The 72,089-nt window shown below is 32.8% G+C and overlaps 5 protein-coding genes and 1 long non-coding RNA gene across 7 annotated transcripts in view; 5 read left to right on the forward strand and 1 right to left on the reverse strand.

Moving 5' to 3' along the window:
- Positions 1-4,405: 4,405 nt before the first annotated feature.
- Positions 4,406-34,939, forward strand: LOC131947428 (putative leucine-rich repeat-containing protein DDB_G0290503). The gene is made up of 9 exons (XM_059308642.1): positions 4,406-4,505; positions 5,786-5,884; positions 6,040-6,166; positions 6,738-6,851; positions 7,052-7,536; positions 7,727-7,831; positions 8,053-8,107; positions 32,968-33,336; positions 34,923-34,939. Exons 2-9 carry the CDS (start codon positions 5,786-5,788, stop codon positions 34,937-34,939), a joined length of 1,371 nt encoding a protein of 456 aa, XP_059164625.1. The 5' UTR covers positions 4,406-4,505.
- Positions 15,574-21,544, forward strand: LOC131947358 (uncharacterized). Of its 2 annotated transcripts, none has more exons than XM_059308558.1 (7): positions 15,574-15,706; positions 16,032-16,130; positions 16,269-16,398; positions 16,701-16,829; positions 16,987-17,120; positions 18,294-18,348; positions 20,692-21,544. In XM_059308558.1, exons 2-7 carry the CDS (start codon positions 16,032-16,034, stop codon positions 21,081-21,083), a joined length of 939 nt encoding a protein of 312 aa, XP_059164541.1. In that variant the 5' UTR covers positions 15,574-15,706; the 3' UTR covers positions 21,084-21,544. The 2 variants fall into 2 exon arrangements, with proteins under 2 accessions (XP_059164541.1, XP_059164542.1); XM_059308559.1 differs by having other exon boundaries at positions 16,272-16,398.
- LOC131947377 (uncharacterized) lies at positions 25,752-27,083 on the reverse strand. The gene is made up of 3 exons (XR_009387876.1): positions 26,960-27,083; positions 26,251-26,355; positions 25,752-26,061 (listed from the first exon to the last, which is right to left on the reverse strand). It is a non-coding gene; the product is annotated as an uncharacterized LOC131947377 (long non-coding RNA).
- Positions 34,940-45,590: 10,651 nt separating the features above from the next.
- On the forward strand, positions 45,591-52,489 carry LOC131947429 (repetitive organellar protein-like). Its single transcript, XM_059308643.1, has 8 exons — positions 45,591-45,746; positions 46,756-46,854; positions 47,162-47,288; positions 49,429-49,554; positions 49,714-50,195; positions 50,407-50,511; positions 50,769-50,823; positions 51,913-52,489. The coding sequence occupies exons 2-8, from the start codon at positions 46,756-46,758 to the stop codon at positions 52,302-52,304; spliced, it is 1,386 nt and encodes a 461-aa protein (XP_059164626.1). The 5' UTR covers positions 45,591-45,746; the 3' UTR covers positions 52,305-52,489.
- Positions 52,490-60,494: 8,005 nt separating this feature from the next.
- LOC131947431 (uncharacterized) lies at positions 60,495-64,766 on the forward strand. Its single transcript, XM_059308644.1, has 8 exons — positions 60,495-60,605; positions 60,717-60,843; positions 61,113-61,250; positions 61,686-62,113; positions 62,308-62,412; positions 62,653-62,707; positions 64,207-64,298; positions 64,743-64,766. Exons 1-8 carry the CDS (start codon positions 60,507-60,509, stop codon positions 64,764-64,766), a joined length of 1,068 nt encoding a protein of 355 aa, XP_059164627.1. The 5' UTR covers positions 60,495-60,506.
- Positions 64,767-69,586: 4,820 nt separating this feature from the next.
- LOC131947351 (uncharacterized) overlaps positions 69,587-72,089 on the forward strand; it is a 5,422-nt gene continuing 2,919 nt past the window's right edge. Inside the window, exons 1-5 of the mRNA XM_059308549.1 lie at positions 69,587-69,655; positions 70,701-70,799; positions 70,989-71,115; positions 71,694-71,819; positions 72,014-72,089. The exon at positions 72,014-72,089 is cut by the window's right edge and continues 406 nt beyond it. Coding sequence (XP_059164532.1) covers positions 70,701-70,799; positions 70,989-71,115; positions 71,694-71,819; positions 72,014-72,089 — 428 coding nt within the window. The 5' untranslated portion in view covers positions 69,587-69,655. The remainder of the gene's footprint in view (positions 69,656-70,700; positions 70,800-70,988; positions 71,116-71,693; positions 71,820-72,013) is intronic.

Below are 72,089 nucleotides of genomic sequence, written 5' to 3' on the forward strand. Positions count from 1 at the left end.
AAAGTAACATGTGTGCAAAACAAACTGTATGAGTGACATAATGACAAATTTTGGGACGGCGTGGCCAAAGAGGTAGAGCGCTAGGCTGCTAACCCGAAAGTCTCGAGTTCGAATTCTGGTTCAAGTAGAGAGAAGATACCTGATCTCATCCAGCTACGTAATTCATGATAGGGAAAGTTCATGCGGCTAGGCAAAGTGCTGACTGCACACATCATTATGTCGAAGTCAAAAACTCTCCTTTATTTACTTTACTTCTTTTCACATATTTAAAACATATTGTGATGGTTTACGAACACAATGGAGAAACTATTTGAATTACATAAAGCTAAACATCCTGTTTACAGACATCTCTTACATAAGTTAATATTACGCTTTCGCTATGATCATCTACATTCGTTAATTTATCGTTTTCATGCAATTTTTCATACGGGTAAGCCATTTGGAACAAATAAACTCACACTTTTAATTACATGTGAATAAGTTCCAGTTCCGTGTACTGAAAACAGCGGAAAAGTTGATACCGAACTACACTTTTGATATATACTACATATATATGAAATTTCATTAACCTAGCTGTAACGACACTGAAGTTATCGTGTTTAAAGAGATACACATATACACACAGAGAGACATGCGAACAAAATTGCAAAAGTATTTTTTTTCTAACTCAAGGAGGTGTAAATGTCGAGATTTGTAAAAATTTCAAATCTCGATTTTTTTTTGCACGATTACTACACTTCCTCATACTTTTTATACGAGAAAGTAAAGTGTAAAGAAAATCTCAGAAGAAACTTTTAAAAATATTTAGACATTGAAATGTATTTTAATGGTTATGTCCCTTGTCCCAGTCATCACACTTTAAAGGTTTAATGTTGTTTTAGTGTTTACAAAATAATAACAAAAGAACGTCTTAACAACATTCCTGTAAAGATTTAAAACTTCAGTCCTATTGGTACAGTCCCTGACACTTAATATTTTATATTGTTTAAGTAAATAGAACTTAGGGCTGGTTAGGTGTTTATTGTATTGATATAAAAACAAATAATAACACGTGGAATTATATAAAGAAATAGAAAATATTTTTGCAAGATTAATTTTTTAGCATGGTATTTAACATGGTGGATACAAGTTTCATTGTTTGAAAAGTTAACCATGCACCATGTTTTGTGTTGTACTTCTATAAACTAACGATAGTAAAACTAATGCGGTGAGATAACTTTGCGGCTTGTTCTGCTTGAGACACTTCAAAGTAAAGTTGTAAATGTATAATTTATGTACGTTTAATGTGATAAAAATAAAAATACAACCACTGTCAACAACCACTGACCCAGCAGCGCTAGTGTCTGCACATTTCACTTCTTTAGACAAACACCACATCCCTCCAGCCCACACACCAACTCTAATCTGTTTGTATTCCTATTCATGTAGAGTAACACAGACAAGATATAAACCATCATGTGGTGATACAAATGTTCCTGTTGTTTGATTAAAATGTTGACCGTTGTATTCTCTAATTTCACCAAATGTTTTCATCCTTGAATTCGATGTGATCATTGAGTTGTCTTTCAGATGGATATAACAACCATATCTGTTACATGCTGCACGTTTCTCTGTCAAGCAGAAAAAACATGTATGTTTTGTTAAGCGTTTCTTTACATTGTTACACATGCGTTAATTATTTGTTCATCGTTTTTTACTTTCTCGTATATACGAATTATAGAGAAAGTATTGTAATCGTGCAAAAAATAACATGAAATTTTGACAGCTTTCACCGTTTTACTCCTCAGTCCTTCATCACATCCGGAGTATAGATGACTTATTTTAATCAGGCAAAAATTATAAATACAAATATATAAACGTTTTCGCGTTTTATGCGTTATCGAGTCGTAAAAACTGGACTTTGCAATTCTGTCCGTATGTCTGTGTGTCTGTGTGTCTGTCTGTGTGTAAACACGATAACTTGAGTACCGTTACAGCTAGGTTGATGAAATTTCATATATAAGTATTTTATCAAAATCGTAGATCCTGATCAACTTTTGAGCGATTTCCGATAATTGGAAGTGGTACTTTTTCTACTTTGAATTTTTCAAAAGCCTATAAGTTGCGTACTATTTTAGATAGATGCATGAAAATTTCACACGTAAGTAAAAGATCTAATTCTCTACCTTCTGTCGAATTTTGAGTAATTTCCGTTGACCGGAAGTACTTATTTACGCTATTTCCGATTTCTCAAAAAACGCATCTAAATTTATAAAGTACTAATATCATCCCGCACTTTTATGCACATTTTATTAGGCGTTCACTTGGTGTGGGACGGAGTGGTCTAGCGGTAGAGAGCTGGACTGCTAACCCGTTAGTCTCGAGTTCGAATCCGGGTTCCAGTCAGTAGATCGTCCCTGAGTCCACCCAACTCTGATGGGTACCTAACTCCTGTTAGGGAAAGTAAATGCGGCTGGGCATAGTGCTGACCACACTATCTCTTCATATGCCGAGGTCACAGAAACAACTGAACTCTACTTCACTTGCCCCATAAACCGTCAGGTTTGAAAGGGAAACTTTTCACTTGGTGTGCAATTCATTTTTTTACGAGATTCTATTTTATTATAAAAAGTTTAAGTAATTAAAAATGGATAACAAATATTGTCAATGTCCTGAGTTGCCATCCCTCGTAATTTTATATTACAATATTCGAGAAAGTTTAGGGGAGATCACTCCCGGTTTATTTAGGTTAGTATAACTGCTTGTAAATGTATTCTATAATAGTTAGTATTGGGTAGTGTATACTGTTTACGTAGTATTTATTGGTTAGCGTTTCGTAGTGTGTAATGTTTTGATACTATCTATTATATTGCATATTTCATTTTATTTCCTTTATCATCATCATTCAACTAATCAGTGACTGTTTTTTAATACCCTCCACACCAAAACTGTGAACGCAAAAACGAAACAAAACTCTGTCACAGTTTATGTTTTAAACAGGTGCATGTAAAGTATAAAAAAAGCAGTGAAAAAGTAAAGGTCTCTGAAAAGAAAAGCAGTAACAAAATTGAAACGAGATAAATGGTTAATTATTGGTTTGCTGTGAGTGCAACTGTTAAGTTAATTTCAATAAACTTGTATTATTTATATATATAAGAAAGTAATATTAAGAGTGTAATGAATGAGCTAGTAAATGACTGAAATGTATGTGAAATAAATAAGATATTAATTGAACACTCTGTGCCCCCTCCCCCTACTCGACAACGTCTTAAGTAAAACTCGTCGGCTGATTTCCAAAAAAAAAAAATACACTTAATACAACAAATTCATTTCTTCGCTTTTTCCTACATTTGTTTTTATACATTTGTTGGTTTTTTTTTTGTTAAAATTTTGTTCTCTACAAAATACGTAACACAAACAACCACTGCGGAACCATTTTGGGTACTGGAACGGAAGAATGGCATTTAATGAAAGTTGATGTAGGAAATGGCATTGAAACACGGTGAATTTGAGACACGAACAATGTTACAAATTAAATTATTATCTCGAGTTACAACTGTATTAATGTAGTACCGCGATTAGTTTTTGTTGCTCACATATAACCCAATATTAAGTAGACACATGTCATGTTAACTTTACAAAGACAGTAAATATGAATTATGAATTGACAAGGTTTGTAAGTTGTGACCTAAACAGTAAAAGTATTTTTCTTAGCCATATATACAGTAAAGTGAGGTTTTAAAGTTACATCAGTAGGCGTTTTATAAAGTGGCACCACTAAATTGTTGGCTGATAATTGGGTAGAAATCACTGATAGCTAAGGTATTGAAAAGTACACCCTCTAAGTGTGGCACCAAAAAAAGTATTGACTGCTTAAAAGTGCCACCCACCTTTTCAACTAGAGCTCGGGGGGGGGGGGTGATTTTTTTTTTCCACTAAAGTCAATAAATATAAATTAAATGGGAGGGGGCAAAAAGTTGAAGGTTCGCCCCGGGGCCGACTTGGTTCGCTACGCCTCTGATAGCATACGACTGCAGATGCAATAGTCACAGTGAAGTATTTCAACTGCGAAACACAAATGTTACGTAAACGACTGTTTTAACTTTCAGCTTAAGCTTGCATTTTACAGCATCCACATTTGATAAATTGTGCTTAGATTTCGCATTTTACCGCATCGAGATATCACCTATCGTGCTTCAATTTCGCATTTTACCACCTCGATATACAACCTATCATGTTTCCATATCGCATCTGAACTTCACCCACGTTAGTCGATGTGTAAATAATTAAAACAACGTGTATGAGATCTGCAATTTTTTACTTACCTTTAGATCGAAAGTTGTTTTGATGAAAAAGATTTCTTGTTGTGGCTGATCTACACGTAGTTAAAGCATCAATACAAGAGAGATAACTCTAATAATGACAACGCGATCGGGAAAACCCGCTATTATTCAACAGAGGAAGTTCGACTACTGTACACAATTCCAGTTCTTAGATTCCCCACAACAAGTCTAGGCCTACTTAAGGTACTGTTAATCTTTAATCTATATAATATATATTTTGAAAATAGCATTTCCTTTTAATACAACCAGACAACATAAAAATAATGAATTTAAAACAAAATAAAAAGCCCTACTGCATCCTTAATTATTAATCAGTTATTAAATTGTCTTTAGTGTAAAGTTTGATATTATAACAATTCCATAAAATAAGTATATCATATACTCATTGATTAGAAAAGTATGTAGGTCGTTTTATTTTTTTAAAAAGTTAATTTTATTAGTGATGTTTAGGCAATTCAAAGAAAAATTGTAAAATAATTCATCACAACGCTGGATAGATAATAAAAGTGAAAAACGGAAATGCCCAAATGTATAATTTTAGCAAGCAGGAAATAACATAAGTGAAGCCACGAAAAACTATCGCATTTTTCTAACATGTATTACATATTTAACTGTAACAATAGTTAACAGATCTAAAAAAATATAACAATACGTAAATTAATTTTCATTTATTTGTGGATTGCCAGTTATAGTTTAACAATTTAGGACAAAAACTTAGTCTTGGTAGTTTTATAACTCATTTATTAGATTTTATTTCATTGTTATAATTAACTCTTTATTTACTGAATTAATTTCTGGATGAAATATTTTTTTCAAACAATGAATTATTATATTGCTTTTGGTACACTAAAATTATACCCGACTCAAGGAAGATTATAAATATGTAAATGATTATAAAGATTCACCTTAAATTAAAATAATTTAAGAGCTAGGCTTATATATGGTACCGTCAGTAGATAAAGGATTTAACTCTGACGGATTGGCGTAGTGGATTAAGATTTAGTTAGAAAATACGTTATGCTAACAATAACTCAACTATCAGCTCTATTCAAGGATACTTTACGATATAGTAATCTACATATTGACGGACATTGATGGCATGTGTACTGGAATAGTAATTATATCATTAAGATTTTTGTTGATGAAAACAAATAGGCTACATATTATCATAAAATGATCTAAATTATCAGTGTTTCTTCCGGCTTTCTCCTCCGGGGGAGAGGGGGTGGCACTTGAAATTTCGGGGGCGGGGGGAGGTGGGCGAACTACAATTTCCGGGGGGGGGGGGGGGGGGGCGGGGACGCTGTTAAAAGTATATATTTTCGATATTTCGTTTGGGGGCAGTAGACTATCTTCGGGGGGGGGGGGGGGGGGGTAGCCTAGAAAAATTCCGCTTTAGATTTGCTTAATTGTGATGACAGAGTTAACATTTTTTTTTTAAATTTAGTGTTATTAACATTTAGATGCCTTCGAGAATTCACGTCAAGTTTGTTACAGAGCGCATGAATTATTTGGAAGAACAGATACAAGTTCTGGAACCTGTTTTGGGAAATATGAAAAATGTAAGTCATTACAAACTAAAAAGTCTTCGTAATACTTAAAATGTAAAAATCCTTTTATTCACGATAAAGTAGGTTTAGCGTTTTTCGTGTTTAGGAATATATAGCATTTCAACACGTGATCAATTGACAATATTGTTGTTGTTTGCTTTAACCAGGTTGTTGCAAAAAGTAAGGCGTGGCTAGAAGAAAAAACTGACCAATCATCTGTCAGCTACATCGAGCTATCACAAGAACTGGACACAGCAGCCACGGCCTTGTTGGATGTGACGTCACATATTTTAGGTCAGTACTTTAATAGTTTTTAGAATTTTAAATTTCAAAGCCTACTGTCAAGTGTCATGTGTGTTCAGTAATGAAGTGTTTCTCCTGAGAAGAATGCAACGAAATTGTTTTACAGTTTAGTTTACAGGCATTACAAATACTAAGTTAAAGAGATATAATTTTACTGTCTAACCAACCATTTTCCTCTTTTCTATGAAATCTACGTCACATTACTGAATATTGTAAATCATTATATGAACAAATTAAAGATTTTTACAATCACATCGTGTAACCTTATTCGCCCTAAAACAACGTCTATAGAACATTAAGGTTTTTTTAAATTACTATTTATTGTAAAATCGATAATTATTCTTGTAAAAGTTAAATTTAAAACAATATATAGATTTCGACTATTTTGGAATTATTTGTATTTGTATACGTTTGGATCATATTCAAAGTTATTTTTGATCAGGGTATTACATGGCTTGCGTTATGGGTTAACTAGATAAAAAAACATTTATTGTGTGTACTATAAAAATCCTTGTTTACTTTAACTGCAATTAAAATAAAATTCTAAATCCGAATCCACCAGACGAGGACAACATGGATGTCAACAAACCAACGCCATCTTTACCACAGCCTGACACAATATTTCTAACAGTAGAATCACCAAGACAACTCAAGACACAAGACAAACATACAGCGGGTATGCCTTAGTTTTGTTTGGTATAACTAGTTAAGTAGCTGCATTGTAAGCCGTATACAATGTTAAAGCTTGTACGGTTTGATACTGTTTAATTAAAAAAAAAGAAAATAAATTTTGTTGTGTTTTCTTTTTTAAAGATCCTGTTTTTCAACATTTAATTCCTTTAAAATCATAAATTGTATATGTGCGACTATTCTCAGTTGAAGAACATCCTGACCTAGAGCGTAGACTCGCCTATATTGAAACAACACTATCGTCACTACAGGACACACAATACAAGTCTACAGATGACATATCAGAAATAAAACAATGGAGAGACAACTTTGTAACAGAACAGAGTGACATGGGGGTAAAAATTGAACAACTGACTAAAAAACAAAAGCAGAATTTTAAAAACCTCAGAAAACAAATGAGTGAACAAGATAACAAAGTAAAGGAGCTGAACAAAGAAATTGAAAGTTTAAAAGAAAAAGAATCCAGGCCAAACAAAACACAAGAGAAACTGTCTCAAGATATGAATGAATATGAAAACAAAATGCGCAAAATAAACAAAGAGATGCAAGATATAAGAGACAGTATGAAAGACAATATTAAAAGCAATTCTGATTTGATTGTTTCTTTACAAGATGAAAATAATAAAATCTTCGACAAAACATCAACCCAATTTGAAAAGTTACAATCAAAGGTAAATTTTAAAATTGCTGTATTTTTTGTTCACATTTCTATTCTTACTTGAAATTCAATTTACTTCAAATTGTTAAAAGGGGCCGTTGACTAATTTAACCTATAATCATAACTTTTATATAAATGCTAATTGTATGTGAGTTTTAATATACAATAAAAATAGTTAAATATTTAAATCTTCTGATATTTAGCACAATGTAATGTATAAACTCCTACAACAAAGATTGATGCCCATTGACAAACTGATTCAAATCTTTAACCAGAACTTGGAAACTAGGGAAGAAAATTTAAATAAGGTATGTTTGTAATACTGTATAAAAAATCATTTGCAACATTGATAAATCCTAAATTACTCCAGTAATGTCCATAATTTTGGGAATTCACTAATAAATAGTTTATTAATTAAATACAATAAATCATTTCCTTTTCTTAAAAGTTACCATTATCTATTGAAGCTAGTGGGTCAGTAGATGTGTGATTGTTTCATTTATTCCCTTTACACTTTATTTTAATTTAGCTGGGTGAACTTGAAAATACTATTTCAAAGTTGTCTAACGATTTTCATCTCATAGGTAAGTTTGCTTTTAAAAAAAAAAGTTTTTAAAACTTATTTATGTAACAATAGTGATTTTATGACAAGTTTATCTATTGATTTCCTCGTTTAAATGTAGGAATAGTAAAATATATCACATAATTCTCAATGATAACCAATCGGTAAAATGTTTTATACGTTTGTTTACCGCCCACTCTCACGCTCTCTCTAAATCTCTTACTCTCTGCATTTCTATTACACGGACGTACAGCGGTCTACCCTAGTACAGTAAGACATATACAGAGCTGCAGTTTAAAATTAACTAATTTTATTAACGTCACGTCATCCCCTTATGTTTCTTATATTAAGAAGTTTTCACATACGAGCCAGCTCTGAAATATAAAAAAGAAAGTAATAACCTGAAAACATTGATAATTATACATTTTTAATATCTTAGTATCTAATTAATTTGCTGTAAACTGAAATGAACATTACAAAATGCTGACTGTGCAAATCTTGTTATCGGTCATTATTAAGTAGGCCTACAACAGAACAACTTTAGTTCTAGTAATTCTTGTTTCGATAGATAAGTCATATATAATTAAACTATAATGTGAACACATACGGACTGCATGATTATAATGGGAGTCGGACGATTTCCCGAAAGACACTTGCCCGAATGCGACAATGCCCAAAAGCCATTTGCCCGAAAGCCGTTCGCCCGAAAAATGGGAACATTATTGATTACCAAAAGTCATTTTTAATCAATTTAAATTTGAAATGTTGATAATTAAATAAATGTCTAACCAAATTGAAAAGGAACAAAATACTATTTAATATCTGCAAGCAGGCATTATGAATTAATTAGTATTTGCTATATTATAGAAAGTGTAGGGCCTACATCTTTTGCTATCTATAAAACAAGACGAAAATACAATTTTCGCTTATCTGAGGTTTTTAAAATGATACTCATTGTGTGTATTATAAACAAATTTGTTTTTTATGCCCAGAATTGTGTTATCAAAATGTCAAACTTGAATTCATTAAGAATGTCTATTTGATATTAACAAATGCCCATTCGGATATTTGTCGCATAGGGAAAAGTGTCCGTTCGGGAAATCGGCCTAGGGGCAAACGGCATTCAATGTATTTCAGGAGTTTGACCCGGTTTTAGCAAAACGTGTTGTAAGTTTTGTGAGGTTTTAATTGACCTACAAAACTGGTAGTGTCAATACGTAGGAAACGATAACCTAACACCACACAAACTAAGGACCGTACTAATTTAGTGGTGTGGTGTTTCAATTTATGGTCTTTCACAAAGTTATGTAAACATTATTGATTATTATACATAGTTTATTTTTAAAAAAATAATTGTTTGATTTGGGTTTGTCAATTTTACTTACATTATAAACTGCATACAAAACACATATAATGAGATGATAACATAAGCTAAAGAAACGACAATTTACAAATATTATGGATCAAATAGCCAGAGCATTCGTAAAATTGAACATGTACATCAAACGCATGTTTTCTAATCAACAGAGTCACGTGTATGTAACAGATATGCTTGTTATGTGACGCTTGCTGATCCCACACCTGTCAGTACTAGAATAATTATTACAACATTTAAAGAAGTACGTGAATATAACGGTCAACATTTTAATCAAACAACAGGAACATTTGTATCACCACATGATGGTTTATATCTTGTCTCTGTCAGTCTACATGAATGGGGAGATAAACATATTGGAGTTGGTGTGGTGGCTGGAGAAGCGTGGTGTAAGTTTATAGAAGTGAAATGTGCAAGAAATAGTGCTGCTGGGTCAGTGGTTGTTGACATGAAGAAAGGTCAAGAACTTTTCTTTCCAGTGGTGGAAGCAGATAAAGACGCAGCTTTATCCTGCTACAGTAGTTTTACTATCGTTAGTTTATAGAAGTACAACACAAAACATGTTGGAAGGGAAATTCTAAAAACAATAAAATATGTAACCACCATGTAATACACACGCTTACCACTTACTATGTGTGTAGACTACATGTCCGCACAAACTTAAGTTGTTTATATGTTATTTGTTTAGTCATCATTTGGGATTTCTAGCTTATTCAATGTTCTCACCAATAAAGTGTCATACTTGACGACACTAAGCTAATATCTCTAATAGACTATAAGACTGCTTTGTTTAAATATCTTTACCAGTATGTGAGCACTAGGTGTGTGGTCTTATCATAATTTGCATGTTATTTGTTAAAAAACAAACTTATACCAGGAACTACATGATTATAAACTATTTAAAAAAGATTGTTAGAATGAGTTCACTTAACAAACATTAACATTTGTATTTTGTATTAAAAACAATAATTTGTTATTAACATTAAAAAATATTTTTTAAATTATTATACTGCAAAGAACTGTTGTCATTTTGATCACTACTGCCTTTAATTTGAAAAAAAAAACTGTTTCCGTGTTAGAATCATTTTTGTTTTTGGTTTGTATTCAGTAACATTGTGTCTGTATATTAACATACATTAACACCTATAATAATTATAACATCTATTTAGCTATCAAGTATATATGTATAAATATAAATAAATAAATAAATAAATAAATAAATAAATAAATAAATAAATAAATAAATAAATAAATAAATAAATAAATAAATAAATAAATAAATAAATAAATAAATAAATAAATAAATAAATAAATAAATAAATAAATATATATATATATATATATATATATATATATATATATATATATATATATGTTTGTTTGTGTGTGTAATCATGTATTTGTATGTATATGTATGTTAACACAGAGCCTTACATCGAAAATCAAAAAGCTCAGCAGTAGTGACAATCAAATCTACAGCCAAATGTGTACAATCATTGATTCCGATCTGTCTATTTAACAAATATAAATCATGTTTGTCTGTTTTATTTGATATTTTCATTTTAATTTTAAAATTAATACTATAACAAACACAAACAAATTAAACGACGCTATGTCTAATGAGTCTATGACGTCACACCCCTACGTAAGTTTCCCGTTTTCAAGTAATGGATCTCATTATTGCTTTCACTGAAGTAGAGAATTCGGTCCCTTTCCAAAATTAGGCTCAATAACCAGGGACAAATACTCATCTAGGAGAAAAACTCCTAAATGAAACAAGTGCTGACTTGTTCTTTGTTCTTTATATGAACAAATGCTATGGAATCAAAGCCAGAAATAAAAGCAGGATGTACACAGTTTTAGCGTGCAATATAGCGCATAGCATTTGACCCACGGCGATGTATTAGTTCTATGAAAATATTCAGGTTAAATCTGCCCAGACTAACACTGCTCGTTAACTAAAAAATTAAAAGGAAATATGAAAGGATCTAGCTACACATTGACTAACACAACATTCTTTTTACAATAGTTGGCTGGTGTTCTATTTTTGGTTTTACAATAAAATATCACAATTATTTCTTTTTGTTTTATATCTTCAACAACGTCTAGAACCAGCGTTGTCTGCCCACACGTGTGTTTGAGCTAAACCAAATCTTGTTTGTGTGAGCTAAACCAAGTCTTGTGTGTTAGAGCTAAACCAAATCTTGTGTGTGTGAGCTAAACCAAGTCTTGTGTGTGTTAAACCAAGTCTTGTGTGTTAGAGCTAAAGCAAATCTTGTGTGTGTGAGCTAAACCAAATCTTGTGTGTGTGAGCTAAACCAAATCTTGTGTGTGTGAGCTAAACCTAATCTTGTGTGTGTGAGCTAATCTAAATCTTGTGTGTGTGAGCTAAACCAAGTATTGTGTGTGAGCTAAACCGAATCTTGTGTGTGTGTGAGCTAAACCAAATCTTTTGTGTGTGAACTAAACCGAATCTTGTGTGTGTGAGAGAGCTAAACCAAATCTTGTGTGTGTGAGCTAAACCAAATATTGTGTGTGTGAGCTAAACCAAGTATTGTGTGAGATAGCTAAACCAATTCTTGTGTGTGTGAGCTAAACCAAGTATTGTGTGAGATAGCTAAACCAATTCTTGTGTGTGTGAGCTAAACCAAATCTTGTGTGTGTGAGCTAAACCTAATCTTGTGTGTGTGAGCTAATCTAAATCTTGTGTGTGTGAGCTAAACCAAGTATTGTGTGTGAGCTAAACCGAATCTTGTGTGTGTGTGAGCTAAACCAAATCTTTTGTGTGTGAACTAAACCGAATCTTGTGTGTGTGAGAGAGCTAAACCAAATCTTGTGTGTGTGAGCTAAACCAAATATTGTGTGTGTGAGCTAAACCAAGTATTGTGTGAGATAGCTAAACCAATTCTTGTGTGTGTGAGCTAAACCAAGTATTGTGTGAGATAGCTAAACCAATTCTTGTGTGTGTGAGCTAAACCAAATCTTGTGTGTGTGAGCTAAACCTAATCTTGTGTGTGTGAGCTAATCTAAATCTTGTGTGTGTGAGCTAAACCAAGTATTGTGTGTGAGCTAAACCGAATCTTGTGTGTGTGTGAGCTAAACCAAATCTTTTGTGTGTGAACTAAACCGAATCTTGTGTGTGTGAGAGAGCTAAACCAAATCTTGTGTGTGTGAGCTAAACCAAATATTGTGTCTGATGCTTACTTACACATGCACACTAGAGTACACATAAATGCTTGCACATACGTGCACACATGTGTATATGTGCACTCGAAATTTTGTATACATGCTTGCGGTGACACACATGTGTTGTTAAACCGTAAGGGTATGTTTCAGTACGGTATTCTAGACGGAGATATAACAGATATTTTTTCCTTATAAGGGTTTGTGAAAACACATTTTATTTTCGTAACCAATAAAAAACTATTTAAAAGTATTTATTATTATTATAAATGTAATTAATACAATTTTGACAAAATATTCACTTTATTTTTTAATTTAGTAGATGACATTCTGTAAAATCAAACTGGCATCAGTGGCTGTTGGAGTAACTGGATTAATCATAGTTTGTACCTGTTAGTGTACATGTTTGCGACAACCTTGTATAACAGTCCAGTTCTTCTACCGGGCTAGTGTAGGTTACTTCTTTGTACTTTTATATAGTCGCTAAATCGTAGTTTGTGTACAAGTTTTAGATTTAGAATCGCCTGTCTTTGCATAGTTATTGCAGGTATAATAAAACTCTCTTAAGTGTTGACGAGCCTGTGTTTTATTTAGTCTTGTGTTCTGTTACTCGTGTGTGTTTGTTTGTCTTTAGGTTGTTAGACCCATTTGTTAAACGCCGCGGCTTATCAGTGAGTTCACAACAGTAATATATAACAAATATGTTACATTATGTATTACATATTTAAAAAATATTTTTTACGGTTCACAGAAACACTTGTAGCTATATGAATTACAAGGATAGACACACCTCGCCTTCCATGCTACGTGTCATCACTTTTTCTCTTTTTAAAAGCAGACAGATATTTATGGACATTCATTGTTTATTGTATTGATATAAATGCAAATAATAACCGGTCAAAGTGAATGTCTTATGTTTGACTTTGTGATTATATGTTTTGTTATTTTGTTAGTTCACCATACAACATGTTTTGTGTTGCACTTCTATAAACTAACGATAGTAAAACTACTGCAGCGGGATAAATTTGCGTCTTGGTCTGAGAAACATTTTTGACGTTACTTCATGTCAACAACCACTGACCCAGCAGCGCTAGTATAGACACACTTATCTTATATAGACGTATAATAATTATCTCAAGACCACAGACCAACTCCAATGAATTTATCTGTGCTTTTATCAAGTGTCACACAGACAAGATAAAAACCATCCTGTAATGATACAAATAACCCTAGTGTTCGATAAAATCTAGACCGTAGTATCCACGTACCTAATCAAAAGTTCAATTTGTAACCGAAAAGTGTGGGACCCTAAAGCTCTTCATAACGAGCACATCTGTTACAAACACGTAACTATGTGGAGTAGAAAACATTTGTATCATTGACATGTTCAAGTTCACACATACATGCTAAGCTCTGAATATTTGATCCTTATAAGGAAACTTTGTCTCGTCATTAGTTAATGTTGTAACATTCAGTATTTGTTTTAGGCCATTTTACTGCAGGTGGGGATTGGGTGGGGGTTAAGTTAGTGTGATGAGTAGGCATTCTTAAAATATATTTTTTCTATAAAAATTATTATTATATAAAAATATATTTTTTCTTTCTAATTTTTGCAAGTGGATGGGAAATGGACGTGCTTAGGTCAATGACCCCCCCCCCCCCCCACACTCCGAAGAGGTGCCTTAAAAGAAATACTGATAACACCTAAAGACAAATACATTGTATGAGTTATTGTATGTGTATACAAAATTGACCTAAAATGAACAACAAAAAATGGAAGTATGGATTCTATTTTATTTATATTTACGCAATCATCTATAACGGGATAGTTTGAAACTGTAAGTTTAGTACCATCTTCAGTTATTCTGTAATACTTCTTCCACTCTAATGAACACCATTGTAATATTAGCACCATCAAACTCGTGTATTGCTTATTTAACATTAACCTACACGAACTAGATACGTATGTATTACTTAAAAGTAGTTACATTTACTGAGATTTCATTACAATTTAAAATGATTAAGTGAGGCCAGTGTTGGTAGATTTAACATAAATAATAGCAGAAGTAAAAAAATCACAGCAAAACGTGTGTGTATGTGTATCCATATTCAATTAGTGTTGTATGGGCAAATTATATCCCAACAAATCGTATTCTCATAACATTTATTGTTATCACACTTTTACATTAAAACTAGTGCTGACGTTTTTTACCACTGTAAACTTTGAAAAGTTTTCAGTTGTTGTCGTCGTCCCCCCCTCCCCATCGGAATGATATTTTAAATATACGCACAGAAAATAATAATAGTTGTATACTGTATATTCGGGCGTTTGTCACATTCGGGCGAGTGTCCATTCCGGCATCTGTCGCATTTGGGCAAGTGTCCATTCGGAAAATCGGCCTTCGGGCGAACGGCATTCGGGCAAGTGTCTTTCGGGAAAAAAAATTCGGCTCCCACTGTGTGCTATGTGAACACGAAAACAAAAGTACAAAACATTGCCTTGGATCGCATTGTGTATTGAAACAAAGCCAGTCGCCCACCCCATAAATACATGGCGCCACCCGGTACGGCCCATCTCCACCCACCTCTCGCTACACCTCTGATCTTTTATTGTGTGCCTGTCAAAACGAACTCAGCTATTTACTCTACGCTAAGTGATTTTATTATTTTATACAAATGATTGAATCGCTGATGTAATATCAAGAATGTTAGGGTACAGATCCCTACAAATACAGGATAAGCTGGCACATACTTGGCATGATTTGATTACAACATCACACAGTAGTTATAAATGATATAGTCACATGATATGTAAAATGGATGATAACACAATTTAAATGTGTTATATGTTAAAGGAGAAGATAAATGACAAGATATTAAGCCAAAGAACGGGACAGTACAAAGTACACATAAAACACAGACATCACTACATGGTACAGATAACTTATGTTATTGACTTGACATTTTGTTCATTGAAGTGAAGCGACAGTGTGTTGCTACTGGAAGTACAGCCTAAATCAAGGACAAAACAATTGAACACTTTGTTTTATTCTTCAGTCAAAAGTGAGTTCACATTTTTAAATAGTGAAGTTAATATTAAATCCTTGTTTTATTCAAAACATGTACGACAACAATAGAAATTTGAGTTCAATTTTCTGAAATTAATTGTTTATAAATAATGTTTAGATAATTTATATATATATATATATATATATATATATATATATATATATATATATATATATATATATATATATATATATAGTGTATGATAAATGTTTGATTCTCACGATGTAGGCTACCATGCAGTGAAAATTTGTTATAACGTCTTTCTAAATCGCAATGTGCGTTCCAGCGTGTGCATTCTAATTATTTCTGCTTTGCTCAGATGCGTCCTAGAGTGCAAGTCAAATATGTTACAGAACACATGAACTATTTAGAAGATAAGATACACGTCATTAAACCTGTGGTTGAAGCTTTGCAAGCTGTAAGTGGTTATTGTCTCTGCCTGCATTCATCATTGACTAGGTGCTTTTTATATTAAGCTTGTTGTAGATAAAGACTACAAACATTAAAAATCACACTGACACACATTTTAACGCTAAGGCAAAATGATTTATGTCAGCAGGCTGTAGACAAAAGTAAGACTTGGTTAGAAGATAAACGTGACAACGAATCTTTGACATACTGTGATCTATGTCAAGAACTTGAATCAGCTACCTTGACCTTGTTGGATGTAGCGGCTCATATCTTAGGTAAATATTTTAAAATATAAGTCTCTTTTATCTTAATTGATATTCTGTTATATCTCGATAATGTAATACAAATAATAAAGTAAAAACTGGAGAATTAAATATGTTTTGTATTTATTTAAAATTAATATATATTCATATTATCAAATAATATTAATCATTTATATAAATTCTAAAGAAAGTATTTTACATACAAAAATTAACACACAAAACTTAAATTAATAAAAATTAAATATTATGTAAAACTACAAGTGAATTATTATTTTACATATTTAAAATAATTTATGTTCTCTGAAAATTACAAGACGAAAATAAAGACATTTTTGATGTTGGAAGGTCATTTTCATCTCAGTCTACCTCACAAACTAAAGCAGAAAAATGTGGCACTAGTCAGTCAACAGATCAAATCCTTAACGAACTCTATAAATCACCAGGTATCAAAACACACATATTTTTTTTTTAAAATTAAGTTAAAACAAATATTTTCATACCGAATGATTCAAATATATTTTCTTAAAGGAAAAGTAGCATATTATAATGATTTTCAAACTTTATTACTATTGCGATTGACTTAATTTTATATTGTCCTAGAAATATTGAGTCGACTTGTGCAGATAGAGACAACCATATCTTCTCTACAAGACGCTAATGACAAGTCTACAGATGACATATCAGAAATAAAACAATGGAGAGACAACTTTGTAACAGAACAGAGTGACATGGGGGTAAACATGAAACAACTAACGAAAAAAACAGACTTTTAAAAACCACATAAAACAAAAGATTGAAAAAGATAACAAAGTAAAGGAGCTGAACGAAGAAATTGAAAGTTTAAAAGAAATAGAAACCAAGTCAAACAAACACTAGAGAAACTGTCTCTAGATATGAAAGAATATAAAAAAAAAATTACACAAAGAAATACATCATCACACAAATTAAACAGGCATTAATAACCCAAGAAACTAAAAGACATTCTGATCAGATTATATCTTTTGAAAAATATAATAATAAAATACTGTGTTACGTCCGGGTTCGATTCAACTCAACAACGATTCGTTACACTTATAGTATACATTTTATTTGGACTCAATTCTTCACATAACAGAGTATCCTTCGCCCTAACCGCTACCAACTAACAGATGGCAACCATTCACGCCAACTTTTATATCGCATTCGACTTTGGGATAACAATACATCAACACACCGGGGTTAACAATACCTTAGGGTAAACTCAACTCACACACGCACTCTCCCCTAATTCTAGATTATTCTAAGCTATTTCTATCTAACCTACAACTGACCCGTAACGTGTTGGTCGATACATCCAAGGTAAACATTCACATATATAATTAATTTGGTACACATTTGTACACCTACTTTCAAGTTTACAAGTCTATATATTATAACCAAATTGTAACATGTAATTAAAAGTTGGTTGATTACATTTTTTGCCAGTCATACTTTGGATTTTGAAACTAAATTTAAGGCATAAGTTAATATCAGCAATTTTAATATGCAATAGAAATAGTCAAATTTAAAATAATCCATTTAGCACAAGTTGATGTACAAACTCCTACAACAAAGATTGATGCCCATTGACAAACTGATTCAAATCTTTAACCAGAACTTGGAAACTAGAGAAGAAAGAATAAAGAAGAACTATTTGTAATAAAAATATAAAAATAAATAAATTGCAATGCATTAATTACTAACGCCTTGATATTAGTCCAATAAATGACCCTCTGATTTCGTTAATTAATTTATATTTATAAAACAGCTTTCAATTCTTTTTTATTCTTATACGTTGCCATTTCCAATTATTGTCAGCAAAGCTATTTATGTTAAATGTTACAATGTGATTGTTTCATTTATATAATTTATACTTTGTTTTAATTTAGATTGACAATATTGAAAATACTATTTCAAAGTGTACCAAAGAAATTCATCTGATCGGTAAGTGTGCCTTGAAAAACAAAAACAATAAATGAAAATAAATAAAGAATTATCTTAAAACAATAATGATGTAACAATAAATATACTTTACCTCTGGTGGAAATGTTACATAGCTAATACTTTGACGTAGAAAAATCGATGTTAACCGATCTGTACTCAATTTATCACTTTAGCTTACATCTGTTCAATATCTCCCCACCCTCTCTATCTCCGCACCTTATTCCCGCCCCACAAATCTCTGTCATTCTCTTACACAGACAGACCATAACGTGATGCTCGTTAACCAGACAGACCATAACGTGATGTTCGTTAGCCAGACATACCATAACGTGATGTCCGTTAGCCAGACAGACCATAACGTGATGTTCGTTAACCAGACAGACCATAACGTGATGTTCGTTAGTCAGACAGACCATAACGTGATGTTCGTTAGTCAGACAGACCATAACGTGATGTTCGTTAACCAGACAGACCATAACGTGATGTTCGTTAGTCAGACAGACCATAACGTGATGTTCGTTAGTCAGACAGACCATAACGTGATGTTCGTTAACCAGACAGACCATAACGTGATGTTCGTTAGTCAGACAGACCATAACGTGATGTTCGTTAACCAGACAGACCATAACGTGATGTTCGTTAACCAGACAGACCATAACGTGATGTTCGTTAGTCAGACAGACCATAACGTGATGTTCGTTAACCAGACAGACCATAACGTGATGTTCGTTAGCCAGACAGACCATAACGTGATGTTCGTTAGCCAGACAGACCATAGCGTGATGTTTGTTAGCCAGACAGACCAAAACGTGATGTTCGTTAGCCAGACAGACCATAATATGATAAAGAATGGAACATTTCACTCACCCATAGTGCCAGTCTCTAGACCCGTGGGTTTCCGTCAGGTGTTTGTTTCCTCACCTGCTACATTACACCACCTGGTATGTCGGGGGTCGACCTACAGCGGTCTACCCTAGTACAGTAAGACATTACACAGCTGTAGTTTAAAATAAAATAATTTCAATTATCGTCACATCATCCCTTTATGTTTCTAATATAAAGACGGAGTCCCATACGAGCCAGGGGTTAAATCTAAAAAATAAAAAAAATAACTGAAAGACAAAAATAATTGTTACATTTTTAGCATCTTATATAAAATTAATTTATTGTAACATGAAATAAGCTATAGAATAGGTTGATGGTGCTAATTTTGTCAATCGTTTTATTAGAGTTTCAAAAGTACAACATACTAAATTAAGTACTAGAGATTCTTGTTACGATAAATTAACAATACAAAATTAAACTATACGGACTGAATGATTTTAACATTTGTCGTACCATTTGTGAGGTATTAATTGAAATACTACCCTCGCAGTTTCAATACGTAGGACACGATAAACTAACACAACTAAAACTGAGGACCGTACTAAACTAGTGGTCTAGTGTTTCAATTTGTGGTCTTAGACAAAATTATGTAAATTGTATGGATTATTATACAAAATTCATTTTTGAAAAAAAAAATATTTAATTTCCGAATAAAATATACATTTGTAAACGCATGTGGTCTTGATATGGGGGGGGGGGGAGGGGCTCGGGTCATTATCAACGTCCACATGTTGAAATTAACAAAATAATTTTTAAAAATGCACATAAAATATTGGTTATACATTAAATCGGCAGTTCTCGTGTTGAATTTCCCCAGCACAACGGGTGAATAAATGTAGCCAAAATGTAATTGTATACCGCCAGCCTAGGAAAACAAGCGGAGATTGATTTACAATCGTGGGGAGGGGTCAGTGATCGCAACAATTATCTGAAATATTTCACGATATTTCAATTTTATTTTTAAACATTTCAACTTGTTAAAGCTTTACTTTTGAAAACAATTGGAACAATTTTGTGTCAACACCTAAGACGATGTAGATCTAGTGATTTTTTCTTCAAGTAAAAAAAACAACAAATGATCACGTTACAGTAAGATATTTAAATAACAGCACGTGTATAATACGCTCGCTTGGTCAGGTGTGTAGGGCTTACGGTCAGCGCGACTACTACTAAAGGGGGGGGGGGGGGGGGTGTTTTGTTATGGAAACATGTGTAGCGTTGAGTACGAGTAATGTAATGACGTCACGTTTATTTGTGAATTTACCCAACCCATTTATTCGTAAATAGCTAGACAGACGCAAATGACATTAAAATGTTCGGTCTACTCTACAGCATCTTCAGTGAAAAAAAATTGCTAAAATTTCAAATTTTTGTGGACGTCATAAATGGATGACAACATTCGTGAAATTAAACATGTTCATCATACATAATATGCATAATATGTTTTCCAATCAACAGAGTCACGTGTATGTAACAGATATGCTTGTTATGTGACGCTTGCTGATCACACACCTGTCAGTGTTGGATCAATTATTTCAACATTTAAAGAAGTACGTGAATATAACGGTCAACATTTTAATCGAACAACAGGAACATTTGTATCACCACATGATGGTTTATATCTTGTCTGTGTAACTCTACATGAATGGCGCGATAATTTTATTGAAGTTACTGTGTGGGCTGGAGACAGGTGTTGTACGGGTATAGCAGTGAAATGTGCCGCCACTAGCGCTGCTGGGTCAGTGGTTGTTGACTTGAAGAAAGGTCAAGAACTTTACTTTCACGTGTCTCACGCATATCAAGACGCAATATTAACCAGCTACAGTAGTTTTACTATCATTAGTTTATAGAAGTACAACACAAAACATGCTGGATGGTAAATTCTCATATAAAACATATAACCACCATGTTAAACACATGCTAAAAACTTGCTATGTGTGTAGACTACATGTCTACGAAAATATGTTTATATAGAGTTTTTTAGACATCATTACACAGTTCCAACTAATCCAATGTAATCACCAATTATTATGTTCTACGTAACCACGAGAAACATATCAGATAAATCTATTTTTAAATACCTTTTGTTTTGATGAATAACAACTGTATGTGTACTATTTTATTTGTTAAAAATAAAACCTAGTTTTTTGTGTTGAAAAATAATAAATTGTAATCCACATTTTCGAGGCAAACTAAATGAACTATTTAAACAATCAGAAGCTGGAATAAGTTCACTTAAATATGTGTCAGATATATTTTTAAATAATTATCCACGTTATGCATGTAAATATTTTGAAAGACACTGCCAGTAACTGGTATTTTGTTTCGAGGTAAAAAAATAAATAAATTACTGTTATTCTCTATACAAAACAACTCTTGTGATTTTATTCAGTAACATTGTATGTAAATTAATACCTACCTAAACACACACACAATAATAGACCATACAAAGTCTATATATATATATATATATATATATATATATATATATATATATATATATATATATATATAGTCCGTAACACAACCGTTAATCAACTAATATCTTGCCTCTGTCCAATGATTTATCTAAATCATACATACAACACCGCCTGTGTTACACGAGCTTAATAAAAGATCGGGCGCCGAAGTAAAAGTTATATTACTATTGATTAGATAATACTATTGACTTTTATTAGTAGCTTGTAGAGAGTCAACAGTATTAGAAACTGTAAGAAAATCACGGCGCCCCACGTTTTTGATCGCTTATAGTAGAGTGATCGCTTGCATTATTGTGCTGTATAGCAATTATTTTCTACTTTGTATCTCAATCAGAAAACGTGGGTTTTTTAAAACTTTTTAAATGATTATTATTTTCTACTTTTTAGTCTTTGTCTGTTTGCATTAAAATCCTGCTATCGATTTTATCTTTTCACTTTTTTTTGGGTAAACGAAGACAACTCGTAAAAAGACAACTCGTAAAAAACACGTTGTGTGAATACGTTACTGACTAGAACACATAGATTTGAACCCGTGTCGAGTGGGATAGCAATCGTGTGCCCAACCACTCGACCATATCGTCTCCCCCATTCTGGCCACCATTTGTTACGGTTGTTTGTACACAAACACCGCGTGAACACTACTCAGTAAGCAAAGAGGGAGAGTACCGAACCTTGTTTTCATCATATTACAGTTACTGGGTTATGTCCCCTTTTCCCCACGTTTTACTACAATTATATAGCGGTATAAATGCTCAATAAAATGTTTCCATGGATCAATTTAGTAATAATAACAATTGAATATTCTATAGTCATCGGAAACAAAGCTTCCCTGAAAATTTCAGCGCGCTAGCTAACTGGGAAGTGCCCGAAATATCGATCGCAAGATTTGATTGGAGAACCAAACAAACTGACGCGAAAGCAAGTTAAAGAAAACATGGGAAAAAAAGCAAACTTTACACAAATTTGCTTTTGCAATTTGTTATCTCCCTTTGAAACACTAACTGTAATTTGTTTATCTCCACGCTCCTGTAAAGTTACAATAACAAGGTAGTTACCATCATCTGGTGCTGCAAGTTTTCCTGTTGTCTGATTAAATTGATAGCCGTTAGGTTCCCACAGAAGTTGAAAAGTAGAAAGAATTGATCCAGCAGTTACCGGTGTGTTGTGATCTAGGTAGATGTCACAGATGTAAGGCTACATACACGGGCCTCTGTTGGTAGTAGATATTAGTGATTTCATCTTTAACCATGTGCGAGTCAACATGAGTATCTTTGTGGGTCCACATGTGTATCTGTGTGGCTTGTTGTGTGGTCAAGTTGTGGGGGAGAATAGGCGGCTTGTGTGTGTGATAAATGGTCATTATTAAAACATTTTTAAAAAGTGCATATAATACCTCTGCATGTTGCCTAAAGTGCACATGACACTAAACAGACGACTTTAGTTGCAATACATAAATGTAAGCCTATACATTTACTGTCGGTTGGGTACTGGTGTATGTGATATTTTGTTTTATAACACGCCCAGTACAAGAAAACTACAGAGAAAAGGATGAGATCGGGCTCCCAGTGTTCCCCAGCGACTTTTAATCTCACTTTCAATGACCTCCAGCTTAAATTTAAAAAAATAAAAAATAAAAGTTATCACATTAAATAATATAGGTAACAAACTCAACTTTTGGATCTATTGATATTGATAATTATAACATATTATATACATAATATAATGTTATAACTAAGAGTTTTGTTGCTAATTACAATACATTGGATGGCATCTGAAACAAGTAATTATAAACTTGATTTAGAGAGAAAAGTTAATGTGCATTAGGGTTCTAAGCAAAGGTGATACGTTTTGGAATGTTTATTTATTTTTATCAAAATCACAAAACAATTTTACATTAAAGAACTTCACCTTCTTTAAATGCTGTTCTCTATTTTCGAATCTTTGGTTAAACATTTGAAACATTTTTGTCAAAAGGCATCAATCTTTGTTCTAGGGGTGTGTACATCACGCTGTGCTGTGATTTTAAAACAAAAAGAATAAGTGTGTCATTTTAAATGCAGATATCATTATATATAAAAGACCTTGTGCGCATTTGTCTTTCCCTCTCTCTCTCTCTCTCTCTCTCTCTCTCTCTCTCTCTCTCTTTCTCTCTGTCCGTAACATATTTTCCAAAGCTATAAATTCAGTATCTTCAGCGATACATGGAGAACTTAAAGATACAGACTTTTATTAAAAATAATTATGTGGGTGTATGAAATGTATCAACTAAATTTTATTTGAAGAAGGAAAAAAATCATTTTTTAATGTAAAAACACAACTTTAATTATTCAACCAGCGAACTGTTTATGTTTGTGACAAGAACGCTCTAGAGAACATATAAGTAACACAAAAACTATCACTGGCAAATAAAACGACATCACTAGATACAAATAGAAACAATCCTTATTGAACAATGTTACTAAAACGCTTGAACTACGGAAAGTACACAACACGAATGGCTTCAGTGATTGTAATATTAAAATATAATTACAAATTTAATGTCAAACATGTACACGATACTAATGAAGTCATCTTAAATAAGATTCGAGTCCCACGCCTTTCAATTCTAGAATATGATTTGATTTCGATCTATAGATCTACTTATCAATACGCATGCTATGAAATGCATACAATTTTCTCGGCTAAAAATGTAAAAAAAAATGTTTGAAACAAAAATACTATTAAATAGCCGGGTTTTAAAAGAAGTCACTTAACCCGTGTGTGCATTTAATATGCTTTTGTGTGGACTAATATTTTTCAAATTTGTTTTAATTTTTCTAATTGGTATTGGTAGCCTATGCTATTTTAAATGTGTAAGAGTCTTAACTATTTAGTAATTTCTTTGGTCAGTCACTAATATCGTCACTAATATCGTTCAATGTGCAGTAAAGCACATTGTGTTTTGAACAATAACTATTTCATAAAATATATTTCTCAAACATGTATAACATTTTTAAAGTATAGGCCATAAAACAAATGTTGAAAGAAATTACAGATGAGCTTAAGAATAGTTTACACAAATATTTCGAAAATGTAATTTTAATTTGACGTACCTTTAAATGTAATTTATCAATCCTGTTTGAGGCGTCGGCCATTATTTTGCTATTATCTGTGTAAACTTGCATCTCTGAAGTTATTTTCTGTAAATTGTTTTCATATTTTTTCATACTAGAGACATTTTCTCTAGTGTTTTCTTTGACTTGGATTCTTTTTCTTTTGAATTTTCAATTTCTTTGTTCAGCTCCTTTACTTTGTTATCTTGTTCACTCATTTGTTTTCTGAGGTTTTTAAAATTCTGCTTTTGTTTTTTTGCTGAGTTGTTCAATTCTTGTTGTCCAGTCGCTCTGTTCTGTTACCAAGGTTTCTCTCCATTGTTTCAGTCCTGACACGTCATATTCAGTCTTTTGTTTCGTTTCTTGAAGAGAAACTATAGCCTTCTCAACAAGTTTCACTCGATGTAACAAATCTGATTTGAATAAGATTGATTATATTTTATATGTATATTGAATACAAGGTTTAAACCCATTTCAGAAAGAAAATGAGAGATGCATCCACAGACTAGTAACAACATTTAAAAAAAATTAAACTAGTATATTCTAACAACTTTTTAAACGTAAATAGTTAATAACTGTTTAGGCGACATTAGTTACAACACCTATTAAACTTATATTTGTTCTTTAGTTTAAAAAACTCTCCTTCCAGTTTGAGATCCCTTGGTGTCAGATACACAAGGTGTCTTGTGTTGTACAACTGTCGTAGTACACTGCATGTTGTATTCTGTAAAAAAATGGTTGGTCTAACGATGGGTTATTTGAAACTTTTTAAAAGGTCTTTCATTGGTAAGAATCTATAATTTAATTTAGAATAAAAAGCTCTAAAACAAATATGTTTATATCAAGACTGAAAGTAACACTCAGTTTAAACTTTGATTTGATTTGCTACATGCTTAATCAATCTAAAATAACTATATTAACCAATATGTGTTTAAAAAAACTCTTGCTTTGTGTATGCTCAACATAAAATAAACACTATTCTCTAAAGTAATAGCTAAATGCCATGCCTAAATTTTCTGTTATATGTTACACAATTTATGTTTCAAAACTGAGATTAAAGAACTAAAACCAAAAGCTGAACATAGCATTTAGGCTGCCAAATCTAAAAGCAAGATACAAATGTTAAGTTTACCAGATATAATATCTAGATATTCTATCAATGTAGCATTCGCGGATGTTACCATGGCAACTACATCTTTAAATGCCATTTCAGTGTCCGACATTTTATCCTTCCAGTTCCTGGCTTTTAGTTTGATCTAATTAATTAGAGCAAATGGATTAGTAGATAAATAGTTTTCTAATCTTTATACATGTTTAGTTTATAAATGCTCGTTTTTAGCAAAGGCATAAACCATACAAGAAAATATTAATATTTTAAATACAGGTTTCACATAAGTTCGATTTAAAGTATATAAGTGCATTAAAAACATATAAATTAGACTCACCTGTATGACAAAATGACTTAAATTACTTTGTAGATGAACATGCATCTTCTCTAACTGTTCCAACAAAATGTTTAAAGATTCATGGGTGGGGTTGTACTCAGACATCTACATGTAAGTGATAGATAGGCTAAATAATTGTTCATTTGAAAGTAACATCTACATGTGTTTTATAAAGTGGCACCTCTACATTGCTAACCGATAAAGTGATCATAAATGCATGTGACTCTTAATAACATACAGTGGCGTAGTTAGTGTAGGGCGGGTGGGAAGACCGCCGACCTTAATGGGGCGTCAAATCGCGTAGAAAACATTGATAGCTGAGCTATTGAATAGTCTAAGTGTGGTTCAAAACAAAAAGTAGTGACTGGTAAAAAGCGCCACCAACCTTTTCAACTGGTGCTGCGGTGGGGGGAGGGGGGAGATTTTTCAACTAACATCAATAAATATAATTTAAGTGGGAGGGGGCACAAAATCGATAGTTCGCCCCGGGGCCGGCTTGTGTTGCTACACCCCTGATAGCATACGACTGCAGATGCAATACCCCAGTGAAATATTTAAACTGCGAGATACAAATGTTACGCTTAAACTTGTATTTTACGCCCTCTACATATGACATATTGAATTCAATTTCGCATTTCAACTTCACCCACGTTAGTTGCTATGTAAATAAATAAAACGACGTGTTTGTGATCTACAGTTATTTACATACCTTTAGAATACGTTGTTTTGATTTCTTGTTGTGGCTGATCTACACGTAGTTAAATCACCACTACAAGAGAGATAACTCTCATATTGACAACGCGTTTCGGGAAATCCCGCTATTATTTAAAGCAGGAAGTTCTGCAACTCTACAAAATTCTAGTCGTTTGATTCCTCACAACAAATAATAATCATTAAAAAAGTTTTTAAAAACCCACGTTTTCTGATTGAACTAAAAAGTAGAAAATAAACGCTATACATCACAATAATGCAAGCGATCACTCTACTATAAGCGATGAAAAACGTGGGGCGCCGAAGTAAAAGTTATATTACTATTGATTAGATAATACTATTGACTTTTATTAGGGAGCTTGTAGAGAGTCAACAGTATTAGAAACTGTAAGAAAATGACGGCGCCCCACGTTTTTGATCGCTTATAGTAGAGTGATCGCTTGCATTATTGTGATGTATAGCGTTTATTTTCTACTTTTTAGTTCAATCAGAAAACGTGGGTTTTTAAAAACTTTTTTAATGATTATTATTTTCTACTTTTTAGTCTTTGTCTGTTTGTTTGCATTAAAATCTTGCTATCGATTTTATCTTTTCACTTTTTTTGGGTAAACGAAGACAACTCGTAAAAAGACAACTCGTAAAAAGACAACTCGTAAAAAGACAACTCGTAAAAAACACGTTGTTTGAATACGTTACTGACTAGAACACATAGATTTGAACCCGTGTCGAGTGGGATAGCAATCGTGTGCCCAACCACTCGACCATATCGTCTCCCCCAAACTGTCCTACCTCCTGTAAGTTTAAACTCGGTTCAAGCTAAATTCTCTGCCCCTAAGCCTGTGGCGACATGTGATCGTTCGCTTCACTGCGCGCGAGGTACGCGTCGCTGGTTTTTTTTCTAATGGCTAGCAGAGGAGAATTATATATATAGATTATATAGCGGTCTAAAATGCTCAATAAAATGTTTCCATTGATCAATTTAGTAATAATAACAATTGAATATTCAATGGTCATCCAAAAGAAAGCTTCCCTAAAAATTTCAGCGCGCTAGCTAACTGGGAAGTGCCAGAAATTTCGATCGCAAGATTTGATTGGAAAGACAAACAAACAAACAAAGACACAGAGAAAGCAAGTTAAAGAAAACGTGGGAAAATAGCCCTACATAAGGTACTGCTAATCTTTAATCTATTTTCATCTATTTTTAAAACAGCATTTCCTTTTAATATAACCAAACAACCAAAAAATAATGAATTTCAAACAAAATCAAAAGCTCTTCTACTTCCTTAATTCGTACTTAGTTATGATATATAATTATATTGTTTTATTTATAAAGCTTGATAATATATAATTTCCTTAAAATATACTTATTAATAGAAAAGTATGTAGGTCGTTCTATAAAAAAAGTATTTTATTACTGTATATTTAGGCTTCACAGACAAATTGTAAAATAGTTCATCACAACGCTGGATAGATAATGAAAGTGAAATACGGAAATTCCCAAGTGTGTAATTTTAGCAAGCAGAAAATAACATAAGTGAAGCCAAGGAAAACTATCGCATTTTTCTGATATGTATTACATTATTAACTACATTAGTTAACAGATCTAAAAAAGAAATATAACAATATTTATTTAAAGTAGTTTTCATTTAATTGTGGATTGCCGATTAAAGTTTAATAATATAGGACAAAAACTTAGTCTTGGTAGATTTATAACTCATTTATTAGATTGTATTTCATTGTTATAATTAACTCTTTATTTACTGAGTTAATTTCTGGATGAATTTTTTTTTCTTAAACAATGAATTATTATATTACTTTTGGTAAACTAAAATTATACTTGACTCAAGGAAGATTATAGATATATAAATGATTATAAAGATTCGCCTTAAATTAAAATAATTTAAGAGCTTGACTTATTTATGGTACCGTCAGTAGATAAAGGGTGGCACTTGAAATTTTTATTGGGGGGGGGGGGGGGGGGGGGGGGGAGGCGGGCAAACTAAAATTTTCAGGAAGGGGGGGGGGGGGAGGGCGGACACTGTTAAAAGTATATATTTTCGATATTTCGTTATGGGGGCGGTAGACTATCTTCGAGGGGGGGGGGTACATTGAAGAAACACTTCTTCTTCTTCGCTCTTAATTTTCAGTGTTGGCAAGGATCGAGCCTTATCTGCCAGAAGAAACACTGCTTTAGATTTGCTTAGTTATGATGACAGAGTTAACATATTTTTTTTTAATTTAGCGTTATTAACATTTAGATGCCTTCAAGAATTCAGGTCAAGCTTGTTACGGAGCGCAAGAAATATTTGGAAGAACAGATAAACGTTCTGGAACCTGTTTTGGGAAATATGAAAAATGTAAGTCATTACAAACTAAAAAGTTTTCGTAATACTTAAAATTTAAACATCATTTTATTCACGATAAAGTAGGTTTAGCGTTTTTTGAACACTTGTTTAGGAAAGTATCAATCCAACACGTGACCAATTGACAATATTGTTGTTGTTTACTTTCACCAGGTTGTTACAAAAAGTAAGGCGTGGCTAAAAGAAAAAACTGACCAATCATCTGTCAGCTACATCGAGCTATCACAAGAACTGGACACAGCAGCCACGGCCTTGTTGGATGTGACGTCACATATTTTAGGTCAATACTTTAATAGTTTTTATAATTTAAAATCGCAAAGCCTACTGTCATGTGTCATGTGTGTTCAGTAATGAAGTGTTTCTACTGAGAAAAATGCAACGAAATTCTTTTACAGTTTAGTTAACAGGCATTACAAGTACTAAGTTAAAGAGATATAATTTTACTGTCTAACAAACCACTTTCCTCTTTTCTATGAAATCGACGTCACATTAGTGAATATTGTAAATCAATATATCAACAAAAAAAAAGATTTTTACAAGCACATCGTGTAACCTTATTCGCCCTAAAACAACGTTGAAGAGCCTTAATTGTCTATAGAACATTAAGGTTTTTTTAAATTAATTTTTATTATAAATTCGATAATTATTCTTGTAAAAGTTAATTTTAAAACAATATATAGATTTCGGTTATTTTGGAATTATTTGTATTTGTATACATTTGGATCATATTCAAAGTTCTTTTTTATCAGAGCATTACATGGTTTACGTTATAGTTTAACTAGCTAACATAGCAACATTTTTTGTGTGTACTTTAAAATCCTGTGACTTCAACTGCAATTAAAATAAAATTCTAAACCCCAATACACCAGATGAGGACAACATGGATGTCAACAAACCAACGCCATCTTTACCACAGTCTGACACACAGACAACAGCAACATTTCAAATAGTAGAATCACCAAGACAACTCAAAACACAAGACAAACATACAGCGGGTATGCCTTAGTTTTGTTTAGTATAACTAGCTAAGGAGCTGAATCATAAGCCGTTTACAATGTTAAAGCTTGTACGGTTTGATACTGTTTAATTAAAAAAAAAGAAAATTAATTTTGGAGTCTTTTCTTTTTTTTAAGATCCTATTTTTCAACATTCATTCCTTTAAAATTACAAACTTATATTTGCGACTTTTCTCAGTTGAAGAACATCCTGACCTAGAGCGTAGACTCGCCTATATTGAAACAACACTATCTTCACTACAGGACACACAACACAAGTCTACAGATGACATATCAGAAATAAAACAATGGAGAGACTACTTTGTAACAGAACAGAGTGACGTGGGGGTAAACATTGAACAACTGACTAAAAAACAAAAGCAGAATTTTAAAAACCTCAGAAAACAAATGAGTGAACAAGATAACAAAGTAAAGGAGCTGAACAAAGAAATTGAAAGTTTGAAAGAAAAAGAAACCAAGTCAAACAAAACACTAGAGGAACTGTCTCTAGATCTGAAAGAATATGAAAACAAAGTGCGCGAAATAAACAAAGAGATGCAAGATATAAGAGACAGTATGAAAGAAGGAATTAAAAGCAATTCTGATTTGATTGTTTCTTTACAAGATGAAAATAATAAAATCTTTGTCAAAACATCAACCCAATTTGAAAAGTTACAATCAAAGGTAAATTTTAAAATTGCTGTATTTTTTGTACACAGTTCTATTCTTACTTGCAATTCAATTTACTTCAAATTGTTAAAAGGGGCAGTTGACTTATTTAAACTATAATCATAACTTTTATATAAATGCTAATTGTATGTGAGTTTTAATATACAATAAAAATAGTTAAATATATAAATCTTCAATTAAGCACAATGTAATGTATAAACTCCTACAACAAAGATTGATGCCCATTGACAAACTGATTCAAATCTTTAACCAGAACTTTGAAACTAGGGAAGAAAAATTAAATAAGGTATGTTTGTAATACTGTATAAAAATCATTTGCAACATTGATAAATCCTAAATTACTCCAGTAATGACCATAATTTTTGGGAATTTACTAATAAATAGTTTATTAATTAAATAAGAATATACAATAAATCATTTCCTTTTCTTATAAGTTACCATTATCTATTGAAGCTAGTGAGTCAGTAGATATGTGATTGTTTCATTTATTCCCTTACACTTTATTTTAATTTAGCTGGGTGAACATGAAAATACTATTTCAAAGTTGTCTAACGATTTTCATCTCATAGGTAAGTTTGCTTTGTAAAAAAAAGTTTTTAAAACTTATTTATATAACAATAGTGATTTTATGACAAGTTTATCTAATGATTTCCTCGTTTAAATGTAGGAATAGTAAAAGATATCAAATAATTCTCAATGATAACCAATACGTTTGTTTACCGCCCACTCTCACGCTCTCTCTAAATCTCTTACTCTCTGCATTTCTATTACACGGACGTACAGCGGTCTACCCTAGTACAGTAAGACATATACAGAGCTGCAGTTTAAATTTAACTAATTTCAATTAACGTCACGTCATCCCCTTATGTTTCTTATATTAAGAAGTTTTCACATACGAGCCAGATCTGAAATATAAAAGGAAAGTAATAACCTGAAAACATTTATAACTATACATTTTTAACATCTTAGTATCTAATTAATTTGCTGTAAACTGAAATGAACATTACAAAATGCTGACTGTGCAGATCTTGTGATCGGTCTATATTAAGTAGGTCTACAACATAATAACTTTTGTTCGTGTATTTTTGTTTCGATAGATACATATACAATTAAACTATAATGTGAACACATACGGACTGTATGATTATAATGGGAGTCGGACGATTTCCCGAAAGACACTTGCCCAAATGCGACAATGCCCAAAAGCCATTTGCCCGATAGCTGTTCGCCAGAAAAATGTGAACATTACTGATTACTAAAAGTCATTTTTAATCAATTTAAATTTGAAATGTTGATAATTAAATAAATGTCTAACCAAATTGCAAGGGAACAAAATACTATTTAATATCTGCAAGCAGGCATTATGACTTAATTAGTATTTGCTATATTATAGAAAGTGTAGGGCCTACATCTGTTGCTATCTATTTTGTGTTATCAAAATGTCAAACTTGAATTGATTAAGAATGTCTATTTGATATTAACAAATGCCCATTCGGATATTTGTCGCATTCGTGAAAGTGTCCGTTCGGGAAATCGGCCTTGGGGCAAACGGCATTTGTCGTAGACCCGGTTTTAGCATATCGTATATAACATGTGTTGTACGTTTTGTGAGGTTTTAATTGACCTACTAAACTGGTAGTGTCAATACGTAGGAAACGATAACCTAACACCACACAAACTAAGGACCGTACTAATTTAGTGATGCAGTGTTTCAATGTATGGTCTTTCACAAAGTTATGTAAACATTATAGATTATTATACATAGTTTATTTTTTGAAAAATAATTGTTTGATTTGGGTTTGTCAATTTTACTTACATTATAAACTGCATACAAAACACATATAATGAGATGCTAACATAAGCTAATGAAACGACAATTTACAAATATTATGGATCAAATAGTCAGAGCATTCGTGAAATTGAACATGTACATCAAACGCATGTTTTCTAATCAACAGAGTCACGTGTATGTAACAGATATTATGCTTGTCATGTGGATCTTGCTCATTTCACAACTGCCAGTGTTGGATCAATTATTTCAACATTTGATGAAGTACGTGAATATAACGGTCAACACTTTAATCAAACAACAGGAAAATTTGTATCACCACATGATGGTTTATATCTCGTCTGTGTAGCTCTAAATGAATGGGACGATGAACTGATTAGAGTCGCTGTGGTGGCTGGAGACGTGTGGCGTAAGACTATAGAAGTGAAATGTGCCGACACTAGCGCTGCTGGGTCAGTGGTTGTTGACATGAAGAAAGGGGAAGAACTTTACTTGAAAGTGTTTCGCGCAGGTCAAGACGCAACTTTATCCTTTTACAGTAGTTTTACTATCGTTAGTTTATAGAGGTACAACACAAAACATGGTGGATGCTAAATTCTCAAAAAATAACATATGTAACCAACATGTTAAACACACTCTAACAACTTACTATGTCTGTAAAATACTTGTCTACAAACACTTGAATGAGTGTGGAAGCGGTATCTTTATAACTAAGCAGCGTCCTCTTCTAGCATTACAAAAAAAGGGAAATAAAACTGGTTACTGGCTTGTCTAGTAGTCTGGATTCTTTTATTACAACTAATATACATCCATTAAATAAAAAGATAATATATACTTAATCTATTTTTTTATACAAAATATTTCACGAAACAGCCCCCTCTTACTTATCAGACGTATATTCTTTAAAAAAAATCGCCGTCTTAATTTACCGATCCCATATACAACTTTTTTTCCAAAATCACAACTTCGCCTACTCTGGTTCTATTTTGTGGAACAATTTTCCTAATAAAATAAACTATCTAGATCTGAAAATATATTCAAAGCTAAACTAAAACAACAATTATTTAATGACCTCTCTAACTGACTCAGTGCAACATTTCTCATTCATCTATTATATTCTTATTTTATCTCATTTTTTATTATAACTATGTTATTTCTTCATTCCACATTATTAATGATATGTTACTGCTATGTCGTTACTATGCAATTGCTTTTTTAAATTGCTGTTATTAATTTGTAGTTTTATTTGTTTATTTTAAAACGTGCCTACTATTGTTAACGTAATTGAATAAATAAATAGATAAATAAAAGCCAGCACCATCTTCCCGGTATGTAAGAGTTAGGTGTATGGTCAAAATCATTTAAATTAATTTACACATATACATTTGATGTTTTAAACATAAACGTATTTTTGTTGTTGAAGATGTAATTAAGATCTAGAACTTTGAGGCAAATCAAAATAACTATATAAAAATGCTTGAATTGGTTTACTAGGCTAAATCAATATTTACTTTACGTATTAAATCACTAATCCAAATTTTGAGTTTGCAAAGAAAATTGAAATTTATTTTGACTGCAACTGTTATCTATATATATAATTCTCCTCTTCGAGCCGTTAGAAAACAAGCTGCAAACGCTCTCCCTACCTCCCCACCCCTACATGGTTTTAGTGAGCTGTGTTTAGAAAACAAGCTGCAAACGCTCTCCCTACCTCCCCACCCCTACATGGTTTTAGTGAGCTGTGTTTAGAAAACAAGCTGCAAACGCTCTCCCTACCTCCCCACCCCTACATGGTTTTAGTGAGCTGTGTTCACTCTAAATGTTTACAAGCAGAGCCAACGATTTTAAACGTAGGGGGGGGGGGGGGGAGGAGGGGTGGAGGGAAGGAAGGGGGGGGGGGGTTATGGTCCTTAACGAGCTACTTATAGTGTTTTAAAGAAATATTTTCAGTGTCAGCGTTGGTACTGTCGAATTCACAAATTATGAATTATTGAAAATTAGAAACAACTAAATAGCGGCGTATGTTATGTCGCGGGCCGGCTCGTTGTGATTATTGCATTCGTTCTATTAAAAATTAGATTACATATTTTCTATATTGAAAACCTATTTTTTTCTTTTATTCAGTATCATTGAATCAGTAACTTTACACACTATATATAACTATCTTTATCTGTCAACCCTCCCCCCCCCACCTCTCTCTCTCTCCTCTCCTCTCTCTCTCTCTCCAGCCGATCAAACACTATTTTCTATGAAAGACTCAATGAAATTATCAATGACAGAGTCAATTATAACTACCGCTCTCCTGTATTTTTCTCTCGAGAAACTCAATGATAAAGCGTTAGTAGTTAAAAAGAGAGAGAGAGAGTTTATCAAAACGAAAATAATTCAACTCGTTTAATTAATAAAGCGTTAAACGTAATTATTAATTCTTAATTTCTCAGCGATTGATACAATTGTTTAGGGACAGTTAAACTATGTTTTTTATATATAGATCCTCGATCTTCATTTATAATGTATTAATTAAAATAAGATTTTTTAAAAATAATTAAAACAGGTCTTTGTACTATATTATTAAAAAAAAAACAACTAATGAATATAATAAATAATTTTGACTATTTCTCTTTCTAAACCTATCGAATATCTGTTTTTTTTTAATTCAAGGTAATCTTTTATAGAACCTACATGATTAACTTTTCTTCTAATAATAAAAAAAAACTCTAAATAAAAACTATTATTCCTACAAATATTAGAGTAGTCTCCCTTGACAGTTTCTATTCGAATGTATTTTGTGTTAATTTTCGTTATGAAATACAGTTGACTTTTTTAATTAATTATATAAGAAAACAATCTATCTCAGTATATATTTATTTTAAAAAATATGACAGTAATTAGAATAGGTGTTTCTGGTTAAATAGCAATTATTCTCATTCTAAATCTTTGGCTATCGAGTTTCATGGGTTTTTAAATTTAAGATTATATACACATTGGCTTGACGAAAATGATTATATACACTTAAATACATACTAAAATTTACTTTTGTTAATAAACCTACACTATTTTATACACACATACAAAAAAGAATATTTTAGCGGCAGTTACAACGTCAAAAAAAAAAGGAAACTCCTTTATACTGAATAGTTCTACTTAACAACAAAAATGTAAAAATACATAGTCCTAGAGCACACTAACACATACATATATACATACGAAGATATGTGTGGGTGTAAGTAGGATGTGAGGTGGGTAGACAGGCGGGGTGGAAGGAAATCAGTTTTGCAGGAATAACGGTAGGTAGGAAAGTAGGTAGGCAGGCAGCAGCGCAGGCAGGTTAGTAGATAGGTAGGTACGTAGGCAGTGAGTTAGGTATATAGGTAGGTGGGCCTAGGTAGGAAGGCGCCTCACTCGGTATAGTGAGCGATTATAGTAGCCCATCATTTTCATAGCGTTTCGCAATTATTAAAACGAACAAATGTACCATAGTACTCACGGGAAAACCCGGGGAGCTAAATAGAACCCTGCCGGGGCGCCACCAAATCGAATTTTTGTTTCGCAGAAACCACCACACAGGTATTAGCATTAGCTTCTCAAATTTGAATGACAAACGAATGAAATCTGTGAGTGAGCCTTGAGTGTACGTTAATCAACCTCTGTAATAGTGAGGTAGAACACACATTGGCGACCGCCCATGTGTTAGAGACGCGTCCCTTGGTGCTCCAGGGAGCCACTGGTTATACTTCCGCAGGGGCGCCCCTAATTCGGTTTAATTATAAAAGGTCGTGTGCCACCGTGTCCCTATTGTATGGTGCTCTTTAAAGAGGCACTCTCGGTAGAGCCCGGGGCGCTCGCTGTCGCCAACTGCAAGGGCGCCGGCGGGCGCTCATTATTCTACTTAGTGAACATTTATAGTAACCCATCTAAACCGTAGTGTCGCCCGAGGTGGGTCTTGGCCGCTCTGGGCCATTCAACCGCCGAGGAGCTGGCGGTTGAACCTGGTGTAGTTTTATCATTGAATCTCAGAGGCGTAGCACCATTCCTGGCGCATGGGGACAAACTTTCAATTTGGCGTCGCCCCCCCCCCCCCCCTACCCGTATTTTTTAATATTTATAATGCAAAACTGTAGCTAGAATGAGCTTTAAAATTTTTCCCACCCATTTTGGCGCCCCCTAGGGTTGGCGCCCGGGGACATATGTACCCCCTGGCCCCCCTCGCTACGCCTCTGCTGAATCTAGTATTACCTATGACCGCAATTGATGAGATAGCCCCTCTGGATTCTGGGCTCATAATCGCATAATGAGAAAAATCGAACCCTCCCAGGGAATTGTTTTCTTTCTCGAAACCCTTTTCACCAAATCCCCAAAATTTTATGACTCTCGTACGAACAGTGTCAAATTGCATCTGGCTTTTATTTTTATGGAGAAAAATTGCATTGCTTCCTGTCAGAGACCCCAGATCGAATGGGGCGCCAAAAGGGGTAGACAATTTTTAAAAAATCCTCATTCTTCAGTAAAATTTAAGAAAACAGATTTATACATGACTAATATCCTCAATTATTTTATATAAGGGAGTGTATGTAGGGATGGGCGCCTTTTTGCCCGATATCTGTCCGATATTAGACACATTTGTAAATATCTGTCACAATATGGGCATAGAGATGATATAACGATAGCTTATCTTTGCGGACGACGCTAAACTTTGGCATCGACACCACGGCCTACAAGTTCAAATTTGGTCCTTCAGAAATGTTTGAAGTCTCTAGATTAAAACTACTTTTCTCTTTTATGTGCCTAATGACCACATCACATGTATTTGTTCTGAAAGTCTAAAAACAGAGACACAAATATATCGTCTAGACTTGTGAGGTCTACAGATTAGGTATTTTGGCAGTTATCTAAGCCCTTGCCTGTTCTGACTCAAAGCCTTATTCTTTCTCTATCGACGCCTTGCGTAACATGGGATTGGGCTTTTAAGGCGGCATAAAGCTTTATGTTGTTCCTTTTTGAGTACACTAGATTAAAAACTAACGTTTTCAGATGCCTAAAGATGTTTAACCACTAATTAATCAGAATAATGGGTCAAGATTTCAATTCTGGGTTTCGGGACACGTTAGTTGCCGGGGTTGAGCTAATGTCGATAGCATAAGGACTGTAAATTGATGCGGGCGTTTTATTTGTTGCCCATCGTAATAATTGAATGGTTGATGGGGCTTCTTCAAGGGTTTGATTTGCCGTAATGTTAATGATATCATGCATGTGAGGCTTTTGTAAGAAGAAAATGCGTTAAAACCCTTTTTAGTTATGCTTTTTTTAAATAGGCCTATATTTTACGACAACATAATCGTAATGAACAATAAAATGAATTTAAACAACTTTAGAATACACCTGTTTCGGCTAACATGAATATTATTCTTCAAACTAGTAATGTTAAACGTGTCTTTTTCGCATTTTCGACTTATAAGCATTACAATAAATTCCGATAACGTCCATATGCATACACGCAATGGCGTAGGCGAGGAGGGGTTTAATAGTGATTTAATAATGATACTTTCTTAACCCTCTACTGGACATCATGTTTGGTACCTTGCCCCCGGCAACTGGGTGGATTTGGATTACACCCAAGTTTTACTTTATAGTAAATGGCTTCAGTTTTAATTATTGGAGTTGGTTGCAACATTGACACAGTTGAAGGTATTCAGAACAAGGTGGCCAGGAGAAATCACATTAATTAGTATAAAATTTACCATTACTAACAATAGGCCCTACTTAATTGTTTAATGTTGCTGGATATTAAACCTAGTAGGTATTTATGTTTATTAATTTGTACAGAAACAAAAAAAGGATTCCCAAACAAAGTTTTATTTTTCAGAAATAAAGAAAAAGATACAAATCAATAAAGAACAGTTTTCAAAAAAAATTGTATATAGATGTAAGTAATTATTATAAAATAGGAATATAGTATTGCATAGATAAAAATAAAATACTTGACACAAACAATATGGGGAATATTTTTTATCAGAGAAGAGAAAAATATATGATGTAGTTTGAAAATAATAATCTACAGAAAGCAGCTTTTGCAGATTAAAATGAAAATTCACATGCCTATATAATTTTTTGAGTAAATGAAGCAAGGCACAAAACACTAGGCTAAATAATATGCATAGGACAGGCATTGAAAACTACAAATTGCATATAGTGAAGGTTACCCTACTTTTATTGGCTATTTCCACCACAGTAAAGATTTATGGCTTTCTTACCTGCTTGTAATATTGTTAAGGAAAAAGTGAAGTATTGTTAACTTTTTATGGCAGGCCAACTACGGGCTGTGTTCTGGGAACATGTCATCTGTAAGGGGCATTGTTCTCGGCACATGTTGTCATTTTGTGTGTTCTCGGCACATGTTGCCATTTTGTGTGTTCTCGGCACATGTTGCCATTTTGTGTGTTCTGGGAACATAATGACATTTTGTGTGTTCTGGGATCATGTTGCCATTTTGTGAGTTCATGGAACATGTTGACATTATTTGGCTGTGTTCTGGGAACATGTTGCCATTTTGTGTGTTCTGGGAACATGTTGCCATTTTGTGTGTTCTGGGAACATGTTGACATTATGTGGCTGTGTTCTGGGAACATGTTGACATTATGTGGCTGTGTTCTGGGAACATGTTGACATTATGTGGCTGTGTTCTGGGAACATGTTGACATTATGTGGCTGTGTTCTGGGAACATGTTGACATTATGTGGCCGTGTTCTGGGAACATGTTGACATTATGTGGCTGTGTTCTGGGAACATGTTGACATTATGTGGCTGTGTTCTGGGAACATGTTGACATTATGTGGCTGTGTTCTGGGAACATGTTTGTTTCATTTTTAAATATTATAATAAAACATTTTTAGAAATTCTATATTAGGAATTGTGTATATATATAAATTTATATATTTAATAAGACAATTGGATGAATTATAATAAACAGCAAAAATGATTCAAATAAGTTTAGAAGTATTTGGCTTGTTGTCCCAACAGTGAACTGTATTCCGAGCTTGTTTCCCTAGTGATAATCCATGTTTTTGTGCCACCCTTCCAATCAAGTATCCAGCTTTTTCTTGGCCTGTATCAAAATGCTGGTCATAGACTTGCTTGACTTGTGTATCACAAAATGATTTTGAATGTTTTTCTGTAAATGAAATAAAGGCAAAATATTTTGATACTTTCTTTTGTGGAACTAGCAAGAGAAATAAATTACAAATTTATATTACTATCTCTAATATTTCTTTACTATGACTAATTACTTTGAAAAGATAAAGCACTGAACATGATGAATAACAAGAAACAAACATTATCAGAAAAGATTATAGATTTAAAATTGTGTTCATTCATATTGAAGATTAATGAAGTAGACTATCAATATTTACCCTCTTGATGGCTGATACTTTGATTTGATGTCATTACTTTAAGCTGACACATCAGTCTCTGTGTGGTAAAATATGAAATAATATGCTTCAATAAAACTGTTTCAGTATATTAATTACATTAGATAAGTACATAGTTTTGAGCTCTGTAACAATATGTGTTTTAATTATCATTCAAATATAATACCCTCTATGTTGTACAACTCACTGATTTATTAGAATTTAAGAAAAGACAATAATTAATACAATATTTTGGATTAAAATCCATTATATTTATTATAACATATAATGCTATCTCTTGCTATAAAAATAACTTTAAAAAATGGGTTATGCCTATAGTACAGTTACCTGAGGATGAAACTAGGCACAGTGATTAGGCACAGTGAGACTGATTAATATCTATTGTAATTAAACATCAGTTGTAGTTATGAAATCTGGATGGCCAAACACACACTCATAGTCCTGAAAAGCAATTTACACATAGATTAGCAAGAATATCTCACTAATTATTAAATTAAAGCTAACCCCTATTTAGTGCAATCCATCAAAGTAGTTGCATTTTTGTTAAGCTGTAGACACAATACAAAGTAATGTTTGTTCTGTGATTTACATACTTTTATAAAATAGCAATCAAATTACATATATATATATATATATATATATATATATATATATATATATATATATATATATATATATATATATTCAGTGTAAATTTGTAAATTTTAGTTATGTCTTGTTATTAAATTTATTTACTCGACTGATCTAAACTCACTTTATTTAAACATAATATAGTGGATAAGTATAGTGATTTTATTATTCAGCAATAAAAAGCAGGCCTTAAATGTTTTAAATAGTAACGTTTGCGAATGAACACATTAAACTCTATGTATTTCAATTTCTATGTCTTTCCCAACTTGATGCATATTACTAACCAAGCACTAAACTATAGTCCTAAATAATCTTGACTATAATTACTATTTATCGGACAACCTGAATCTTTGCGATACCATGTTATAATATATTATTTTAAAAAGAGCTTACCACTAATTACTAAAATCAATTGTTTTAAGTATTAACTGAGTCGAATACTATCTGCTGCTATTGTCATCACCAGAAATCCAGTATGCTGGCAAGGTTTAGTCTCTAAGTTCCCTACAACCTCTTTCCTCTCAAGCGCGGAAAACACTGAAATCATTAATCATTATTTCATTATGCCTAATAGTTTAAAGGTAGTGTTAAAGTAGTACAAAATAGGACGAGTCTTAGTTACTGTAACTATGGGTCTAATGAATATTATTATTGTGTATGCTTACATGCTTTAAGTTTTATGCACAATATTGGTATATAATATATAGTCTATAGTCTATAGTATATAGCCTAAACTATAGAGTATAAATAGGCCTATAAGCCTAAATATAACAGCAGCTTGAATAATGCTCATTAGCATGCATTCACTATAAACTATAAAGATAAACAAATATTTCAATTCAATTTAATTCTAACTAATAATAGTAAATAGTAAATAGGCCTTTTTCTTGTGGTAACAAATTTAAAGTATAGGGCAGTATAGTTGTAGTATAGGCATAGAAGATTCTATATTTAAGTATGTGGGCTTTTCATTCCAATGCACCACAATAGATACCACACATGATCAAGCTTGACTTCTGATCTAAAGATTTAATAATTGGGCCTAACAAACAGTGAAAGTACAATAAAAATCATGTAAATTACTAATTTAATCTTCTTACCTCTGCTTCTGCAGATTCCTATCTATTTCCTTCAAACTTTCTTTTTATGCAGCCGTATGATTAGATTCTAGACTATATTCTAAACTAACCAGAACACTAGATCTAAATTTCTAGATTCTATGCAGTATGTATTAAACCTATAGGCCTAATATTTATTTTAAATTCCTATGCGATGTGTCGTGAACTGTAGGTTTCATGTTATTTTTTAATGGCGGAAATCAGTTTAAAATTTCGTTTCCTTCGCTTTGTCATTCTATTTATAGATTCTATTTATAGAGTCGGAGCAAAGAAAAGATAGGCTTATTATCATTGAATTAGTCGGGCGATCCACACAGGAAGTGACCGTATATCTACTAGTTACTCAGTGATCCGATCATTGACAGATACAGAGATAGCCATTCGCATGGGGTGCTCTCTCTCTCTCTCTCTCTCTCTCTCTCTCTCTCTCTCTCTCTCTATATATATATATATATATATATATATATATATATATATATATATATATAGTTTTGTTAAGTTTGCTTGCACTCCAATTCCAATCTTCTTACTTTATAATCAATATGTAATAGTGCAGGATTAGCTCGGCAGATTTATCTTGAATATTTTTATATGTCAATGCACATATTACAGGTTATGTACATGTAATCGGTGATGCGATGAAATTGACTACACCAAAATGTGGCAGTATACATAGCGATGTTTTTAAACAGACAATAACACAAACATCTCCGACATTTTTTTATTCTCGCATTTGCTGACAAAATTAACTAAAAGCGGTAATTGAGGTCTATTTAAAAACTTTGATTTATAGTAGATATATTGACAGATATTTCCATTTTTAATTAATAACATAGTAGAAACATAATTTTGGTGAAAAAAGGGAACTGAATTTAAAATTTAACTACTTAATAAAATGTTCAATTTTAGCCTCAAGTAAAGTGTTATGTCATGTGTTTGATCAGGCATGTAAATGCGAGCGAATATTGGTTAGAGAGGAACATAATAGTATTGTATACCCTCTCACTGCATAACTGCGGGTAACATAAACCCCAGTTAAAACATAAAGATCTATTTGTAGCACCGCGTGTGAAAGCACAAATTAAAGTAACTCACATCAATGCTGAAGTCGACCGTTACCATTTTCAGTCTTTAACATTGGAACGGTGTGGTCGTGTGGTATGTCATGTGATAACCTGAAAGTGTCGGGTTCGGATTTCGGGCTAGAGTCGACTACGTCTGCTGTAATCTAGAAAGGTCTGGTGGGTACTTTAAACACTTTACAAGATCAACATTAACATAAACACATACATGTTAATGTTATATCGAATTACCTGAAGAATGATACAAGAATGGATGTAGGGAGGGGGTTTTCAACTAAAACAAATATATTTTACATAATTATAAACTTTGAAATGGACTGAATAACGAAAAAAAAATTGCTTTGATCGATTAGGAAATCACATAGTCTACACATTTTTATCAATAATTTCTTTTTTTTTTAAATAAGCAAGTTTGGTTTATTTTTACTTCAATTAAAAGCTTATTATTCTCTACAGAAGAAATAATATTACAAAATATTTGTCTACTGAACCGTGCTAATTTAAATAACAAACGTATTCAATCGGTAGTAACTTTAGCTTGTGGTCTATTGTAAAACCGTTTAGGAAATCGACCTTCGGGCAAGTGTCTTTCAGGAAAAGACGGGCTCCAGTTATAATGTAATGTATTTAATTTGTTCTATCTTAAAACATTACTGTATATTGATGCGACATGAAGCAGCTATGTTGTAAGGTAAGATTATCTTTTAGAAAAATGTATCCCAGTTAAAACGATTATTGGAAATTGTAATGTTGCTGAAGTAACATAACGGCAGCCATTTTAATCAAACAACAGGAAAACTTGAAGCACCAGATGATGGTTTATATCTGGTTATTGTGACGTTAGTAGCCGGTGGAAATAATCCGATTTTGGTTCAAGTAGCAGTCGGAGAACTAAAGTATAAAACTATTTATGTGAAACCTGACAATATTTCAGCTTGCGGATCAAGTGTAGTTCCGATGAAGAAAGGTCAAGAACTATATTTTAAAGTTCAACAATTAGCACCAGGGTCTTTCCTGCAAAAAGGAAGCGGTTTCGCTATTTTAAGAATTTAGCTGAAAGATTAAATATAGTTGTATTTGTAAACCAAAAATTTAAAATCAAAATATAAAACTAAGTTGAATATTACCTTAAGGGTACATTCTCGCTATGAGCTTATAATTAAATTCATACACTAAAGAGGTAACGATGTGGCTATGCGGTAGGGTAAATGTTCTGCTAACCTGAAAGTCTCAAGATAGAATCTTGGTCAAGGCCAGTAGAGCGTATCTGAGTCTTCTTAGCTCTGATGCCTGCCTAACTCTTTAATTAAAACTTTTTTTTTATATGCCGGACGGAGTAGTCTAGCGGTAGAGAGTCTCGAGTTCGAATCCGTGTTCAAGTCAGTTAACCGTCCTTGAGTCCACCCAACTCTGATGGGTACCTAACTCACGTTAGGGTCAGTACAGGCGGCTGGGCATAGTGCTGACCACATTATCTTTTCATATGCCGAGGTCACAGAAACAAGTGAACTCTACTTCACTTGCCCCATAGACCGTCATGTTTGAAAGGGAAACTTTACTTTTACTTTACTTTTTATATGCCGAGGTGAAGAAACTCTATTTCATCTGCCAAATGGATCGTTAAGTATAAAGAGGATTATTTATTTTATACACTGAAGATATCATGACTGTTTTATAACTCTACCTAGCGTTATTTTTACTGCACTTAATATTAAGACTGTATATTTGTAATATTATTAAATCATAAATATTATTCTATGAATGAAACATATAATTGTATTTTGCAAATTTAACATTTTTGTTTGTATTGGAAATATATATTTTTATTATTGCGGAGAACGTAATAAAATTTGGTTCTAATTGTACATTTGTTTAATATCTACTGCTGTCCCATGTGTTGTAGAAAAACCTAATTAAAGTGGTATCGCTTTAAGCAATAGTTTGTGTACGAAACGTTTCTTCACTATAGACAGATAATATGCAAACATCTCAAAACCATATCGAAATATAATGTCAAGTTCTTTTCTCGCAAATATGTGCCGAGCACTACATTAACTAACACATCATTTCAAGAAGGTTGATGGATTTCTTGGTTGTGAAAACTTGAAATGATCAGCGTGAAGAGAACACTTGGAATTTTAAGAAGGTGGGTGGATTTCTTGGTTGTGAAAACTTGAAATGATTAGTGTGAAGAGAGCACTTATCATTTTCGTATCAATGGCCCGTCATTAACATGGGCGTTCACTGAGATTTTAAAAGGCCGAGATCCAAGGTTTATATTTCACCCATCTTATTTGCTTGTTATTTACTCTACGTTGACTTTGTGTATTGCAGAGAAATGTATTACTGACAGACATACAATTTAATTTATAAACAGTCTATCAGCAGTCATGTACTGTTTGATTTGATCACACCTGATTTAGAGCTGATATAAGTGATAAAACCAGTCAGTGATAACACGATATTGTGCTACATAGGTTTATATTAAACTAAGATTAATGGTATGAATTGAAGCCAAAGAACGGATCAGGACAAAGTACACCTAAAGCAGGCATCACTAAGTTGTAGCTGCAACTTGTGTTCATGACTTCACACATTGTTGATTAAGTGGAGGCAAAATTTGTTAGTGTATTGGAACTAGAGTGATTAAATCAAGTGCCAAACAGCTTAGAACTTTGGATTATTCAGTCAAATGTAAGTTTACATTTAGCAAACCTAAAGTTAGTGATAGATAAACTTTAGACATCTGACTTATCAAGACTAGATAGTTGAGCAAATGCACCGTAATGATACAATTATACTGATATACTGTATTTAGTTATTTAAGAATATATTTTTATAAACCTTTTTAACGCCCTATTGCACTGAAAGTGCCTTCCGACTTAGGGCGATATACGAATATACCGTTAATGTTTAGGGAGATTACTACTGTTTTATTTTTTTTCCGTAGTATTAATATGTATTAAAATAACATTTTGCAACGAATGTATACGTTTTGTCACTACAAGTGATTATATATATTACTTTCGTACTAACCCATATCCTGCTAGCGTTCCATAGCTTGTAAAACAACTGCTGAAATTAATTTACCACACCTTGGTACCACACCTTGGTATCACATCTTGGTACCACAATTTGGTATCACACTTTGGTATCACACCTTGGTAACACACCTTGGTATCACAATTTGGTATCACAATTTGGTATCACACCTTTGTATCACACCTTGGTATCACACCTTGGTATCACATCTATGTATCACACATTGGTTTCACATCTTTGTATCACACCTTGGTATCACACCATGGTATCACACCTTGGTATCACATCTTGGTGTCACACCCACCTTGATATTTTCTTGCTGTATTGTAGCAGTCATGCGGTCAAGGGGGGGGGGGGTGGCAATGTATATTTTCACAGATGCAAATTCACAGACACACACGTCTGCAAATGTTTACACCTATCTCTGCATCAACGATCGTAACGTCCACGGATATACGTCATTCTACTTTTTTTTTACAATGTAATTATGTTTCATGAAACATAAATTATTTCAACACATCTGTCATAAGCATAAGAGATTAAACATATCGTCTTTAACTCTTGTTAGTAAACCAAATGTCTTTGTCCTCTGTGATCTTTCACATTGGCTTATGCGACTAGCAAACAAATGTAATAAGTAAAGATTCTATTTTTAAACCAGATGCCTACACGAATTCAGGTCAAGGTTGTTACAGAACAGATACAATATTTGGAAGAACAGATACAAGTTCTGGAACATGTGATTGAACGTATGAAAAATGTAAGATGAAAACATTTTAAGGCTACTACTAATTTTATAACATATTAATGGGTGCTCTGTTGAGACAACAATTTTTTTTTAATTACACAAAACAGATTTTGAAAAGTAAAATTAATTTACCCCAGTATCTTCATTAAATAATATATATTGTTTTTAAATATACTATTTAGAGATTTTAACATTGTATAGGCCTAATTAGTAATATACCATTTAGACGGTAGAAAGTGTTTTACGTTTGACATTTTCTCATAAAACAGCCATACAAAACGTGGCCAGTTGAAATAATGTTTACGTTTGTGATCACAAGGTTGTTACAAAAAGTAAGGCGTGGCTAGAAGAAAAAACTGACCAATCATCTGTCAGCTACATCGAGCTATCACAAGAACTGGACACAGCAGCCACGGCCTTGTTGGATGTGACGTCACATATTTTAAGTCAGCACTTTAATAGTTTTTATAATTTAAAATCTCAAAGCCTACTGTCATGTGTGTTCAGTAATGAAGTGTTTCTACTGATAAGAATGCAACAAAATTGTTTTACAGTTTAGTTTGCAGTTATTGCAAATACTATGTTAAAGGGATATAATTTCACTGTCGGCCGAATATCATAACACTTTCTATGTTTATCTATATACTACTAAAAGTCAAGTTTGTTTACTCGTTTGAATATTTATTTTTTTGTTTGTTTGTTTGTTTGCCTGATTGACTATTGTGATATGTTCTACTCTATCTGGAGAGCTGTAAAATAGTATGTAGGTAGAGAATAATTTTTTAATGCAGACAGACTGTTAATCACAAATTTATTTAAAGACGTTAATTAATTTATTGATTTATTCATAGTTAAATTAACCGTATTTTTTTAAAAATGTTAATACTTTGAATAAACTTTGTGGGGATAGTGACGTCCCTTGATGTGTTAACTTTTTGGTACAATAAAAATGGCGGACTCCATCATAGACTTTGTGGCCCATTCAAAAGTTTAACGCGTTACAAAGCTAATTTTCTGCCGGCTATAACTTAAATAATACGTCCGTTTGCTGTATTTATTACGTTCCAACACTTATATCAATTTTCAACTATCTTTTTCATTTAGTTTTACGATAAATTTCTCTAGATCTAAAGATCAGCTATCGAAGGAAAGTTATGAATCTAGCCTAGATCTAGATCTAGATCTAGCCTAGATGTAGGTCACTAGACTCAATGTAAATTCTAGATCTAGAATCTATTTCAGGCCTTAATTATTTTATATAAATCTTTGTTTGGCTAATTTAAGATAAAATTTAATTTGAAAGTTAGTACTACTAGACTTAGATCTAGATCTAGAATCTATACGCGTAAATCAAGTTGCATAAGGAGACACATTGTATAGTATAAAATTTCACTTGTGACGTCACGAGTAAATAGCTAAAATGGTAGCGTAGTCGGCTCTCATGCAGGTGGCACGGGTTCTAGACCAATATGTCAAAGGACTTTTTTTTCAATTTTTTTTTTAGATGTGAATGATAAAGTTGCCTATCTGAACTTGGCAAGATACAGGGCAGGTGAAGTAGAGTTCATCTGTTTCTTTGTCCTAAGCATGTGAAAGGATAGTGTGATCAGAGACATGCTCGGCTGGAATCGTTTTTTAAACGATAAATACATGTTGTCTGAGACTTGGCGGGACACTAGGCAGGTGAAGTAGAGTTGAGTAGGTCACATGTGACGTCAGTATATGAAGGGATAGTCCGAAATCGGTGTTTTCGGTGTTTTTAAAAGATAAAAAACATATTTTTGAATGTGGGGTCTGTTTTTTGTGACGATAAGTGACACTGCAGTAGCGTACCGAGGAGGGGGGGAGGACGGTAGGGGAGGGGAGGCGGGGGGGAAGGGGAGGCGGGGGGAGGTGGAGGGGGGAAGGGGGGGCGGGGGGGGGACATATGTTGGGGCGCCAAAATGGTTTGGAAAAATAAATTGAAAGGTTGAGGGGGGTTCAAATCGAAAGTTTGAGTGGGGGGGGGGGGGTGCACATCAAAAGTTTAAGGGGGGGGGGGGTTCAAATCGAAAACTTTGTCCCCGGGCGCCGGGAAGGGTCACTATGCCTCTGAGTGACAGACGTGATGTTTTTTGATGGATGATCCCCGAAACCCACAGTTATCCAACGGATGACGGGTATTCTAGTAGTTTTATAAAATCGACATCACATTAGTCAATCTTGTAAATCCTTACATTGAAAAAAATGAAGAATTTACAATCGTTTCGTGTAACCTTATTCGCCCTAAAACAAGGCTGAAGAGCCATAAGGGTTAATAGAACGTTAAACGCTTTTTTTCTAAATACTACTGATTATATATTCGATAAACAGTCATGTAAAAGTTAAATTTAAAATAAATGTACACTATATATATCTATATGTTTCGGACATTTTGGAACTAATGGTGTTTGTTTAAATTTAGATCACATTCATAGTTGTTTTTTTTCATCAGAGTATTACGTGTTTTGCGTTAGAGCTAAACTAGTAGAACGTATTGCATGTACTATGAAATATTTGTACTCTACAACTGTAATTAAAATAAAATACTATAACCGATTCCAACAGACGAGGGCAACATGGACGTCAACAAATCAACGCCATCTATACCACAGCCTGACACACAGACAACAGCAACATATCTAACAGTGGAATCACCAAGACAACTCAAGACACAAGTTCAACACGCAGCTGGTATATAATATTATTCTTTGAATAACACGTCAAATAACAGCATCATATACTGTAAACCAATGTACGATTGATACATTTGTTTCATTTCATTTTTAACAGTCTATTTTTTAAGATTTGGAACATTTTAAATTACAAACTTATATTTGTGACTATCCTCAGTTGAAGAACATCCTGAACTAGAGCGTAGACTCGCCTATATTGAAACAACACTATCTTCACTACAGGATACACAACACAAGTCTACAGATGACATATCAGAAATAAAACAATGGAGAGACAACATTGTAACAGAACATAGTGACATGGGGGTAAACATTGAACAACTGACTAAAAAACAAAAACAGAATTTTAGAAACCTCAGAAAACAAATGAGTGAACAAGATAACAAAGTAAAGGAGATGAACAAAGAAATTGAAAGTTTAAAAGAAAAAGAATCCAAGTCAAACAAAACACTAGAGAGACTGACTCTAGATATGAAAGAATATAAAAACAATGTACACAAAATAAATAAAGATATGCAAGATTACACTGACAAAATAGAAAGTATAACAAAAGAAATGAAAAGACATTCGGATTTGATGGCTGCCCTACAAGAGGAGTGTGATAAAATCTTGTGTAAAACATCATCTCAAATAGAAAAGGTAAAATTGCTAATTATGTGTATTCACAAGTTTACACATACTCGCCAGATAGTTTATTATAAGCAGGTTAAATAAAAAAAACAACAGTAACTTTATCACCAGTTATACTTTAATATAATTACTACTGTTAAGACACATGTTTATATTAGGTATAATATGCATTAAAAATAATCTGAATTATTATTCTTTTATTTAATCTTCCGATATTTAGCAAAATGTATTGTACAAGCTCCTACAACAAAGATTGATGCCCATTGACAAACTGATTCAAATCTTTAACCAGAACTTGGAAACTAGGGAAGAAAGAATAACGAAGGTATTTGTGTAGTAATTTTAGTAAAAATTTAATTGCGACATTGATAAATCCAGCATACATTATTAACACTTTGTCAATAGAGCAGTTAATACATGTTTTCTTAAATTAAATGATACATCTATAACTTTAAAAATGACACACCCTTTAAATTATTTTATATTCTTATAAGGTTCCATAACCATTTAACATCAGTCAAGTTATTGTATGTTGTACGTAACTGTGTGATTTTTTCACTCATTTTATAAAATCTTTTTCAGCTTGAAACTATTGAAGATACTATTGCACTGTTGACCAAAGATATAAATCTATTAGGTAGGTTTGTCTGAATTATTTTTCAAACCAAATCGCACATCCAGACAGACTATAACGTGATGTTCGTTAGCCAGACAGACCATAACGTGATGTTCGTTAGCCAGACAGACCATAACGTGATGTTCGTTAGCCAGACAGACCATATCGTGATGTTCGTTAGCCAGACAGACCATAACGTGATGTTCGTTAGCCAGACAGACCATAACGTAATGTTCGTTAGCCAGACAGACCATAACGTGATGCTCGTTAGCCAGACAGACCATAGCGTGATGTTCGTTAGCCAGACAGACCATCACGTGATGTTCGTTAGCCAGACAGACCATAACGTGATGTTCGTTAGCCAGACAGACCATAACGTGATAAAGAATGGAACATTTCACTCACCCATAGTGCCAGTCTCTAGACCCGTGGGTTTCCGTCAGGTGTTTGTTTCCTTACCTGGTACATTACACCACCTGGTATGTCGGGGGTCGACTCTAGTATAGTAAAATATTTACATAGCTGCAGTTTAAAAGTAACTAATTAATTAATTCCAATTGACGTCACATCTATTATACAGACCGAGTCCCAAACGAGCCAGGGTTTACATCTAAAATAAAATTAACTGAAATAAATAAATAATTATGACATTAACATCTTAATATCTAATTAATTGACTAACGTGAAATGAGCAATACAAATGGTTGATTGTGATAATTAACCTATTGGTTTTGATAGAGTTTCATAAGTAGCCCTACAACAGATTAACTCCAGCTCAGGTGATTTTTGTTTCATTATATTAACCTCCTATAACTGAACTATAATGTAAACACACACGGAATCTAATGTACGTATATAGTATGTGCCTTACTTTTACTTATTTATTACGTGACCGGTTACACTTGTATACAATCAATAGTTTCAAATCTTCTTAGACGATAAATTAAGAACACTAAAACTGAGGGCGATAGTTAAATAACAGTTGAAATTAGTTGTATTAGAGAAAATTATTTTAACTTATTAAACTTGTGTAAATGAACATTGTATGAACCAAACAATCAGAGTATGAAATTAAACATTTTCATCATTCATATGTTTTCCAATCTCCAGAGTCACGTGTATGTAATAGATATGTTTGCCATCTGACGGTTTATGATCACACATACGTCTGTGATGGATTAATGCTTTCAACTTTTAGGGAAGTACGTGAATATAACGGTCAACATTTTAATGAAACAACAGGAAAATTTGTATCACCACATGATGGTTTATATCTCGTTTGTGGCAGTCTACACGAATGGGAAGATAAACGGATTAGAGTTGGTGTGATAGCTGGAGACAGGTTGTGTAAGTTTATAGAAGTGAAATGTGCCGACACTAGTGCTGCTGGGTCAGTGGTTGTTGACATGAAGAAAGGTCAAGAACTTTACTTTGAAGTAGATCGCGCAGATAAAAACGCAATGTTATCCAGCTACAGTAGTTTTACTATCGTTAGTTTATAGAAGTACAACACCAAAGATGGTAAATGGTAAATTCTCTAAGCAATAAAATATGTAACCACCATGTTTAACACACGCTTACAACTTACTATGGGGTTAGACTACATGTCTACATAAACTTAAATGGTTTTATATGTTATTTGTTTAGTCACCATTACACAATTCCAACTTATGAAATGTGATTATAAATTTAACGTGTTCCACTTCACTAAAATAAACATATAGAATATCTCTTTTTTACATATCTTTTACACCTCTATGTGAAAGCTTTCTGTGCATCATTTAATTCGTGTGCGTTTTGTGTTTTATCAATAAAACATACTTTTTGTGTTTGATCTGAAATTTAAATATATATATATATATATATATATATATATATATATATATATATATATATATATATATATATATATATATATATATACATATATATATATTCTAAATGCTTCAACCTGCACCCTCACAGCTGATGTTTTTCTTACCCTCACCCTCACACTTACCCTAACCAATAGTGGGTCACACATAATAATAATATGTATATATTAGATATTCAAATATCTCCATTTATACGTATGTATGTGTAAATCTGTATATATATATATATATATATATATATATATATATATATATATATATATATATATATATATATATATATATATATATATATTATAATCATCACAAAAATGTGAATTTATGACTTGCTTTTAGGTTCTCGTATGACAGCTTTTACTTTTTTTTCTGCTCTTGTACATCTTGACAGGGGCTACAGATGAGATCAAAATCTTACGACCCTAGCTTAGCAATTGCCAACTATCTGCTAATTCAATTTGAACTAGATAGTAGCAGCGTGGTTGTACTGCAGTGCACGAATATTATTCGCATTGAATTCTTGATAGGTAAGACTGGTCTTTTTGAGAGAGGTTGGTGTATATTGTCTGTTATGTGAGGCTGGTCTATTGTATGTTATGACTGGTCTGTTGAGAGAGACTGGTATCTTGGAGGGTAAGATTGGTCAGTTGAGAGAGATTGGTCATTTGTATATTACGACTGGTCTTTTGAGAGATGCTGGTGCCTTTAAAATTTGTCAGTTGACAAATGCTGGTGTCTTGTATGGTAAGACGGGTCTGTTGAGAGAGACTGGTCGGTTGAGAGAGGCTGATATGTTGAGAGGCTGGTCTGTTGAAAGAGGCTCGTCTGTTATGTGGTAAGACTGGTGTATTGAGAGAGGCTGGTATGTTGAGAGAGGCTGATATATTGAGAGGCTGGTCTGTTGAGAGAGGCTGACATGTTGAGAGGCTGGTCTGTTGAGAAAGGCTGGTCTGTTATGTGGTAAGACTGGTGTGTTGAGAGAGGTTGGTCTATTGAGAGAGGCTGATCTGTTGAGAGAGGCTGATCTGTTGCGAGAGGCTGGTCTGTTGAGAGCATCTGGTGTATTGAGATAGGATTGTCTGTTGAAAAATTAATCATAAAAGTATTTACTAAACACAACTAACCAGGTCGTTGAACATGTACGCCAAACATTTTGTAACCTACCATATAAACATTTCTTAACACGTATCTAAACCCTCAATCTAAAGCTAGTAGTGAATCAACAATAATTAAATTTATTGCACAATCTTGTGGAAATATAATTCGAATAATTTTGTTTTGATTGATATTTAGATTCTAGAATGAAGATCTAGTTTCAAAGCATTGTGTTTGCCAAAAAATTGTAAACAAATCAGTTTAGTTATTGAAAATCTGAAAATAGGCTATATTAAACAAATAGTATTTGCTTATAATTCTTTAAAATGTAAAATGTAATAGAAAAGCTGAACATAATTAATCAAATATCCTTACCTATATGTACTGTGACTGCTGTGCTGTAAAATTGTGTGATTGCGGCGTACGACTGCGTTCACGATCAAAAGTGTACCGACAATTATAGCGATATTCGTTTTGCGGCGAGATTTATAGCGCTTGAAATAATAGGCGGTTTGTTCAAATGATTATATCTCGATAATCATTCGACAGATTTCTATAATATTTTCAAGCATTATGGGGAATCATACTGGCTTTTGATTTATGTAAAAAAAAACAAGAAAATCGATTTTTTTTTGAGTTAGGCGAGTAGCGACCGAGACCATCGATATATATATATATATATATATATATATATATATATATATATATATATATATATATATGAGCATATACTCAGTATGTATCACTGTCCATTGACTGATCTTAATTTGAGTCTTTGAGCCCAGGTGCTTTATCTAATGCGGGCGTTTAATAACAAGCGTTTTGTCCATATATGGTACGGATTAATTTTAAAAATTGCAATCAAACACACACGATTGGCAATGGTGTAGTACGAACAAATAACATCTGTGAAGGATGGCCTTGCAGTCTTTAGTCTCTCCTCCAATGTAGTCATCTAACAATGTGGCGTTTCCTTGGTCTACATATTGACTGCTCACTGCAAAAGACATTTTTCTTGGAAGGTGTCGCAGGTGCAAGCTACCCAGCTGAGAAGCGATACAAGATGCTGCACGAGATTACAACGTGCTGTCTGAGGCGTAGCAACCCGTCCCGGCGCCCGGGGACAAACTTTCGATTTGCATACCGCCCACTCGAACTTTTCATTTGCACACCCCATTCAAACTTTCAATTTGGCGCCCCCTCCCCTAGGGTCGGCGCCCGGGGTCTTATGTCCCGCCCCCCGCCGCCCCCTCGCTACGCCTCTGCGTGCTGTCCAGACATATGGTCAAACATATGTTCTGACATATTTGCGTGCTATGGCACATCCGTCATTTAATTAACCTTACGAATACTACTTCTGTGACTAGACTTGACATGCTTTTTTATACTTAATGTATGCTATGTATTTTTATGTACATGTACATTATTTATTTGTGAAACTTTGCATCTCTCATTATTGATTATTTGTGTTCCATTTTTATTTAAATAAATCTATGAGGCCTAGCACCAGACTTTAAGTGGAAACTATCGTTATTGACTATTTAGTACATGCTAATTTCAATTAATGGACTCTCAGGAAACATGTATAAAATAATATGAATTGTATCATAAATTTGAATCAAATAACAGTTTCTAATTTCTACTTTAAAAATCTATATATTATGGTTAACCTCCCTCTGTGGTCAAAGCCACGCTGTGGTCAAAGCCACGCTGTGGACAAAGCCCCCTGTGGTCAAACACCTGTGATCAAAGCCCCTAAGACCTATATGTGGAGAGGGGGGCTGAGTTTGATTAGGGATATGTAGTTGTTAGTTTAGTCAGTTTAGGGTTAAGTGGATAAAGTAGTCGTAATTATGAACAAAACACCGTTATACGAGTATAATTTTATTTTATCTTTTTTGTAGACATTTGCTATACGAAAACAAACGACGATAACTGACATGTTGTTACAAAACAACATGTCAGTCAAGACTGAGCATATACTTTACGTTAATTCACGTTTGTTCGCCACATCTCTCCATAAAGACAAATTTCCCATGTGACAACCAGATCTACAGCCAAATGTTTACAACATTTCAATTAGCTCTGACCTGTCCTCTTTAGTGTACGATACCCAGGGATCTTGTAGAGCCTTGCAGCAAATATAAATCATTAGTCTCGTTAACCAGAGACATTCAGCAGCGAAACCCCATACATAAAAAAAGTACTGCCCCGTACTTTGTTCTTGGAAGTACAAAGGCTATGAAAGAAAATCCAGAAATAAAAGCAGTTTAAACACAGATTTAGCGTGCCATAGAGCGCACATCATGTTGACACGTAATACTAAATTATGTTGTAAGACATTATAACATAGATCGCCGCTGTATCACGTATGTGGAAATATGCTAATTAATTATGTAAAGCCTAGATCTGCTCATTAACTCAATAAATATACAAAAGATGAATGTATTTAACTACATACAAACCAACATAACGTTCTTTTTACAATAGTTCAGCTGGTGTTGTATTTTGTTTCAATAATGAATTATTTCTTTTTGTTTTATAACTTTAAAAAGTGTTTAGAACCAGCGTTGTCTGCCCACACGTGTGTGTGAGCTTAACAAAATCTTGTGTGATGTTTTTTAACTCACACATTCACATGTATGTATGAACAAAGCACACACACATTTGAGCACATACATACACATATCATTTGTGTTGTCTGTTATATACTGTAAGTAACAATGACTTTAGTTTCATAACCGATAACATAAAATGCATTTTACAATTTGTTCGATATTTCGACACAAAGTTTCTTAATAACCGTGTTTTATTATAGAATATCGCACTCTAAATCAGAAGTATAATGAAAAACAAACACAATTAGTGATGTAATAATATCCGTTACAATATGTATCACTCCTATAACACACATGTTTATATTTTCACACAGAATGTTTAAAAATAGGAATTTTATAATTTGACAATTCATTTTGCACCACAGCCATAAAGTTATATCTCAACTATGCTACGATCAGCCCTCGATATATCATGTTCAGTCTGGTGAGGTAACGTACATGCCATCTATTGTGAAGTGAGGTACATGTCATCTATTGTCTGGTGAGGTAAGGTGCATGTCATCTATTGTCTAAAATGAGGTAAAGTAAATGTAATCTAATGTCTGATGAAGTGAGGTACATATGATTTACTGTATGGTGAAGTCAGGTACATGTGAGAAATAAAGTATAACAAAACATAAAACAGTTCTTAACACCATCTTACATAGGCTATATTGGAACAACTGTAAAATCATTTAAGATACATCATATGTCAGGATATGCAAATATTACTTAAAACATTTTGCGTTAAAGTGTAATTCTCGAATTGGGAAAAAAACAAATGAAAACATGTTTTCAAGGAAACTTATCGAGATATTACAGACACTGTAGGTTATTACATTGGTTACGTCCCCTTATTTTTTCCATCTGTACAATGTGCTAAAAATAAACATGATAACTGTATGAGTCAACATAAAACATTTATTAACCAGACGTTACACATGTGTATGTTACCAACTTTCTCTGGACGACTTTAAACTACAGTTATACTGGTACAGTCTCTAATGCTTTAGAGATAATCTAGTCTTTAAGCAGACATAAATGTAGTTCGTTGATTATTGTATCAACATAAATAACACCACGTTAACATGGACTCAGACTACACTGTAGAAATGAAGGTTAACATTTTAAGTCCTTAAACAGAACTTGGATGATGGTCCCATGTTTAACATGGTGGCTACATGTTGTTGTTTTTTTTTAGAATTCCCCATCCACCATATTTTGTGTTGTACTTCTATAAACTAACGATAGCAAAACTACTGTCGTCTGATAACTTTGCACCTTCTTCTGCGTAAGGCGCTCTAAGGCAAAGTTCTTGACCTTTCTTCATGTCAACAACCACTGACCCAGCAGCGCTAGTGGCGGCACATTTCACTTCTATAGTCGTACACAACTAGTCTCCAGCCATCACAGTAACTCCAATCTGTTTATCTTCCCATTCATGTAGAGTTACACAGACAAGATATAAACCATCATGTGGTGATACAAATTTTCCTGTCGTCTGATTAAAATTTAACCGTTATATTCACGTACTTTATCAAAGGTTGTAATTATTGAATTCTTCAAATTGGATATAGCAACAATATCCTGTGATAAGGACGTGCGTCAATGAAATCAAGCACACATTCAGTTGTTGAAAAAAAAGTTTAGTTTGTATCGAAATTATTTTAATTAATTGTTAGAATTTTTATTTCAACTTGTTCTCAATTTGTTTAATTTTAAGTTACCAGACACAAATGACCCACAACATTTTCCTTTTTCTGGCTGTTTTTTATTCTAACTAGCTGCTGTTGACTATTTTCTGCAGACATCTTTGGGCACTACAACAAGGATTCTGTAACCATAATTTTACAACTACTATCTTTCAATACAACAGACAAAACAACTACAAAATGTAATATACAGTTACAATAGTGTTACATAGCTAACCTAATTCAATATGGTTAATTAATATCACTAATAGTCAACTATGCATTCTTCGCAAATTACATAACATGCATATTATATGTCAGCACTTTAGGGATATTAATAAACCCATTACAATGTTAGAATAAAATATTCGTTCAAACACACACGCAGTTCTAACTATAAAAGATGATTTTTAACAGCAAATTAAATTTCTACCCAATGTTTACCTCAAAACCTGCATTTTTTAGAGCATTGGATTAAAATGTAATTGTTAATTAGCTTTAGCATGACATTATTTTTTAAAAACACAAAAGAAAAGCAACAAAATGGCTATTTATGATGATTAAAAAACGAATTTTATTTTAATTAAAAAAATGGTTACAGGTTTACGAAAATACAGTACCAGTTATCTTCTCCAAATGCTCAAGTGGTGTAGTATGCGCTGTTTTTAACATAGCCACAGTTTCTCTGTATGTAAATGTTGTGTCTATACTGTAGGATTGTTAATCAACTGCATAGCTTTCCATTTTATCTGCACAAATGACCTGTAGCGCTTACATACAAATATGTAATTAACTAAGTTACAATTATGTTACACATTTATCCAAGCAGCTCATTTATTTTACCTGTAACGTGTAATCATTCAAATTACTCTGTAACTGACGGTTTAATGCATCAAACTGTTCGAGCATAAATCTGACAAGTGCTTCAGGACTAACACAGCACACTTTTATATGCCTAAACTATAATATTATAAATCGGTTTATGAACATAACGTGCAATAGTAACGATGAAAACATATTTTGATAGTATTAGGGATATTTTCTTATAATTTTATCTAAAGTACAAAATGAATCTTAAAAAAAAAGATGCTGTTATTTTCTTATAATTTAAAACAAAATTAAACATATACACTAGTTGTACAATATTATTGCATATGTATGATAATAAATCAGTAGAAGTGAAGTTAAATGGACGACGTTGTCAATGAGAACGTAATGGATAAAGTTAGAAGATTCGCTATCGATCGTCTCTTGCATTTCTCATTTAACATCATTTATTGTTCTAAATTAGAGAACAATTAGCACCAAACATTATGAAATTAGCAGAAATTCTATGTTCATGCAGTGCAGTGATTAATACTGATACCGGCGCAAAGACTTCTTTAAAATCTATGCTTGCTTATTTCTTACGGCATACATTGTACGGCTATGTTTTTACAATAAATTAATAACTTTTAGCAACACTATTAGCTAAATTTTAAATATTTATACAGACGATATGTGATATCAGTTACTGCAATAAATTATGTATTTTGTATGCAAGCCTACGTTATGCTTACCAATAGTTCCTTTACTTGTTGTCCGTTTAATGGTTGTACATTTTGTATTTGGTATTTCCAGATTTTTGTGGACTGCTGCTAGTGAAACTGAAACAGCCTAACGGGAAATCCCGATATTATCTGTGTTTACACGTAGGAATTCTGTCTAGAAATCAACAGGAAATTATTTTATTTACTGCTTGAAAATTAACTTTTAACAAACTTTATATGTATATTTTTTAATTGTAAGTATTATTTCAAATATAATTTGTGTTATATGGATATTTGAGTCGTAGTTTATTTAATCTACACAAAAAAAACAATACTGCTTTGAGTCTAAATGCAGATATCTTACTCACCAAAAATAAGATACTACATACTTATTAACAGTATAAACAATTAAAATGACCATCACACCGACAGATCTGGTACTTCATTAGCACATTAAGTTAAAAAACTCGAGATGTATATTTTATTTCGACACTCTCCTATTTTAACTAAATATTTTATCAACTAGTGAATAATTTAGAACTACAATCAGGACGTTTTTATTTAGAACTCTAAACTATGTGTCTATGTCAGTTGATTTACAGCGATATAATAAAATAACAAATGTAATATTTTTTACTAAAATGTGTACACGTAGAAGTCGTATGACTAAATTGGAGTATATTAAAAGAAATAATTTATATATATATATATATATATATATATATATATATATATATATATATATATATATATATATATATATATATATACATATATATATACCTTAAATAATATAACGTGCTAATTACTAGATATATGTATTCTAATCATTTTTATATATTTCACTTTCTGTCACTTGATACCTCGGCTAAATCTTGCACTAATTTTTCTGTATCTCGACAGTGTATAAGTAAAAATAAAATGCGCTCCAGAATTCAGCTCAGACATGTTACAGAATTCAAGAAATATTTGGAAGAACTGATACAACTTATAGAACCTGTCATTGGGATTATGCAAATCGTAAGCGATGATTTAAAAAAAAAATATTCTGTAGGCCTACTTATAACAACATATAGAATGGAATAACATGTACTCCATTGCTAAAAATATGTATTTGCTCTATTTAATCAGGCAGTAGAAAAAAGCAAGATTTGGATAGAAGATAAAAATGACAACCCGTATATCACCTACATCGAGCTATGTCAGGAACTTGATTCAGCGACCACGGCCATGTTGGGTGCAGCGTTACACATTATAAGTAAATGATTAGACAACAATAAAATAAGATCAATGTTTATAACATTTATGTACTTGATCACCTACTTTGGGAACATGTATAACTAGTATGTCTACGACATTTTAAATGATTTACACGCTATTTAATTTATTATATGAAATCAAATGTCTGCTGCACACACACGTAAATATGTATGCAATCACAATAACATGTCATTAATAAACTAGAAGTAAACCATTACTGAAAAGTGGAAGACTAAAGTTTTAGTTTATAATATTCTTTTATAACAGGTGAAAATAAAGAGACTTTAGATGTCGATGCAGCAACACTATCTTTTTATCGGGCTACACCACAAACTACAGCAACAGAAAAATGTGACCGAACTGTACCAACAAATCAAGTCACTAAACAAGTGCAACAAACAGACGGTAGAATCTATTTTTAACGAATTTGAAAAAAAAAAACTTGAACATATTATTGTATCTTTAAAAATATTCCTTCAAAGAACAAGCATTTAAGAATGAATACAATATAATTAATGTTTCGATTAACTTTATATTATTATGCAACAGAAATATTCAGTCGACTTGAGCAGATAGAGACAGCCATATCTTCTCTACAAGACGTCAGTCGACTTGAGCAGATAGAGACAGCCATATCTTCTCTACAAGACGTCAGTCGACTTGAGCAGATAGAGACAGCCATATCTTCTCTACAAGACGTCAGTTGACTTGAGCAGATAGAGACAGCCATATCTTCTCTACAAGACGTCAGTCGACTTGAGCAGATAGAGACAGCTATATCTTCTCTACAAGACGTCAGTCGACTTGAGCAGATAGAGACAGCCACATCATCTCTACAAGACGCCAATGTCAAGTCTGCAGATGACATATCAGAAATAAAACAATGGAGAGACAACTTTGTAACAGAACAGAGTGACATGTGGGTAAACATTGAACAACTGACTAAAAAACAAAAACAGAATTTTAAAAACCTCAGAAAACAAATGAGTGAACAAGTTAACAAAGTAAAGGAGCTGAACAAAGAAATTGAAAGTTTAAAAGAAAAGGAAACCAAGTCAAACAAACCACTAGAGAAATTGTCTCTAGATATGAAAGAATATGAAAACAACTTAAACAAAATAAATAAAGAAATACAAGATCACACAGACAAAACATGCAGTATAACACAAGACATTAAAAGACTTTCTGATTTGATTGTTACTTTACAAGATGAAAATAATAAAATCTTGGACAAAACATCAACCCGTTTTGAAAAATTGCATTCTAAGGTAATCTTTTAAATTGACAAGTATTTTGTACACAATTATATTCTTACGCTCCAGTTAATTTACTTCAAATATTTAATTAAAAGGCAGTTGAATTACTTTCACTATAATCATCACATTTATTTTAATGGTAATTGTATGTAAATATACAATAAAAATATTTAAATGTATGAATCTTCAATGATGATCGTCTTTAGCACAGTGTTATGTACAAACTCCTACAACAAAGATTGATGCCCATTGACAAACTGATTCAAATCTTTAACCAGAACTTGGAAACTAGGAAAGAAAGAATTAATAAGGTGTGTTTGTAATGATTGTAAAAACAAAAAATAATTTACACCATTAATAATTACTACATTACTCAATAAATGTCTGTAATTAGACTATATAGTATTTACTAAGAAATAACTTTAATAATTAAATAACAATATACGTATAATCATTATCTTATAAGTTGTCATAATCTATGGTAACCGTGGACTATTCATACGTAATAGCCTGTTTAGATTTTTGATACTTTTTTATTTATTTTAATTTAGCTGGACCAACTTGAAAATACTATTTCAAAGTTGTCCAAAGATTTTCCTCTCATAGGTAAGTTTGCTTTTAAAAACATTAATGTAACAACTGTGATTGAATGCAAATCTACCTTTTGATTTTTCTCGTTTAAATGTAAAAAAAGGAAAATCTGTCATATAAATCTCAATAGTAACCAGTCAGTAATCGTTTTATACGTTTCATTACTTTGCTCAATATTCAACCCTAAAGTTCTAAGATTTTATCTAAATCTTTCACTCTCTGCCTTTCTATTACACGGACATAAACACTTGTTAAACAAAGTTGAGTAGCCAGATGGACCATAACGTGATGTTCATTAGCCAGACAGGCTATAACGTGATGTTCGTTAGCCAGACAGACCATAACGTGTTGTTCGTTAGCCAGACAGATCATAACGTGATGTTCTTTAGCCAGACAGATCATAACGTGATATTCGTTAGCCAGACAGACCATAACATGATGTTCGTTAGCCAGACAGACCATAACGTGATGTTCGTTAGCCAGACCATAACGTGATGTTCGTTAGCCAAACAGACCATAACGTGATGTCCGTTAGCCAGACAGACCATAACGTGATGTTCGTTAGCCAGACAGACCATAACGTGATGTTCGTTAGCCAGACATACCATAACGTGATATTCGTTAGCCAGACAGACCATAACGTGATGTTCGTTAGCCAGACAGACCATAACGTGATGTTCGTTAGCCAAACAGACCATAACGTGATGTTCGTTAGCCAGACAGACCATAACGTGATGTTCGTTAGCCAGACAGACCATAACGTGATGTTCGTTAGTCAGACAGACCATAACGTGATAAAGAATGGAACATTTCACTCACCCATAATGCCAGTCTCTAGACCCGTGGGTTTCCGTCAGGTGTTTGTTTCCTCACCTGGTACATTACACCACCTGGTATGCCGGGGGTCGACCTACAGCGGTCTACCCTAGTTCAGTAAGACATTACAGAGCTACAGTTTAAATGTACGTATTTCAATTAACGTTACATCTTCCCTTTTTTATTTCAATTAAGACGGAGTCCCATACGAGCAAGGGATTTGTCGCATTTGGGCAAGTGCCCATTTCGGCATTTGTCCCATTCAAACAATTGTCTTTTGGGAATCAGTCGTAGATCCGATTATAGTATAGCGCATTGAACATTCGTTATACCTTTAGTGACCTATGAATTGACCATCTACACTCGTAGTTTCAATACGTAGGACACGATAAACCAACACCACTAAAACTGAGGACCGTACTAAACTAGTGGTCTAGTGTTTTAATTTGTAGTCTTAGACAAAATTATGTAAACATTAGAGATTATTATACACAATTTTCTTTTTTGTTAACAATGATTTCATTTGGGTTTGCCATTCTACCTTAACTGAATACAAAACATACATAATGAGATTATGTTTAGGGTTAATAACAAAAACTAATGATACGACAATGCACAAATATTAAGGGTCAAATATTCAGAGCATTCGTGAAATGAAATTAAACATATAAATCATACATATGTTTTCTAATCAACAGAGTCACGTGTATGTAACAGATATGCATGTCATGTAAGGCTTGCTGGTCACACATCTGTCAGTGATGGATCAATGATTTCAAAATTTAAAGAAGTACGTGAATATAACGGTCAACATTTTAATCATACAACAGGAATATTTGTATCACCACATGATGGTTTATATCTTGTCTGTGTCACTCTACATGAATGGGGAGATAAACAAATTGTAGTTGGTGTGATGTCTGGAGACGAGTGGTATACGGATATAGATGTGAAATGTGCCAACACTAGCGCTGCTGGGTCAGTGGTTGTTGACATGAAGAAACGTCAAGAACTTTACTTTAAAGTGTGTTACGCTGATAAAGGCGCGACGTTATCCGAAGACAGTAGTTTTACTATTGTTAGTTTATAGAAGTACAACACATAACATGGTTGATGTGAAATTTTAAAAACAATAAAATATGTAACCAACTTATTAAACACACGCTAACAACTTATTATGTGTATAGACTACATGTTTACATAAACTATAATGTTTTATATGTTATTTGTTTAGTCACCATTACACAGTTCCATCTAATTCAATGCCATCATCATCTTTTCTGTATGTGAGCGCTAGATGTATGATTAAAATGTTTTGTTTGATTTGCATACCCACATTTTTTGAGTTAAGATGAACGTAATGTTCTTGTCAGTGGCGGAACTAGAAAAAAAGGGCCACCCCGCAAAAATTTTTTTAGGCCCCCCCCCCATATAAATGTATATATATATATTTATATTTATATATTTATATTTATATATTTATATTTATATATGCAATCACAAAATCCGAACATGGAATACTCATTGCTGGCCTGTTCGGGATTTGAAAAGCATCAATTTAAAAACATGTTAACATCATGTCATGTGTGTAAGTGCATTAATGTGTTTGTGAAAATCAGTTTTAATTAATGTCTGATAGTATCGCCATTACATCTAGTTGGTCAAAATTAATATAAAACATGAAAGCTTTGCATAAGTAATGGTGTCTCGTGTTATGTTTATTTATATGTTTTTTTTTAATATTTATATTTATAATTTTTAAAATATTATTGATTTAATGCATCTTCTTTTTATACAATGTCATTCTTTATTAATTAATTATAAAAAAATAATAATTAGGAGAAATAATTGCTTTTTAATTTGTTTAGTTTAAATCTATTAAAATGAGCTTATGATCACCCCTATTTTGACTATTTTTATTGAAAGGGAAATAAGTCATGGAAGTGGTTTGAACATTTCTTATCTTTGATAAGTTTAATTGTAGGAGAAAGACTCGGCTTTTACAGTGGTTTAAAAACAAAGGGAAAAAAGAATATACAAGAGCGTGCGGTGGTGTCTATAGAATAAAGATAATCCAACCCCAGCTACGGTAATTTTTTTACAAAACAACCATGAAGTCAAAAATGAAAAAATTGTTACTATTTTTTAACTTTAATAAAATTGATTAATGGTCGGCTCTGGGTCCTTAAATGGCGTGGGACCCCCCCCCCCCCCCCGCATTGCGGGGTCTGGCGGCACTGTAGTTCCACCCCTGGTTCTTGTTGAATATGTAATTAAAATCTAGAACTTTGACACAAATAAAATTAACGATTTAAAAGATGAAGGCTTGAATACGTTGACTAGACAAAAGCAATATTTATCTTATTAAAAAAGCTAATCCAAATTATGAATTTGTCAAGAAAAAAATGTTTTTGCTATAGGCCTACTGGAAGTAACTGTTATTGCAATCAATACATTCGTTCAATTAAAAAAAAGACTACAATTATCCTACATTAAAAATCCCTATTTTTGTATTAAGTATCGTTTTATCAGTAAATGAACACACAACCCATATAACTATCTATATATATCTATATCTTAAAATTGTGTTATATTTATAGTTTTGTTAGCTTGTATTCCAACTCCCAACTGCTTACATTATAATCATCGTGTGATAGGGCAGGGTTAGATTGGCAGATTTTATTTTGAATATTTTTTATATGTCAACACACATATAACAGGTTATGTACATTTAGTCCGTGATACAATGAGATGGAATACACCATCAAGTGGCAGTATAAATAGGGATGTTTTTAAACAGACAATGACATAAACATCTCCGACATTTTTTTTTAATTCCCGCATTCGCTGACAAAATTAACTAAAAGCGGTAATTCAGGTCTATTTTATAACTTCGATCTATAGTAGATATTTCCATTTTTAATTAATAACAAAGTAGAAACATAATTTAGGTAAAAAGGAACTGAATTTAAAATTCAACTACTTAAAAAAAAAATCAATTTTTTGCCTCAAGTTAAGTGTTATGATGTTTGTTTGATCATGCGTGTTAATGTGAACGAATATTGGTGCGAAAGATATAATGAACGCATGAATATGTGTTAGGGTGAGGTCGTAGTGTAGTCAAGTCTCATTATCGTTTGTTCAAGTCGTCCTATGTATATTCATAGTGTAAAAACTATTGAGTTAACTGCTGTCATCCTGTCAAATCATATTTCTACGTTAATGTCGTCTTGTTCTATGTTGAAACTCTAGGAACAACGACGGAATGTTTAGAGAGGAACATAGTGGCATTGAATACCCTCTCACTACATAACTGCAGGTTACAGACACCCCAGTTATAACATAAAGATCCATTGATAACATCGCGTAAGAAAGCACAAATTAAAGTAACTCACACCAAGGCTGAAGTCGACCTTTACCCTTTTCATTCTTTAACATGTGAACGGTGTGGTCGTGTGGTATGTCATGTGATAACCTGAAAGTGTCGGGTTTGGATTTCGGGCTACAGTCGACTACGTCATCAACAATCGAGAAAGTTCTGGTGGGTACTTTAAACACTTTACAAGGTCAACATTAACATAAACACATACATGTTCGTGTTAAATCGAATCACCTGAAAAAGTATACAGGAATGGATGTAGGGAATTGATTTTCAAATAAAACAAATGTATTTTACATAATCATAATCTTTTGAAATGATCAGGAAAAAGAAAACAAATTTGCTTTGGTCGCTCAGGAAAATTTTATCGACAACTTCTTTTATTGAAATAAGCACGTTTGATTTATTTTCTTATAGTTCTTGGATGGACACATGCTATGGAATCAAAGCCAGAAATAAATGCAGACTGAATGCAATTTTAGCGTGCCATATAGAGCATAACATTTTGACATTTAAATAAAGGCAATGTATTGTTATCAATTAAAACACTAGCGGTGAGGATGGTAAGGAAAACAAAGCAGGTGTTGAATTTCTCCCAAGCGGCACTAGCAAACTGTATAAAAAAATACTCTGCTACAAGTCTTTACATATAGATTTAAATATTGCCTCCAGTGGTTTTTTTACAGGGGAAGTAACTAGTAAATGGCACTTTATATACTCTAAACACTTTTTTTTTAGAATGAGAGGCACAGACCTAATAGTTGGCTTCAAGCGCTAGAATAGGTTGCAGTACCTTTGTTGTTATCTCCCCTTTTATTAATTCGATTAACTTATTTACTTTTAACTAATTAATTTAAGACTAAAATGAGGTGAAAATATATATTCGAAATACGCTACATGAATGTGCGACAACTTAGTCGTTGCATTCCAAGTATGTCAAAATTGAGTTAAAACGATGTGCCCTAATCCCTAAAAAATACAAATAAAAATTTATAAAACGCTGGTCACAAAAATATTGTTGTACATCTTTTTATTCAGACTAACATCAAACCCATCATAACTAATATTCATCTTGTTATAATTTCTTTATTTTAGCACTCACACTAAAAAAATTTAAGGTTAGTCGTATTTTACTTTGAAGTGTTAAAGTAGTTTGTACTTGTTATGATGTGAGTACTTGGGATAGGGTCGATGCTGGAGGTTGAAAAACAAGGTATGACGATCCAATACAGAAATAAGAAAGGACGGCGTTCTTTTATTATTATATTTCATTACATAAACTTTACACTACTAAATCGACGACCGACACAGGACGAAGATTTCTAGATCCTAACACGACGACAACAAGACCAAGACTGACTTCTACTTTTTTCCCCTAACAACCAACACATACTCTCCTACGTCACATCCTTATTTACTTTGTCACGCATTCAGAATCTTTCATTAATCACACTACACACTTGTTCTCAAACTCTCACATCTCTAATAAACACATCCAACTACACACATACTCTCAAACACATTCAACTACACACATACTCTCAAACTCTCACATCTTTATTAAACACATTACAAAATACTCTCAAACACATTCAAAACACCAAAGTCCATCCACAACAGAACTCCTCAGAAAAAATAAAATAAAAATAAAACTTTAAAGCCAAAAGCAGTTAATGTTTACTTTGAAAACATTTTTATTATATTATAATTATTATTAATCAAAATCAAACCAAAAATAACATCATTTCAATGAGTAATTGTTAAAAGGAAAAGCGCAGCAATTAAGGAAAAATCAACAAAACGATACTAATTACTCGCAGTGCATCAATATAGCATTACCATTGAATCTAATATGTCGATTCTTATAGGTATCAAAGGGTATAAGTCATTCAAGTTGAACAAATAGATCTATGCAATCAAATTATAACCCTTTTATCCTACAGTTCTATAAAGTAAACTTATTTTTACACTTAACATTGATAACAATCACGTGAACAACAATCTTGAGCCAATCAGCATGCGACATGTATCAAAGCACTAGAAATTAAATATTAAAACACATCATTTTAAATTTCTTATCCCAGATAAAACATTACTAACACGGTCGTTTTTTTTTTTTAGAACCCACTAGCTTCATTTAAAACTATTAGTTTAAAACAACAAGAGTAGGCTTAATTAAGGTACTGTTAATCTTTAATCTAACGTCACTAAATATAATTTGAGTAAGAAGGGGCTCACACTTAATAGTTCGCCCCGGTCGCTAAGCTTCTTCTGACTGCAGGTGCAATAGTACCATAGGAAAATTTAAACTGCGAGACAAAAAAGTGACGTAAATACGGTTTTAACTTCAGCTTAAGCTCGCATTTTACTCCCTCGACATATGACACTTCGTGATTCAATTTCGCATTTTACCGCCTCGACAGTTGACATATCGTGCTTCAATATCGCATTTTTCCGCCTCGACTTATGACCTATTGTGCTTTAATTTCGCATTTGAACTTCACCCACGTTGGTCGCTGTGTAAATATTTAAATCGATACGAATTTGAGCTATAATTGTTTACTTACCTTTAGATCGAATGTTGTTTTGATGAAATAAATTTATTGTTGTGGCTGATCTACACGTAGTTAAATCATCAATACAAGAGAGATAACTCTAATAATGATAACGCGATCGGGAAAACCCGCTATTATTCAACAGAGGAAGTTATGCTAATCTACACAATTCCAGTCCTTTGATTCCCCACAACAAAAATAGCCCTACTTAAGGTACTGCTAATCTTTAATCTATTTCATCTATTTTTAAAATAGCATTTCCTTTTAATATAACCAAACAACCTAAAAATAATGAATTTTAAACAAAATCAAAAGCTCTTCTGTTTCCTTAATTCTTACTCAGTTATTATAACTAAGCCTATATTGTCTTAATTATAAAGCTTGATAATATATAATTTCCTTAAAATTTACTTATTAATAGAAAAGTATGTAGGTCGTTTTATAAAAAACGTATTTTATTACTGTATATTTAGGCAATTCACAGACAAATTGTAAAATAGTTTATCACAACGCTGGATAGATAATGAAAGTGAAAAACGGAAATACCCAAGTGTATATTTTTAGCAAGCAGGAAATTACATAAGTGAAACCAAGGAAAACTATCGCATTTTTCTGTAATGTTTTACATAATTAACTACATTAGTTAACAGATCTAAAAAAGAAATATAACAGTATTTAAAGTAGTTTTCATTTAATAGTGGATTGCCAGTTATAGTTTAATAATTTATGACAAAAACTTGGATTTTATTTCATTGTTATAATTAACTCTTTATTTACTGAATTAATTATTGGATGAAATATTTTTTTCTTAAACAATGAATTTTTATATTACACGTGGTACACTAAAATTATTCTTGACTCAAGAAAGATTATAAATATATAAATGATTATAAAGATTCACCTTAAATTAAAATAATTTAAGAGCCAGGCTTATGTATGGTACCGTCAGTAGATAAAGTGTGGCACTTGAAATTTTCGTGGGGCGGGGGGATGCGGGCGAACTAAAATTTAATGGCGGGGGGGGGGGGGGCGAATACTGTTAAAAGTATATATTTTCAATATTTCTTTACGGGGGCGGTAGACTATCTTCGATGGGGGGGGGGGGGGGTACCTTGAAGAAACACTTCTTCTTCGCTCTTAATATTTAGTTTTGACAGGGATCGAGCCTTATCTGCCAGAAGAAACACTGCTTTAGTTTTGCTTTGTGATGATGACAGAGTTAACATTTTTTTTTTAATTTAGTGTTATTAACATTTAGATGCCTTCAAGAATTCACGTCAAGTTTGTTACAGAGCGCAAGAAATATTTGGAAGAACAGATACAAGTTTTGGAACCTGTTTTGGGAAATATGAAAAATGTAAGTCATCACAAACTAAAAAGTCTTCGTAATACTTAAAATGTAACAATTATTTTATTTACGATAAAGTAGGTTTAGCGTTTTTCGAAGTGCATGTGTTAAAAAACACAGAACAACAACACGTGTTTAGGAATATAGCACTTCAAAACGTGACCAATTGACAATTTTGTTGTTGTTTGCTTTAACCAGGTTGTTGCAAAAAGTAAGGCGTGGCTAGAAGAAAAAACTGACCAATCATCTGTCAGCTACATCGAGCTATCACAAGAACTGGACACAGCAGCCACGGCCTTGTTGGATGTGACGTCACATATTTTAGGTCAGTACTCTAATAGTTTTTATAATTTAAAATCTCAAAGCCTACTGTCATGTGTCATGTGTGTTCAGTAATGAAGTGTTTCTACTGAGAAAAATGCAACGAAATTGTTTTACAGTTTAGTTTACAGGCATTACATATACTAAGTTAAAGAGATATAATTTTACTGTCTAACAAACCACTTTCCTCTTTTCTATGAAATCTACGTCACATTAGTGAATCTTGTAAACCATTATATGAACAAAAAAAAAAGATTTTTACAATCACATCGTGTAACCTTATTTGCCCTAAAACAACGTTGAAGAGCCTTAAAGTTTTTTTTTAAAATTACTTTTCATTATAAAATCAATAATTATTCTTGTAAAAGTTAAATTTAAAACAATATATAGATTTCGATTATTTTGGAATTATTTGTATTTGTATACGTTTGGATCATATTCAAAGTTGTTTTTGATCAGAGTATAACAAGGCTTGCGTTATGGTTTAACTAGCTAAAAAAGCAACATTTATTGTGTGTACTATAAAAATCTTTGTTCACTTTAACTGCAATTAAAATAAAATTCTAAATCCGAATTCATCAGACGAGGACAACATGCATGTCAACAAACCAACGCCATCTTTACCACAGTCTGAAACACAGACAACAGCAACATTTCTAACAGGAGAATCAACAAGACAACTCAAGACACAAGTTCAACACACAGCTGGTATATTATAGTATGCTTTGGTATAACACATTATATAGCATCATATAGTGGATATAATTTTAAAATATGTACATGTATTGTATTTTGTAAACCAACTTACGTTTGATACTTTGGTTTAAATTCGTTTTGAACACCCTGATTTTCAAGATTTAGGACATTTTAAATTACATACATATATATGCGACTATTCTCAGTTGAAGAACATCCTGACCTAGAGCGTAGACTCGCCTTTATTGAAACAACACTATCTTCGCTACAGGACAAACAACA

The sequence above is a fragment of the Physella acuta genome, unplaced genomic scaffold, assembly GCF_028476545.2.
Source record: "Physella acuta isolate Inbredline_101_S28 unplaced genomic scaffold, ASM2847654v3 ptg000592l, whole genome shotgun sequence".
Lineage (NCBI taxonomy): Eukaryota > Metazoa > Mollusca > Gastropoda > Physidae > Physella > Physella acuta.

What these genes read in the sequence shown, in the direction of transcription:
- LOC131947428 (XM_059308642.1), top strand. Translation starts at nt 5,786, where the DNA reads ATGCCTTCGAGAATTCACGTCAAGTTTGTTACAGAGCGCATGAATTAT. An exon ending in ACAAGACAAACATACAGCGG is followed by an intron (nt 6,852 to 7,051) that starts GTATGCCTTAGT and finishes GACTATTCTCAG; the next exon opens with TTGAAGAACATCCTGACCTA. An exon ending in TAACGATTTTCATCTCATAG is followed by an intron (nt 8,108 to 32,967) that starts GTAAGTTTGCTT and finishes TCTAATCAACAG; the next exon opens with AGTCACGTGTATGTAACAGA.
- LOC131947358 (XM_059308558.1), top strand. Translation starts at nt 16,032, where the DNA reads ATGCGTCCTAGAGTGCAAGTCAAATATGTTACAGAACACATGAACTAT. An exon ending in CAGAACAGAGTGACATGGGG is followed by an intron (nt 17,121 to 18,293) that starts GTAAACATGAAA and finishes GTTTTAATTTAG; the next exon opens with ATTGACAATATTGAAAATAC. An exon ending in CAAAGAAATTCATCTGATCG is followed by an intron (nt 18,349 to 20,691) that starts GTAAGTGTGCCT and finishes TCCAATCAACAG; the next exon opens with AGTCACGTGTATGTAACAGA.
- LOC131947429 (XM_059308643.1), top strand. Translation starts at nt 46,756, where the DNA reads ATGCCTACACGAATTCAGGTCAAGGTTGTTACAGAACAGATACAATAT. An exon ending in TGATTGAACGTATGAAAAAT is followed by an intron (nt 46,855 to 47,161) that starts GTAAGATGAAAA and finishes TGTGATCACAAG; the next exon opens with GTTGTTACAAAAAGTAAGGC. An exon ending in GGGAAGAAAGAATAACGAAG is followed by an intron (nt 50,512 to 50,768) that starts GTATTTGTGTAG and finishes AATCTTTTTCAG; the next exon opens with CTTGAAACTATTGAAGATAC.
- LOC131947431 (XM_059308644.1), top strand. Translation starts at nt 60,507, where the DNA reads ATGCGCTCCAGAATTCAGCTCAGACATGTTACAGAATTCAAGAAATAT. An exon ending in GGAAAGAAAGAATTAATAAG is followed by an intron (nt 62,413 to 62,652) that starts GTGTGTTTGTAA and finishes ATTTTAATTTAG; the next exon opens with CTGGACCAACTTGAAAATAC. An exon ending in CAAAGATTTTCCTCTCATAG is followed by an intron (nt 62,708 to 64,206) that starts GTAAGTTTGCTT and finishes TCTAATCAACAG; the next exon opens with AGTCACGTGTATGTAACAGA.